The sequence below is a fragment of the Dendropsophus ebraccatus genome, chromosome 5 (assembly GCF_027789765.1).
Source record: "Dendropsophus ebraccatus isolate aDenEbr1 chromosome 5, aDenEbr1.pat, whole genome shotgun sequence".
In the NCBI taxonomy this organism is placed as follows: Eukaryota; Metazoa; Chordata; class Amphibia; order Anura; family Hylidae; genus Dendropsophus; species Dendropsophus ebraccatus.
In genome coordinates, this window is record NC_091458.1 from 75,534,320 (window position 1) to 75,606,408 (window position 72,089).

The 72,089-nt window shown below is 41.6% G+C and overlaps 1 protein-coding gene and 1 long non-coding RNA gene across 2 annotated transcripts; one reads left to right on the top strand and one right to left on the bottom strand.

Moving 5' to 3' along the window:
* Positions 1 to 29,344: 29,344 nt before the first annotated feature.
* Positions 29,345 to 35,391, top strand: LOC138793649 (uncharacterized). The gene is made up of 3 exons (XR_011363310.1): positions 29,345 to 29,525; positions 32,370 to 32,457; positions 35,259 to 35,391. It is a non-coding gene; the product is annotated as an uncharacterized lncRNA (long non-coding RNA).
* A 5,759-nt stretch (positions 35,392 to 41,150) lies between these two features.
* On the bottom strand, positions 41,151 to 45,603 carry PCDH20 (protocadherin 20). The gene is made up of 2 exons (XM_069972317.1): positions 45,485 to 45,603; positions 41,151 to 45,083 (listed from the first exon to the last, which is right to left on the bottom strand). Exons 1-2 carry the CDS (start codon positions 45,530 to 45,532, stop codon positions 42,447 to 42,449), a joined length of 2,685 nt encoding a protein of 894 aa, XP_069828418.1. The 5' UTR covers positions 45,533 to 45,603; the 3' UTR covers positions 41,151 to 42,446.
* Between the last annotated feature and the right edge of the window lie 26,486 nt (positions 45,604 to 72,089).

Consider the following 72,089-nt stretch of genomic DNA (forward strand, 5'->3'; position numbering starts at 1 on the left):
GTTTCCACCCCTCACCGGTCTTGTAACCCTTTCTATGCCCATAAAATGTAAAATGTCTGTAGAACCTGCATGAACATCATGAAAATGCCGTGTTAAGGTGGAAACATTCACAGCAGAGTTGTGCATATCACAGATGTGTCTCCTAATTTGTTCTTTTAACGGCGGAGTCGTGCATCCTATAAATTTGGATTTGACACTGTTCACATGTGGCCAAATAGACCACATGTGAAGTGTTACAATTAATGTACGATCCCACTTCATATTCCTTCTTGGTCATAAAAGACCAAAACTTTGTGCCCTTGTGAACTTGGATCCTAATGTGGGGTCTCTTTGTGATACCACACCTATTCCCTCGCCCACAATTTTGTCCAATATAGGGTCCTGACATATTACAGGTAGATATTTATTTATAATGGACTTAAATGTGGCGAATTGTCTACTGTAAGCAGTGACAAATGTTGGTTTCTTGTAGTTTCTATTTGACATACAGTATCTAGTCCTTCTGATTCATTGCTCTGGTTGGTGATGAGATCTTTTCTATTTAAGGCTAACGCTCTATGTTGGGCCTGTTCACACTGGGATGTTGTATAGCCTCTAGACATAAGACGCTCTCGTAGCTTTTCAGATTCAGCTGAAAAAACAGCGTCATCTGAACAGTTGTGGCGCAGTCGATGCCATTCTCCATAAGGAATATTATTAATGACATGTGGAGGATGGCAAGACGTCGGCATAAGGAGATAATTTTCTTTCCTAAAGGGGAGACATGGAATCCTCCGACTCCCACTTCAATCACAATGTGTAGAAAAAAAAAATTTCACCACCAAATACAGAGGTTACAAATACAGAGGTTACCATAAGGTTCCTTGAAAACCTGTTCAAATCTAATATAGTGAAAAAAAGATTAAAATTGCAAGTAGGTACAAAGTTCAAACCTTTGCTTAATAGTGACAATTGTGTTTCGCTGACAATATAACTGGAAAGATTCACTACTGTCTTTAGATTTCTGTCACATCAGTTACGGTCTTGCAGCTTCTGGTGTTTGCGCCTGGCACGTTGGATCCTTTTTCTAGTGCCGGGCGTTGCAGGTTTTTTGTGTTTTTTCCACTAGGGCGACCTCTTTGTTTTTTGTTTGTTTGTCCATTAGATTTGGTAGACTCTGAACTAGAAGCTGAATCATAGTCATTATTGGATGCATCAGTGTGAACCTCATCTTGAACATCTCTGTTGAATTTCTTTCCTTTTATTTCTACAATTTCTCTTTCTAAATGTCCATTTTGCTTTTTAAGAATTTCTGCTGTAAGCCCCACCTTATTGTTGAATGCAGGACAGTAGGCCAAAAGTCGAAATTTTGAATGAAACAAGGTATGTATGCAAAAATCTTTCGCCAATCTGTGCCAGGTGCAATTCTTAAAAAATACCTAAGGGATGTATTACATGGCCTGGTGACTTGATGAAAGCTAATCTGCAAGATCACTGCTTGCTTACTTAGTCCATACATGGCCCTATAATTGTTCAGGAAGGACGACATGGACATCGTTAGTGATGTCTGTGCAGCCCTTTTAGCTTCCTGCTAGCTTCGGTCCACTCCCCACAGTGTCTGAAATGACAGTGATTGGCTGAGTAGAGGGCAAAATGCAGCTAGGAGGACATCAAGGAGGGCAGAGAGGTATGTATAAGTTGTTTTTTTTTACACATTCATTAGCCGTCGGCCACCCATTGCTATTACACATAGCAATGCACAGTCAGTGGCCAATAATTTTAGGTCAGGACCAAAAGACACTGTCAGCCAATGATCTTGGCCCTTAGATACGCATTTAGGAGAAGACCTAGCTGTTGGAGACTAATCCATTGAGGAGCCCACTTAATGTTATTGATACTAAACAGCATTGACTAGCTTGCTCTTTACTGTAACAAAGAAATTACAAAGGACAAACAGTGCAAAACATTTTATAAAAAAACCTTTCCCTCAAATCTTTTTTAGCCTATATTTTTTCACCTATGATACATGCAGTTGAATAAAGAAAAATGTTTCAAGGGTGTCCATATCCTGATTGACAGAACAAAGCCTACAGATACAGTAACTAGTTATGTTTAATAATTACATTACATTGTTCCTTGATCACGGAAGGCATCAGTATGTATATCTGCTTTACACCGATATATTTTTTATTTGCTGCAGGCAAAATACATTTTCTCATTAATATACAGTTGTCATTTATGTTCACATTACTTTAGAACTATGATGTAAATGATGACATTTGAACTGTTCCTCAATGACAAGATATTATGTGGATGACTGCTGTTCAGATTCACTTTATTACTAAATTACCCTGTGCAAAAACCCTCAAGGCAAATTAATTCAGGCTCACTTTAATTTTATTTAAAATCTGTTACCATTTCATGGGATACATGTAAAGTAAATACATTTGAATTTTTATACCGCCAAAGAATTTTGACAATAAACGGTAGATAAAGAATCACATTTAGGCCATGTTCACACTCTATAATAAAAAGTTGCTATTTTAATTAAATTAATTTTTAATTAATTAATTTAAATTTTAGTCTTTAATGATTTCCATTGAAGTCTATGGAAACAACAAAATGTATAAAATAATGGCCACTGTTTGCGTCATTTATTTTTTTAATAAATTATTTTTTTAAACAAATATCTGAAATACATTAAAAAAAGAAAAAAACAGACAAACATGTTCCAGTGTACAGCAATAATAACATTATAACACCATCACATTAATTTGTGGCTATTACTTTACTTTGTTAAATTTGATACTCAAAATAACGCCAATGGTTTTGAGAATTTACAATACAAACAAAGGGTGGTATTAATATAAAACAATATAAAACAAGGTATTTTTATATTGTTTTTTTATATTATTTTATATTGTTACCATTGCAAGCTATATGCAGGTAGTAGCTCTACACTGATACGCAGCCCCAAACATAGAGTGGACAGCGCTATATAGTGCAGCATATTGTACTTTAAAGGGTGGTATTACATGAAATGATTATCGTTCAAAAAATCGTTAAATCGTTCGGATTTGAATGATAATCATTTAGTGTGATAGCAGACAACAATTAAACGACCAACGAGAAATTGGGCAAATGATTTCAGGTGTTCACCATAGTGGTCGTTTGAGTTTGTTTATTGTTAATCATCGAAAAATCGCTTTGTGTAATAGTACCTAAAGTCTTTGAACTCTTTGCTGCTCCATGCCACTCCTTTCTGCTCCACTCCAGATGCCTGAAAAAGCTGGATCTAGTTTTGGTATACTTGGAGAAGCTTCCCAGGACTGGATCCAGCTTTTCCAGGCACCCAGAGAAGGGCGGCACAGAGTTCAAAGGCAGCAGGCTGCCAAACTAACGAAGTGCAGGCTTCCAAGCTAACGAAGTGCATCGCTTTGTACTGTACATGCTCTGGCTTGCTTCTGGGGCAACCTGCCGTCCCACTAAGACAATCAGTGGCTGTGGCGGGACAACACACTGATTAACTGAGCCTGACGTCAGGATGCCAGAACATTGTGATGTGGTTTCTTTCACTAATTTCTCTTGTTTTAGACACATACATATACACACACAGAACAATTTTGTCTGTTCTAGAGCGCAAGTGTCAAACCTGCTGCCCTTTATTTCTTGCAAAACTACAAATCCCATCATGCCTGGGCAGCCAAAGCCAAAGCTGGAGAGCTGCATGTTTGGTGTTCAAGGAGAAAAGCCGTTGAAACCTATGAAAACAACCTTTGATGCTACAGAAAAAATGTGATGTGCAAAATGTTTACCATGAAAAAGGCCAAAATCTGCAGCGTACACCATGGGTGCATATTAATAAATGTGCCCCATGTGTATAGAAATGGAGGAAGACCTTAGCCAATTACTTGCGCCTTTCAGGAAATCTGGCCAGGTGAATGGGGTGGGGCATAATTTAACGTAAACGCCAGTGTTAATACTGGGAATGGGGAATGTTAGCCATTTATACTTTCTACTGTAGATACAAACAGAAAGCAGATAAGTAACATTTTTGCTTTATTAATTTTAGTATATGTACATGTCATGTAGGGCACCAAATGCCAGGAATGTGTGTGTGTGTGTGTGCGTGTGTGTGTGTGTGTGTGTGTGTGTGTGTGCGTGCGTGCGTGCGCGCCCTGACAGTGTTATTATTCTCATACTCTTCTTGACCTGTAAAATAAAGATATAAGTGTCTGGCCCAGCTTGTAAGGACAAATTATTAACCTGTAACCATGGATGTCTTTAAGTTTTAGTAAACATCTTAACCTTAATGTCTGGATGAGAAAGCAAGTGTCTGATTCTATTTGGACAGATTAGTAAGCAACCCTTAGACCATCCTGGTGAGTAAGTAAGTGAGCACTCGTCTGTGTACAGGCTTATGGATGACTAAACATGGTTTTTTGGAAGCTGATATTGCCATTGCATGGTATGGTTAAATGAATCAGATCCAACCAAGGTCACCATCTGCATAGAGTTGTTTTCCCAAGTGTCTGCTTGGTGTTCCTTTGAGCACAGTTTTTCCTTTGAACACTTTTAAAACACAAACGATTGGTTTTATCAGATAAAAAAAATGAGGGGCTGGTCAGAGAAGAAAGTGGGAGGCAAGATCATCAAAGGATGATGTATTGTTAGGGAAGAAAGTAAGGAGCAAGGGACAATACATAGTAACATAGTTAATAAGGTTGAAAGAAGACAACAGTCCATCAGGTTCAACCTAGAGAAACCCTACTGTCTTGATCCATATCTTGCAGTGATTTTATTTAAATACACATTTGATACGGGAGTGCCCTTTAACTATTTTCAATAGGAACTATTAGATCTGTGAATGCAACGCCTGACTATTAAACCAAAATCAGAATGCAGCAAACTTCTGAATTTGGAAACCTTGGGGGAGATTTATCAAACATAGTGTAAATGCCCCTAGATTTCACCTTTCATTTTCCAAACAGTCTGTGTGAAATAAAAGGTGGAATCTGATTGGTTGCTAGGGGCGACTGGGCTAGTTTCACTTTACACCATGTTTGATAAATCTCCCCCCTTATGTAGATTATAATGTACAAAGGTGAGCACAATGCTTTAAGAATTTTAATTAGTTATTAGAGATGAGCGAACCGGGTTTGGGTTCGAGTCCATTCAAACCCGAACATTTGATATTTAATTAGCTGGGGCTGCTGAACTTGGATAAAGCTCTAAGATTGTCTGGAAAACATGGATACAGCCAATGACTATATCCATGTTTTCCACATAGCCTTAGGGCTTTATCCAAGTTCAGCAGCCACCGCTAATCAAATGCCGAAACTTCGGGTTCAGATCGACTCGAGCATGCTCCAGGTTCACTCATCTCTATTAGTTATGTAGTGACAAGAGTATTGATGTCTTTTGCGCAATCTTTTGTACTGGCAGTAACACTTTTATTTCCCCCATTCCTTCATAAACGAAATTTATTGGTTTAACCCCTTAAGGACAGAGCCAATTTTGATTTTTGCGTTTTCGTTTTTTCCTCCTTGTGCATAAAAGGCCATAGCAGTTGCATTTTTCCACCTAGAAACCCACATGAGCACTTATTTTTTGCGTCACTAATTGTACTTTGCAATGACAGGCTGAATTTTTGCATAAAGTACACTGCGAAACCAGAAAAAAATTCAAAGTGTGGTGAAATTGAAAAAGAAAACGCATTTTGTTTATTTGGGGGAAATGTGTTTTTACGCCATTCGCCCTGGGGTAAAACTGACTTGTTATGCACGTTCCTCAAGTCTTTACGATTAAAACGATATGTAACATGTATAACTTATATTGTATCGGATGGCCTGTAAAAAATTCAAACCATTGTCAACAAATATACGTCACTTAAAACCGCTCCATTCCCAGGCTTATAGCGCTTTTATCCTTTGGTCTATGGGGCTGTGTCAGGTGTCATTCTTTGCGCCATGATGTGTTCTTTCTATCGGTACCTTGATTGCACATATACGACTTTTTGATCGCTTTTTATTACAATTTTTCTGGATTTGATGAGACCAAAAATGCGCAATTTTGCACTTTGGGATTTTTTTGCGCTTACGCCGTTTACCGTACGAGATCAGGAATGTGATTAATTAATAGTTCGGGCGATTACACGCGCGGCGATAGCAAACATGTTTATTTATTTATTTACTTTTATTTATAACCTGGGAAAAGGGGGGTGATTCAGACTTTTATTAGGGGAGGGGGCTTTTTATTCACAACAACACTTTTCTTATTTTTTTTACACATATACTAGAAGCCCCCCTGGGGGACTTCTAGTATATACACTTTGATCTCTCATTGAGATCTCTGCAGCATAGATATGCTGCAGAGATCCATGAGATCGGCACTCGTTTGCTTTCGGCTGCTGCAGCCGGAGAGAAACGAGTGCCGAGTCGGGGACGGCGCCATTTTGGAGCGGTCCCCGGCCGGCTTCAGAAACTGAGATCGCTTCTCCGGGATAACATCCCGGAGGAGCGATCTCCGCCACTAGACACCAGGGAGATGCTGGATCCGGTAATCGGATGCAGCTGTCATGTTTGACAGCTGCATCTGATTACTGTATTAGCGGGCACGGCGATCGGACCGTGCCCGCTAATACCTACCTACCGCCGCGGTTCAGAGCGGGGTCGCCGCGCGGCCCCGCTCTGAACGCCCTTACCGGCAATAGGGCGTACCTATACGCCCTTTGTCGTTAAGGGGTTTTAATTAACAATTTTATTGTTATACCCTTACATATAAATTTACAACAAAGAGTAACTGATGTTTGACATTTGGAGAAACTATTATGTTAGATAAAGATGTCAATGTGTCCCAGTTTAGAAAAGGAGAATTTAATTAAGAATGACAGTATAGATTTAGCCATATTCACATATGATGTTTGATAGACATGTTGATAGAAATAAAAAGGCAATATTGTACATATTGTCAAATAACATACATGAATTACACAAAGGTTAAATCAAGTAGCTACTGCTATAAGAACATTTCTTTTATTCAGCATATGGATACATAAGCTGATGTAAAAATTCTAAATGCTTATAGAGCAATTCCTTATATTCAGTAAATGAATAAAAATATACATTAGGTAACTCCAAGTGAATACAGTGGTACCTTGGTTTAAGAATAACTTGAATTAAGAGCGTTTTGCAAGAAGAGCTCCCAGTTTTTAAAAATTGTAACTTGGTTTAAGAGCATTGCTTTGGTGTAAGAGCTTCCTGTACTGGGTAGAAGGGACAGTGGGGGAGGGGTATGGTCTGCACGGGTGATCTACAGCACTGTACTCTGACCCAGGAAGTCTTACTCGCCTTCCAAATCATAGCAGATCCACTTTAGGCTGGGGCTTACAACAGGGGACAGGACTGTGGAGGTAATGCCCTGCCCTGCGCAACTGTCCTCATGCACAGCTTTGTGATTCTCACTTCCTGATCGATCCATGCTGAATACACCCCCCTTCCCCATTGCTGTCATGTGACCACACAGACCCCTGACAGCAGCCCTGCTTCTCTATTCCAGCCTGTTGTACCACACTACTGCATTATGGGGATCTGCATCTCCATTATGTATCTTCAAGCTGCTGCTGTTTTTTCAGGTTTATGCACTTACTATACATTATACTCCACATACTGCTTGCTATACTGTACAGTAGCTTAAAATATCACATATTAAGCTGTTTCTCATTGTTTGTTTCATCTGTTGTAAGTGTTATTCAGAATAATAAATCATTATTTTGGGGGTGTTGAACCAATTGTCTGCATTTCAGTGATTTCTTATGGGAAAATTTGCTTTGGTTTAAGAGTGGATTTGGATTACAAGCGCAGCCCCGGAACGAATTATGCTCGTAATCCAAGGCACCACTGTACTCATATAACAGTACACAACAATACTTCCTAGACTAATATCATACAAACAATCCAGCTCATTTATTATATTTAGTTAATGGATACAATTATACGTTCGGTAACTCTAAGGGTAAATTAACACGGACGTCTCGCACAAGAAATTCGCAGCTAATCCTCAATACACGTATTAATAATAATAATAATAAGAATAATATGTGTATTGCGGATTAGCTGCAGATTAGCTGCGGATTTCTTGTGCGAGACTCCCGGCGGATCCGCCCGTGTGAATTTACGTAAATATTTATTAAAGGGAACCATTCACCCCGTGGCCCCCGTTAGTAACAGACAAACAGTTACATAAAGGTCAATATACTTACCACATCGCTCCCGGTCCCGTCCCGAAGCCCGTTGTTGACACGGAGAAATCGACGATTCTTCTTCTCGCGCCCATTATGGTAATGAGCGCCGCCGGGTCCGAAGTCCAGCCTTCTCCCCGCCTCCGACACTTGATTGACGCCAGGTCCTCTTCCTCCTCGTCTTCTTTCTTCTCGCCGGATCCCGCGCAGGCGCCGTGACAGTCGTTTTCGGCGCATGCGCAGTTCACAATTGAAGCCGCTCCGCAGCTTCACTGTTTACTGCGCGTGCGCCGATTTGCTCGAACACCGTATCCTGTTTACCGCGCAGGCGCAGAAGAGGTGACGAGACCATCACAGCGGCGCCTGCGCGGGAATTCGGCAGAAGACTGAAGACTGAAGACGTCAATCAAGTTCCAGGAGGCGTGGATGGGCGGCGACGAGAAGAGGACCTCATGAATAAGTTGGACTCGTCCGTCGTTTCCTATGGACGTTGGACTCATCTCAGCTCATTACCATAATGGGCGGGAGAAGAAGAATCAGCGATTTCTCCGTGTCAACAACGGGATCCGGGACGGGACCGGGAGCGATGTGGTAAGTATATTGACCTTTATGTCACTGTATGTCAGTTTCTGCCGGGGGCCACGGGGTGAATGGTTCCCTTTAAGCAAAATATAATAGTACTTCATAGTCCTGTCAAACACAAATGACTAGGCTTATTCATCAATGGAAAACAAATGACAGTAAAAGGTTAATAGTGCCATGTATAATCAGCAAACAAGAAAGAAAATATATCAGCTGATTGCATCTTTTGAAGCTTTAAAATCACTGTGTAATAGGGGAAGTGTGGCAGACAATGATGAAAATAAAGGGGTTCATGAACGATCTAGCAATCATCACTGTATTAGACTTTTTAGAAAAAGCCTTTAAGGGGAACTCCGCACGATCGCCACCCCCCCCCCCCCCGCAGCCCCCGGCCGCACGATCGCCACCTCCCCCCCCACAGCACTGATCGCTCCCCTGCAGCCGGGGGCTGCGGGGGATCGTGCGGCCGGGGGCTGCGGGGGATCGTACGGCCGGGGCTGGGGGATTTCGTGCGACGGGGGCTGCGGGGGGGGCGATCAGTGCTGCTGAGGGGGTGATCGGGGCAGCAGGGGGGGCGGCCAGGCTATACATTACCGGGTCCCCACTCCTGCCCGGAAGCAAGCAGGAGCGGGGACCCGGTAATGTATAATCTCCAGCGGCCGGGGGTTAATGGGGCGGGCTGCAGACAAAATCGCAGCAGGGATGTACATCTCTGCTGCGATTTTGTCTGCCGTTGAAAGAATAGGGCTGGGATCCGCAGCGAGTCTCGCTGCAAATACGCAGCGAGGGGACTCGCTGCGGATCCGACAAGTGTGTTTGTCCCCTAAAGGTTAAAAAAAAAACTTCTGCAGAAGCATATAGCATTACTTACCGATCTATCCCTGGTTAGGAACTACCGAAAATCCATTTGTTGGGGGGTGGGGGGGGGGGGGGGTGTTGTTCTGTATTGTGTTTCTGCAGTTCCTGGCTGAGCAGTTCCCAGAATGCAGTACTGGTTCCAGAATGCAATGCTTTCCCTCAGCTGTTCATCACAGTTCACATTCCTTACTGCACCTGCTTCTGGCTGATCAGAAATGGTGAATCACTCAGGGGATTAGGGATCCAGCCAAGCCTCCTGTGACATCATCCCCTGCCCCCTGTCTGAATCATTAGCCTGCACTCAGAAAAAACAATGTGAGACAGAGGCATGGAAGATTTGTCTCCTAAGGTGGGAGAGCAGTGGGAGCAGGAGACAATGTGAATTGGCACAGAGGCCATTTCTTTTACTTCCTAGATTTCTATTAGCTGTGTGGCAGACCTGTTCAGATATGGTAATATATTGTATAGACACATCTATATAACTTTTTATGTATTTTAATAGAAATTTGTTTTCCTTATGTAGAGTTCCCCTTTAAAGGGGTATTCCGGGCTAGAGGTATTTTCTGTGTATGGCCGGGGAGGGGGTGGATATAGACATCGCCGGTCACTTACCTCCCATCTCACTGCCGTGCACTGATTGGCTGATGGGGAGCGAGGGGAGCAGGAAGCTTCACACAGCTGGGGCGCTGAGCAGGTAATGTTTTGCTTCAGGCCGGGGCTGCGGGCGGCGGGATGAGGGGCCGGGTCACATACAGGCAGCGGAATGAAAATTCCTCTGCATGTATGTGACCCATTCAGCTTCACAGTACCAGGATCCGCGGCAGATTTCACAGCAAACTCGCAGCGTGAAATCCGCTGCGAGTTTCGGTACGTGTGAAGCTACCCTAAAGAGACTAGTGGGGGGACCAGAAGCAGCAGCAGGGAGTCTGCTGGAGACTAGATGTGGTATGTATGACTTGTTTCTTATTTTGTTTACACATCTCCTTTTTTATTTTTTTTGCCTGTACATGCGTATACTGTATGTGAATATTACAAATGACAATCATAACTGGCCTAATCAAGAATTATAACATTCATTCCAGTTCTAGGCTATGGGTCATGAAATGACAGTAAAGGGATGAATTCTACGTACCACAGATAAGAAGGTAACATTTTCGCAGTAGCTGATCTTTTGGAAACATATACTAAATTCTGTACTTGTCCATGTGCTGTGTAATATCATTCACTTTGTTTTCTCTGTACGTTATAAATTGCTGCACGCTAACTGAGACTGGCAAGTTTTCACACACACAATCCAGACATAAAATTAGGCTCCCAGTTGTCAGAGCCAAAAACACTGCAATCTAAAGCAACTAATCTGTAGGATAGCTCTTTCCATGTCCAGTCAAGGGGTCATCCAGGTTTTTACAATCGATTACCCATCCGGTCTCAATTTGGTCTTTGAAGGGTCCTTTATGCTCAGGCAATAACCACTTCCTCCTCATGGTTTACTTCTTTTTTTGTATTTATATGTGCATTTTTTGTGTTTTTCTTTTCCAGATGTACCTTCCATATTCTTATTACAATGTACACTTTTTTTCATGTGTGTATGTGATTTTACAATTTTAGAATATGAGAAATAATGTATAAACACTATAACACTTTTTTTTTTCTTCTATGCATTTTGGTTTTTTAAACCTATAGAAGTTTATGAGAGGAAAAATGCTTAATTTAAGAAACAAAATTAAATTTTAAAATACTATTTAGAAGATGCTAATAAAAATAAAATAAATAAAGGCCTATAAGTATACATTTCACTATTTCCCCTAAGCTAACTTTAATGTGGCACTTCTTTTTTCTTTTTTACATATGCCACATATCATCCATGGAATCTTTTCTTCTGCCTTTTTTCCATGAAATGTCCACCATTTTAGTTTAGCAGCTTTGGCTAATGGAAGTCTTAGGCAGCTGCTCTGTTCCTCCATATGGCCTTGTGCTGCAGCTCTGTTTAGTCAGACTGAGTACTGTGCATATGTAGGTGCTCAGCACAGGCATAACCACAACTCTATGCATAGATTGGTGAATACCGTTACAAAAAATATGCTGTAATTCGATTATAAACTATGGCAACTGAGCTGTTAATAAAAAAGCGAATAACCAGATAACTGTCGCATTTTCAGTGAACAAAAACATGGGGATTCTGGAGTTAAAAATCATATAATTTATATAGATAGATGAGCAAATCATGATACGCTACTAGGGAAACATTTCTTTAGCAAGCACATATGTATTTTTTTTATCAATTACATGTAACTAGGTTAAGGGAAAGGTCACATTTCATGCTCATTGCATGTTGGATGGAAACTTCAAAAATCAATTTATATCTATACTTAATTAAAAGCAGCTAATAATATACAAAGCTTCCAAACAACAAAGTACAGATAAACCCTACGACTAAAGCTTCCAGGCCTTGTCCAGTTTTTATACAGTAGAAAAGACAAACCAGTAGCTCAGGCTCTTTAACCCCTTGTCGCAAAATGTGCTGATAGTTCATGAATGTACACATTAGCAACGCAAGATTGCGCAGTGATACTTACAGTTTCTGGGTGGACACCCTTATTTCACATCTACTGTTCATTTAGATTTTGAAAGTTATACCAACAATGACACTTTAAGAGTTTCCCCTACATAATCTATTAGGAACATTTGGAGAAGAATTTATCAATAACACAAACTTTTTACACACACACACACACACACACACACACACACACACACACACTGGAAAGTTACACTTACCCGAAGCGTGTTCTGGATTCCCAGGAGGGCCCTGCAGCAAAGCGTACTGAACAGCTGGCAGGGCCCAATAAAAGGTCCTCTTTTGGGTCATTCCGACGCTAATTGCAGACTTGTGTTTATTACATTACACAAAAAGCAAAAATGTAAGCAGCACAGGAAAGTCTTACCCAGGGGTGCATGTCCTCCAGGGCCCAGTCCTAGGCCCAAACTTTATTTGTAGAAAGAGTCCAAGACAACACTTCCACAGAGAATTCTCTTTTATTCGAACCTGCAGCTTTACAGTTTATATGTATTACAGGCATTTGGACAAGTCTGGATTTCTACCCTTATCCTATCTTTGCGCAATAAAGGGGATTGTAAAAGACATTTGATGAAAACTGGGTAAGAGTTAAATCTCCTGACTTGCCAATATGACTGTACTAACACCAGTATGTGACAGTCTGCAGCAGGTAATAGTACTGGAGAACATAGGAGGATGATGTCAGTAGTTCTTAGTGTCTGTTCTGCAGAGATTATATGTCCCAATGAACTCAGCTGAAGTATTTGTATACAAATCAGTATAAAAATTATTACATATCACCCATGTTGATTTAATCCTCTATTTTAAGGAAAGGGCACAAGCATGAGGGGGATGAGAAGTCTAGGCAGATATACTAAGGGAAAATAATATGATGATTTTTTGATGGTCACTATGGAGATTTCCAGGTTGTAGAAATCTGTATAAATTAGAGATGAGCCAATCTTGAGCACGCTTAGGTCCGTAAGAAGTTGAGCGTGTGGCATTTGATTAGCGGTGGCTAAAGACGTTGGATGCAGCCCTGAGGAGTCCTCGAAAACATAGATAAAGCCTATGGCTGTATCTACTAGAGCAGGCAGCTTTACGGCTTTATCCAGGGTCCGACGGACTCGAACGTGCTCGAGATTCGCTCATCTCTAGTATATATACATCTAGTATATATGCCAAAGCCTGAATGAAACACCATGTTTAAAAAGATGGCGAATAAGTAAGTAAAGAAACAATGCTTTATCTATACAAACATTGTATAATGTGCCCCTGTAGCCATTAATATGCCCCTCAATAGCCAATATTACACCCCATCTGAGTTATCACTAATTTGCATCATTGTCAGTAATATGCTCTTCTGTAGTCAGTGACTTAAATATCCCATTAAAATAGCACACTTTAGCCAATAATAACACCTCTTTTAGCAATTAATAATGCCCTTTTGTAGCCAATTATATGCCCCCTGCCTCCAATAACCTGTCTGTTACCATTAATATGCTCTGCTAAGCCAGCAGTATGTCCCCAGTAGCCAGTAATATGCCCCCATCCCTTTAGCCAGCTATGCCCCCATTTGCCAGATAAATGCAGGAGATAGGCTACACCAAGTATGTGCAGGGCTTCTTATATGTTGACTTGCATTTCACATAGAATATCTATATAAAAAATTAAGACTTTCAGCGGTCCCGCACACATCTAAAGTCCCTCACAGTAAGGAACATATATATACATTCCTGCTGCACAGGGTATCTGCAGAAGGATTGTGTATATATGTATTGCTGACGTGAAGGGGTTAATAACGGATGATGGGTAAACCTGTCATGCTGCCATCAAAAGTCAGCACTCTCTATAATGGGCCGCTCCAGGCTGCTATTGGAGGACAGTGAGTGATCCATCATACTTACTGGCCAGGGCTTCAGCGACACTCTGATGCTATCCTTGGCCCCCTTCAAGAGCCTTAAACAATCAAGCCCAGGTTACATAGATCAATGCAGTATCTATGATGCAATCATGGTATTGCTTTTCCCCTAGGGGGATTATAAATTACTGGGAAAAAACTTATATTGAAAGTTTAAATCACCCATTTTCCCCATTTTATACATAAAAAATAAATAAAATATTTGCTATCGGAATCGCCCAAACTATTAAATCGCTGTCCATGGCTCCACAATTGCATCAGGCTCCCTTCAAAAGCCCAAAGCAATCAAGCTCAGATTACATACATCAATGTGGTACATCATGGTATTGCTCATAGGAGTTCCCTAGTGGACTACAAATTCCTTCAAAATTTTCCGATTTTATAAATAAAAAATAAAAAAGTAAACCTATTTGCTAACACTGTTTGTGAAATCGCCCGATCGTTAGTGGAACAAAAGGCCAAAGTGCAAAATTGCAGATTTTTGTTCATATCACATGCAGAAGAACTTAAATAAAAAGTGATAAAAAATTAAGTAAGATACGAATAATAAGTACAGATTATAGCACAAAAATGATCTCTCAAATAGTCCCATAGTTCAAAATATAAATATTTTTAAATAAAAGAATAAAACTCAGGCAACAAGTGCTTTTATTAATATCCATTTAATGGTTCTACCAGCTAAGTAGGTGGTTACGGAGTTACAGATTTGCTTTCAGAATAAACTTTGCTTCTAGTATAATAGCAGACTGTTTTAAATAGAAAATCTTCTGGAACAATCAGTTACTAAGCATTTCGGTCATTCATTAGAAATATTGACTTTTCCTTTGTAGGAAGAAGACATAACAACACCCAGAGCAAGAATGAAGCCAAGAGAAGACGTTCTGCATGAACCTAATTATTATGTCTGGGATTGCTGTTTGACTATATAAGTACAGTTTGTCCAAGTTTAATACTTAATAAATCAGGTGCCACAAACTTCTTGCAAATGGAAATTGCATCTAGTTTGCTTTGTGAGATCATGGATGCGTTATTGAACCAAATAAATCTTACTTTGTTAGATTACAGGTCTAGGAAGTCTCTCTTTTAATTAATACTGGGAGACTAATAAAACAATTGTGTCTTCAATTTCAATAACACCAGCAAAATGCAAATATGTTATCCTTCTTAAAGCGCCACTAAAGACAAAACTGAAAAGTCCAAGCCTGAATCCTGAGAGTAATAGTAAAGTTAGCCAGCAATAGAATAGCTAAAAAAACAAAGCAATATTTTGCCCCACTTCTCTGTAATTGGGCTGGCATAAACAATAAAAAAAAAAGCTGTTGGTTGAAAAAAATTTGTTTTATTCATGCGCCTTAATCCTCCTCCTTCATTCACACATCTGCAATTTTGCAGACTTTACGCACAGGAAAAGTGTTACTACAGTGCCGCAGTGATTCAAAGAGTTTTCCCACTGCCAGTATGATATTGATACATCATGCCAGGGGAAGAACGAATCCATTACTAACCTTTCCCACCAAAATTGCGGATGTATGAATGTAGCCTTACATGAATGTAGCCTCACATGACCCCTAGGCTTTCCGCAGCATCTGCTGAGCCTACCAGAAGTACATTTTTATCTTCATGACAATAAATGTTACACAAGAATAAAAAGAAAAAACTGGGATACAAAACAAGTCAAGGTGAAACTATTGTTACAGTATGATAAGAGTTCATTCGAGGGCTGGATAGATGTAACGTGGCGATCTGTTACCTAACCTCAATGGCTTTGTCCAGGCAGGCCCGGACTGACAATCTGGCTGACCGGGTAGTCTGTGGATCGCCAAGGCTGCATAATTAAATTGGACATTATTAAAAACTAGCAGCACCGCTGTGGCCCCCGGCGACTGCGCTGCTTTGTTCAGAAGAAGAAGGGCTGCTTCTGGACTATGGACCGCTGCCAGTTTACCGCTTTAAGCAGCCTGCAGCCTCAATAATTTGTGTGCATGTGTGTCTTTAAAATGCACTCATGCAGATGAATGATTGAGGATGCAGGGCACAGGCAGGCAGTGTCTCTGTACCGAAACATGACAGAGAAGAACGCATGCTGTCTGAAAAGATCCTGGTAAGGATCGAGTTACAGTTGAGTTTCTATTTTGTTTTTGTTTCTTTTGGGGTACTGCTCAGAGGGGGCTTATAAAACTCTATGGGGCACAAAGGAGGCCATTATAATCTACAGAGGGGGCCTATGTAAACTGTATGGGGGCATAGAGGAGGCCTTTATACTACACAAAGGCACAGAGGGGGCTACATATTCGATATGCTGGCACAGAGAGGGCCTATTATATGGGGCAGAAAGTGGGTACTGCATGAGGCAAAAGGATGTTGAAGTGAGATGTTTTTTTCTGGCAGATTCTGTGGAGATGAATTGTGGTCGGGAGAAGTTTTCATGATGGCCAGGCCATATGGAGAAGGAAAAAGAAAGTGAACATTTTTGATCAGAGAAGACGTCACCTGTGAGTCCCTGAGTGTAACAGGGGTCTTCTACTGTCTGTGTCCATCACTGCTGTTGGCTAATATAGCATTTTTAAGAAGACAGTCCTCCTGTTCACACATTAGTTAGTAGTACTAATACTAATAGTATAGTATAGTAATAATATATTAAGTGCAAGAAAGGGACAAATTGCTGGGAACTGCTTTTTGTGTACGTTGATGATGCGGCACATTGTACACAGTGACACAGTACAGCACCTGTCAGTGTCACTTTGGTTGTGCACCCTCTGTGTTACCTGAAGGAGGAGGAGGAGGTGCACACTATAAAGAATGGTGGAGTAGGGAGTTGGTGCACTTGACAGAATGGTGGGTTGGGGATTTGAGCTGTGCAGTTATTGTGTAGTAAGAGGCAGTTTGGGCCTTTATTTCTTTTGGTGCTTGGGGTATAAGTTAACATGGCCTGGGGTCTGAATTTACATGTTTGGGTCTGAATTGATTTCGGGTCTGCTGTAAGATTTTATTTTGGGGGTCTGGGGTATGAACTTATCCAAGGGTCTGCATATTTAATTTAATTGGAGGTTTGGGAAATAAATATATTTAGTGGACTGCAGAATTTATTTATTCAGGCATCTGAGGTATGAATTTAGGGGTCTGGTATAGAAAAATGACTTCAAACAGACATCACATGTGAGTCCCTGGATGATGAGTCTGACATGCCTGTTATAGGAAATTAATGTTGTCTATGAGATAACAATGCTAGAGCCTTTTTAGATAGAACTTTGTGTTGTGCTCCTCCTCTGTTATTCCTTCTGGAAATGTAAGACCTGGTCTACATAAAGACTTTCAGTGACACAGAAAAAAAAGCACAATTAAACACACATATCCCAGACCTTAAAGGGGTTATCAACCTAAGTGCGAAAAATGGAAATGCTAGCTGGACTTACTCACCAAGTCCCCCTGACTGTTTTGAGCCATCTCCTCTCTTTCTAGCTGCTGCCATTCCTAAGTTACAAATTTTTCTAAAGGCCGATCTATATCCAAGATCCAAGGAAACTACATTTCCCATCATACATTTTCCTTAATGGTCCATTTGCGTACTCGCCCCCTTAACTTTCTTTCCGGCCCACTGCTCTCATTACTATTGGACAGTAAACACAGGACAATTTATTTCACTTATTTTGCATCAAATCACCCCAATATGTATTCCATACTGACGCGTGGTGTAGCAGAGCTGATTCGCGCATGGTGTAGCTATGTGCTGCATAACGGGCATCTGTTTACCAGGGAGTGGGGGTGTAGTGTAGGTTTAGATCTCTGCTTGCTGACTGTGAATGAAAACATTCTTGTTCCATCCAGACTCTAACAACATCTATAACACTTACAATATACAGAGCTGAGACACAAAGGACAGGTACAGTACATATGCCTGCATTCACTGACAACAAGCAGAGAAAGAACTATAACATTTCATATTACAGATACCTAGGTTCAGGGACACATGTAAGTCTATGAGAGTAGCACAGGAGCATGGAAATGATGCAGATAATGTCTCCTGGGGGTCAAGTTACCAAGTCAATAGACAGCTAACCCCACCCCCAGAGAGGAGATTACATGTCCTCAGACCAAAAAGGAAGGGGGAAGAGGGAGCTGAGCGTGGTCTGAGTGGACCATGAGAAGCGGATTTTAGACAACAAGAGTTGATAAGAATGCAAAAAAACAGGGAAAAAGTGCAAGATAGGTTATACATGTACAGTGCTGGCCATAAGTATTGCAATCACAAATGCTTTGATAATAATATCTTTATTTATTTTGCTTGCAATGAGAAAACAAAAAAGAGAATTAAAAAAAGTTAAATCATTGATCATTTTATACAAAACTCTAAAAATGTGCCAGACAAAAGTATTGGCACCCTCAGCCTAATACTTGGTAGCACAACCTTTAGAGGAAATAACTGCGAACAACCGCTTCTGGTAACCATCAATGAGTTTCTTACAATGTTCTGCTGGAATTGTAGACCATTCTTCTTTGGCAAATTGCTCCAGGTCCCTGAGATTTGAAGGGTGCCTTCTCCAAACTGCCATTTTGAGATCTCTCCACAGGTGTTCTATGGGATTCAGGTCTGGACTCATTGCTGGCCACTTTAGAAGTCTCCAGTGCTTTCTCTCAAACCAGCTTTCTCACACTGGGCCCTACATTATGCTGCAAAATCTGTTGGTAGTCTTCAGACTTCATCATGCCATGCACACGGTCAAGCAGTCCAGTGCCACAGGCAGCAAAGCAACCCCAAAACATCAGGAAACCTCTGCCATGTTTGACTGTAGGGACCATGTTTTTTTCTTTGAAGACATCTTTTTTCCCCCTTGTAAACTCTATTGATGCCTTTTTCCCAAAAGCTCTTCTTTTCTCTCATCTGACCAGAGGAGGGAAAGGGGGGACATGATTAAACCTTTAAATATGTTAAAGGACTAAATAGGGTTCAGGAGGGAAATGTTTGTAGTAAAAAAAAAATTGAGCTCAAGAACAAGAGGACACCGTTAAGGGCTAGTTGGGGGAAAGAAAAGAAACAATGTGAGAAAATATTACTTTACTGAAAGAGTAGTAGATACTTGGAACAAACTTCCAGCAGATGTGATTGGTAGATCTACAATAACAGAATTTAAACATTTCTGGTATAAACATATATCTATCCTAAGAAAATAAGAAGGGAAATACTAAAAGGGCAGACTAGATGGACCCAGTGGTCTTTTTCTGCCGACAATCTTCTATGTTTCTAAATGAAAGCAGTTGTGATTGCAATCATTTTCTGGAAGAAATTCAGTATTATCGGACAGAATTACAGGGGTGCCAATACTTTTGTCCAGCACTATATATTAGACATAGGGTGGTATTGGGATGGAGGATTGTTTAGAATATTGTTTTTGTTACCCAGATAACCCGTTTAATGACACAGCTATTATAGGGTTTGATAATTGTGCAGCAGGACATTGCTGTGATAACCTATTACCTATTAGATGGGGAGATGTGTGGCCAGCAGCAGATGATTTTAAAACATTTTTAAAGACAGCAATCAGCTGATAAGTTCCCTCTCAGCTGATCACTATTTCTATTACACAGGGTGATATCTGCCTTATTCGGCAGATAATCTATCCGTGTACTATGGCCCTAACTCTCAGTGATCAATGGCACTGAATTGTTTCAGAAGTGTAACTTTAGAGTGTCACTGTTGTTTCAAAAATTTCATAGAGACATGTCAAAAGTTTTGATTGGTCTGGGTCTGAGTGTACTGATGATGAGAATGAGCAGGAGAGGATTGCGCTGGAGGGCAGTCTGCTCCCCACTGTGTGTTAGTGAAAGGATCAGGCTCCATAGACTTATATTAGGAGCCCAAGTCATCATGTGACAAAGCCTGGAGATGACCTGGCTCGTTCTCACGATTGGTTCAGGTCTGAATACTCAGACCTGGACTTAACAAAACTTTTGACATGTCTCTATTCCCCCCCCCCCCCCTTTTTATGCCTCTAAGACATGTCAAAAGCTTTTTGAAATAACACTGAAACTTTAAGATGAAACTATCTTGGTGCTGCTTTTCAAAAAGAACAGACTTAATAGTTTAAAGGGCACAATACTTTTACCTTAATTATTATGAATTACATGACAGATGACAAAGGAGCAGGCAGATCATCTATAATTGTTCTTTATTCTACCTGTGACTGTGTCTGATCACTGCTGTATTCTCTTCTATAGTTTGCATGGTAATAATACTCTGCAGCATCTGTGTAGACAGTGTATGGTGGTATATTGATGATATTTGTAGTGCACACTTATTTGTCTTATGTGATTATTCTGTGCTTTACATATGTAAGAAAATGGGCTGACAAAGTAAAAAAAAATCCTTCTGTTCAGTTGATGCAATGAGTATGTGGGGATATACATGTGGGATGTTGGGGTTTGTGTTTCCGGGGGCGGCTTTTTAACCCAGTCCAGCCATGCATTCACAAACCATTCCTGTCCGCTCCTCTGCTGATCTTGATCGTGTTTTCCAACATCTACTTCCTCCTTCCCTTCTGGTCCCTGCTGCAATGACACCTCTGGCCCCTCGGGTGTGCATGTGGCCACATCCTCTGGATTTATAGAATCAGCTTGTCTCCACCTGCTGGTGTCTTCTGCCAATCTGAGACATCTGCACCTATTTAAACTAGCTCCACCTTCTCTTCATATACAGGGTGTGCACTACTGCCAAGTTTCTCATTGATTTCAGGGAAGCACGTTATAACATGACAAAATTACAGCCAGATTTTTCTTTATTTTACTGTGTGGGAATTTACCCTCAAAGTGAAACTTAAAGTGACACTGTCGCCCCCTTTTTGCATTATGACTTCTCTTCATAGATGTAAGGGGTAAATTTACATCATACGTCATGGTGCTTGTTTCAGTAAAAAGTGATCTTTTATCATCTGTGGATTGTGCTACCTGGGAGGGGCTGCACGGCTAAAGCATTACTTAGCCCCACACACAACGCCATCGATGAACTTGTCCCCGTGATATCATTGGCTCATAGGCCCTGCCCCTCAACGCCATTGGAACAGGCCAGATTAAAGGTCCAGGCCCCAACCCAGCGGCCTATGCGCTGATGAGGTAATGAGGGGCGGGGCCAATGGTAGCATTGTTCGCAAGGCTAAGAGGCGCTTCGGCCGTGAAGCCCCACCCATATAGCACAATCTGCAGATGATAAAAGGCCACTTTTTACTGAAACAAGCCCCATGATGTATGATAAGTTATGAAAACTGCTAAACTTACCCCTTACACCTGTGTAGGGAAGTCATATTGCAAAAAGGGATTGACAGTGTCACTTTAACCCCTTAAGGACACAGGACGACCCCACTCTGAACCGTTGCAATCCCAGGTGCTATCTGCAGCCCGGAACTACGGCAATTTAGAATGCTATTTTCCCCCATATCTGGTGGTCCAGTGGGGGGATCGCCCCCGCGATGCAATCGCGGAGGAGCGATCCCCGCATTTGTACCAGCTGGGTGTCTGCGCTGTAATGGCGCTGATCCCGGCTCAGCAATCTATTGCTCTCGCCTGCAGCAGCCGAGAGCAATAGAACACAGATCTCATTGATCTATGCAGTATATCTATACTGCATAGATCTCAATAAGAGATCAGAGTAGTAATACTAGAAGTCACCCAGAGGGACTTCTAGTTAGTGTGTTAAAAATAAAATATTTATTAATAAAAAATCCCCTCCCCTAATAAAAGTCTGAATCACCATCCTTTCCCCATGTTATAAATAAAAATAAATAAACATATTTGAATCGCCCAAACTATTAATTTATCACATTCCTGATCTCGCACGGTAAACATCGTAAGTGCAAAGAAATTTCAAAGTGCAAAATAGTACATTTTTGGTCATATCAAATCCAGAAAAATTGTAATAAAAAGTGATCCAAAAGTTGCATCTACGCAAACAAGGTACTGATAGAAAGTACAGATCATGGCACAAAAAATGACACCTCACACAGCCCCATAGACTAAAGGATAAAAGCGCTATAAGCCTGGGAATGGAGCGATTTTATTGAACATTTATTTAAAAAAAAACTAAAATAAAAGTCATGCAAGTTACATATCGTTGTAATCGCACTAACTTGAGAAACATGTGAAACAAGGCTAAGGCGAACAGCGTAAACACAATTTCAACACACATATAATTTTTCTCTGGTTTTGCAGCATATTTTATGCAAAAATTACACCTGTCATTGCAAAGTACAATTAGTGGCACAAAAAAAGGGCTCATGTAAGTCTCTAGTTGAAAAAATGGGGTTAAGGGTTTAAGACAGAAGCAGTCTCATTTAGATATGATGACAATTGCATTAAGTGGAGGAGAGAAGCGCTCAGCTGTGCCCTTCTCATAGCTCTTTCTATAAATCTGTGGGGGTCTGGACACCCAGGACCAATCAAGAAAAGCGTTTGGCATGTCTCTGTTTGGGGGCCAACACATAAAAACAGAGCACAATTGCAAGAGGCCTTAGATAAATATTTCTGATTTATACAGTGTAGTCATAACTCAGATTATACTGTTAGGGCCGCTTTCATTAATTTGCTGTCAATCTGACATGTTTTACGGTGTGCTCATGAATAAGGTTTTAGTACAGCTTGGTTCTGTACAGAGCAGTAATATGGCTGCCATTGCGTTGCACATGGCTTCTACTGCCAGCTGCAGGCCTCTGATTTTATATAGATTTTTATTTTTAGATTCTTACAAAGAAATTGTAACATGCATTCCTTTATTCATATAGCGTCAATTTATTCCACTGCATTTTACATAGCTGAAATTGGTCCCTGTACTCATTAGGGCTCCCAATCTAAATGCAAATATATGTATACGTGGGAGGAAACTGGAATACCCAAGGAAAAACATACAAAAACATATAGAGAACATACAAAGTCCTTACAGGTGATGCCTTCAGTGAGATGTGAACATCCGGACGGTATGACACAAGCTTCGGAGCTGAGCACTCATCATATTTGTCGGGAACTGGCTGCTCTGAGCATCCAGCACTCTGCACTAGTGACTGACATCAGAGATCACATTAATGTCAGACATTTAACCACTTAAATCATGAAATCATGATCACTGCATGTCTCACTGACCTGTCACATTGGCTTATTGACTAGTACAGCATAAAATTCCAAACACCAAAAATTTAGATTTTTGGTCACTTCATATATCAGGGGGGAAAAAGAAAGGTGGGCAGATACAGTACATTTTTCATAATGGAAGAAATAGCCCTTTTTTGTACTGCTGTGTAATATAAAAAATAAAACTAGAAATAGAGATTAAAATCAGGAAAAGTTTTAAAAAATGTACTAACAATAACAATATCAGTATAAGGTTGATGGTGCAGATTTGATGCTGTGTTCAGTTATTTACATCAAATCTGCTGTAAATCTGCTGCGTATCCGCTGCGTATCTGCAGCAGAAAATTCACTGCAATACGGTGTGTGTAAAGTTACCCTAAGGATATTTGTCTACAGTGGCTCAGTTACATTATTTTGTGTATATCCTACACTCATTGGTTGAGTTAGAAGTACATCTAAAGCCATCTAAATGCATCTAAAGTTGTGTTTACAGTAAGCTAAAGTCACTCTAAAGTCATATCTGCAGAAAGTCACAGTCTGCACATGGGTCTAATGACCTGAAATAACAACATGAAAGAGCCTTATGATTCTCTAGCCATTAAACCCCCAGGGCAGGGGTTTGTGGTCTTAATATAGGCGGAAAAATTGACCCATACTACGCTTCTGTGAATTTGGTCTAAATGATAGCAGTGTCACTTGAGTGCTAAAGGAAACCTTTACCTTTCGGCAGGCAGCAACATGAAGACAACTACATGAAAGCTGAATGTTTAGCAACGTGACTAATGGGAAATGATAAAACCCTTTTTTTCTGCTTAGGCATGTTGACTTGTTGACGGCAGTTTACTAATTTCCCTTGCGTGTAGGCTTCACAAATTCTCTGCAATTTCATTCTTGATTATAGCAGGTGTACTCTCGGTGTTCTGGGCAGATCTAATTATCTTTGGTAATGCTCTTTTGGCTCAATCTTTGCATGAATCATCGAGGAAGTGTGTAATTAGGAAGCATGTCCTAGGACTTGGAGAACATGCATGTGCATAAAAAAAAGATTAGTCAAGCTAGTATTAACCTGTTTATAGCTGTAATTTTACTAGGAAAGGTAACACAAAGTGACTGCTTAATAAAAATGTGCAATGCTAGGGAAAGGCATTGTTACCAGGTGGCATGAAGAGCAAGGATCAGAGATGTAGAGAAGCATACACTATTTCAGTATATGTCCAAACATATACACTGCGAAATGATATAGTGGAGGACTGAATCCTTTGTAATTAAAACATTGGCATAATGCTTCTAGATAATTTCGTATTTCAATATGTGCAATACTGCACGCTTTCCAAGACAGTTAACGAGTCACTGAAACTGTAATTTAAAGAGGTATTCTGCTCAGAATTAACTTTTGATATGTTGCTGCCCAGACACACAATATAACACCTCTGACTTAGACGGGCCAGTGATTGGCGATAGGGCTGTCACTGCCAGACAAGTCCATCTCATAAGTTGAGGCAGGATCATTCAGGAGGTGACCGAAAGTTTAAAGTTTATAGAGCTGCATTGCAGCTTATGAGCTCAGCCAACCAGTAATCAGAGGGGAATTCCTTTCTCAGATACAATTGTGTATTAATTTATAGCTATATAAACAGGGTTGTACAAACTAATTATTAAAGTTTATACAATACAGAACTTAAAAGGGTATTCCTCCCAAATTAATGTTTGCATTAACTAATAGCCCACCCATAGCTTTATATCTTTTTAAAATCAACTAATTATGGCTTCTGCACCATTTAGCAGCTTTCTAGGTGGACTCACCCCCTCTGGATGCATAAAATTATCTAAATGGAATCTTGTCTGACACGCTCCTTCCTCTTGGCCCCTACCTCTCTGCTGTTGGCCAGGCTGTAAGTGCTAATCCTGCCCATGGACCAATGCTGAGCAGTTACGTCAGTGGTGAGCCGGGTTACCGCTGCTAACCCAGCCAACTGCAGAGACAGAGTACAGTTGTTACATGTCTCTGGTAGGAAAGGGGACAGAGGAAGGAACGCCCAGACTGCCTGGCTATCTTCTCATACTCTGGCATGCTGGGCCCTCTATGTCTCTGCCCCAGCGCAGGAAGCATTCCTATTCTCATCTCACCCCCAAAGCCTTGAAATCACTTCGGGTGTCCTGTCACATTCTGCTCCCGGTGTCCTGTCACATTCTGCTCCCGGTGTCCTGTCACATTCTGCTCTCGGTGTCCTGTCACATTCTGCTCTAGGTGTCCTGTCACTTTCTGCCCCCGCTATCCTGTCACATTCTGCCCCTGCTTTGCTATCACATTCTGGCTCCGCTGTCACATTCTGTCCTTCCAATGTGTTAGCACACTCTCCCCCACTGTCCTGTCAAACACTCTCCCTCACTCTCCTGTGAAACACTCTCCCTCAATGTCCCTTCACACTCTCCCTCGCTTTTCTGTCAAATAAAATACATCGCTGTCCCTTCACACTCTCCCCGGCTGTCCACACACTCCAGATACGCAGGAGGCATTCCTGTTCTTTTTTCTCCCCCACAGCCTTGTAAATCACCCCCGCTGTCCTGTCACAATCTCCAATGCTGTCCTATCGAACCCCTCCCCATCCTTTCACACTCTGTCCACACACTCTGGCATGCAGGAGGCATTTCCATTCTTATGTCTCCCCCACAGCCTTGTAAATCCCCCCCCCCCCCCCGCTGTCCTGTCAAAATTTCTACTGCTGTCCTATCAAACCCCCCCCCCCCATCCTTTGACACTCTGCGCTGCTGTCCACACACTGTGGCACGCAGGAGGCATTTCCATTCTTATGTCTCCCCCACAACCTTGTAAATCACCCCAGCTGTCCTGTCACAATCTCCACTGCTGTCCTATCAACCCCCCCCCCCCCCCCCCCATCCTTTGACACTCTGCGCTGCTGTCCACACACTGTGGCACGCAGGAGGCATTTCCATTCTTATGTCTCCCCCACAACCTTGTAAATCACCCCAGCTGTCCTGTCACAATCTCCACTGCTGTCCTATCAACCCCCCCCCCATCCTTTGACACTCTGCGCTGCTGTCCACACACTCTGGCATGCAGGAGGCATTTCCATTCTTATGTCTCCCCCACAACCTTGTAAATCCCCCCCGCTGTCCTGTCACAATCTTTACTGCTGTACTTTCACACTCTCTCCCACTGTCCACACACTCGGGCAACCCTGGGCCCACTATGTCTGCATGTGGCCCGCGGCATGTCGGGAGATGAAGTTTCCCGGCTAGCACCATCTTTAAAATAGTCCCTCCTATACAAAAAGTTCATAACTCTGAAACCCCTCCTCTGTTCCATGATGGCTCATGTAAAAGGTTTCCTTGGCCAGCTGCCTCTGTAGACTGCCAGGGATACTGTGTACAGAAGCTGTCTCAGAATGAGTTGGGGTGGGGGTTCAGAGCAGGGACGGAGTGAACAGCTCACACAGTTTTCTCAGAGAAGGGTGTAGAAGGGTGTAGGAGACTGAAAAGATAATAAGTATGCAATGAACTTTTAGTCCTAGAGAGGGGGTGGATTCAACATGTATTTTACTTGACTACCCCTTTACACCTTCTCATATCAAGTTTATTACATTTGCACATTTTTTTCACATTTAATCTATTTTTTTCCCAATACATACAGTGTCTTTATTCGTGTCACAGAATTTTCTTTTAAAATTTGAGCAAATATTAGGATTTTTGAGACACGTGGTGTGCCCCCGGATGATGTTGTAGCAGTGGGACGGCCGGTCACTTGCTAGGTGGAAGTGTGATTCCACTCCTTATGGTGGATGGCCGAGATACAGGCGGACCTTAAGGGTTTTGTCACATGACGCCATTGCCTGGTGGCCACACAGGTGTGATAGCACGCCTGCTTTTTGAGTATAAGGCCGGTAGTACCCTTCTCCCCTGTGGTCGGTGTCCTGTCTGGTTGCTGCAGGGTCCCTTGGGATTATGTCACAGGTGTCCAGAGTGGTGTAGTAACCCTCCTGAATAGTGGTAGGACCCACCACCCACAGAAGGGGGAAATGTCCCAAGGTTGCGGTGTAGGTGCTGTGCAGGTGGTAGTGAATAATCACAGACTCGGGTGATAGCGTTGATTTGGTTTACTTCTTGTAAAGGTGAAGCAGGTAATACAATGATTCTTGAATACACTTACAGTTCCAATAAATGCACGTACATAGAACCACCAGATCTGTAAGATAAGTGTTGAGCAGGATGTAGTAGAGTTGATAGAGTTGTACTGAGGTAGTAGAGAAGAGGATGCCATAAGAGTCTCAACCCAACTAGTAATGTGCTCTGCCGGGAGGTTGGAGTGCATAGAATACTTGTAGAAGAAGAAACAACAACCTGTGCCTGTGTTTTGACCTTTCCTATAGTCTTCACACCACCTGATGCCCATTAGATTTGGCAGAACCGTACTGGTGGGTAACACAGGCCCCAGACCCTGTAACCTGGATTGAGCAGAATGGTGAGGATTTCCCGCATTGCAAGATGGAGTTCATCGACTTTACGTAACTTTGCTCCACCCGGATCAGTTTCTAGCTCTTTCGCTCTTTTGAGGATACTGTCCAACACTCTAGTGACTCCTAGTCCTCGGCGTGGGTTGAGGTTATCTGTAGGCTAGTCCTCTCTTGAAGGGCTTAACAGTGCATCACACAGCATGTGTGGTGCTTCAAGAAAGATGGTTTTCAGAGCTGATTGACTAAGAAATAGTTGTAGAGGGGACCTAGAAGAGGGCCAGGGCCCAGGTAGAACCACGGTGGAGAGCTGTGTCCTTTCTCCACTAAAGTTTGGCTAAGACTCCTTCTCTACCCAAGGGACTAACTTCCTAACCAGCGTGTAAAATGTGCTGTGGTTGGGTGGAAAGGGTGCAAAAGAGAAGGGGAAAAGAAAGAGAGAATAGGATAGAAGAAAATAGTGATCCTACTGGACAACAGAATCTAGTACATACACATACAAATAACCCTTAAAATACTTCAGCTGTGCAACTTCTGGACCTTGGTTATATTATACAGCAACATCTAGTGGTTATCTTTGGCAATACTACATTTACAACAGGACCACAAACACGTACAGACTTTTAGGAGGGGTGCAAAGAATAGCAACACCTGCAGTGGGACACCACACACACACTCGGATATTACTAAAGAATTATAATGTACATGTATGGAGTATAATGAAGAATAACAAACAGTACTTACAATTACGCTAATGTTTTGATGAAGTAACAACACAATAATGTGTTGTTTAGCACCTCTATTTTCAGAAAACCTTTGCCTTAGCCTGTTTTGGTTATTTTACCTATTTTAATAATTTATCTCTTTATATTCCTAATGACCTGGCTCCGAGATGTCTGAACATTGTTGATTTCCTTTACTTAGGCAATGCCAGGATCTCAGCAAAGTTGAACTAGTCCAACTAGTTTTTTTTAATGTCAGATAAAATATGACAAAATGATTCCATTGTAATATAAACTCATTGTCATGTTAGTGTTTACTTTATAATAAAATGCTTCATGCTGTGATACTGCTTTATGTACATAAACACATGAGTTTTGTGAGTGTTCCAAAATCAAGGCCCAACACTTAGAATGTAGAAATTAGTATTTAAACCAGGGCTTTTTCATTTTTGTATCAGAGCTGCATGGGGGTACATTTTTTTGTAATAACTAAAAGCTAAAGCTTGACCAAAACTGAATCATGCATGCCCCCAAACACACCAGCAAATCAACAACAGAATGGCTTAAAAGGAAAAGAATCAAGATGTTGCAATGACCCAGTCAAAGGCCAGACCTCAACCTTATTAAAATATTGTAGTAAAACCTCTGGAGAGAGCTGTGCATAAAAGTATGACCACAGACCTAAAGGGTTATTCCTACCTCCCTTTTTTACCTTGCTTGAAGATTGCTCCACTTCCTGGCTTTCTCTGTGGGCAGGATCCTTAACTGTGATTGATCCTCTTCACCAGCAGCAGCATTAGGGCTGGCATCATGGCTGCTGGCCTGTGCTCTGCTGTTGCTACAGCAACAGCTGGCCTGTGCTACAACAACTCTGACAGCTCTATGGTGCTGGGAGCTGTCAATGTGATGGATTACTGCATAAGTTGGTCGGCAGGGGAGTTTGTACACACACAGATGTGCGTTCTTGAGATCCGACCAGGGAGTCATTAGCCCGGCCACTGCTGATAACACTGAGTGGTGGTCGGGAGCCTAAACAACCAGCTGTAAACAGACACAACAGAGAGCCTAGCAGGGAGACACAGCTAAAATGGTAATAAAAACCAATTGAAAACTTTCTTAACTTTTAATTACCTAATATTTTAGATATATTCATGCAGGTGAGAATACCCCTTTAATGAACTAAAACAACATGGTAAAAATTCCTCCAGAACAATATGAGGGGCCTTCATAGTCATACAGAAAACCGTTAATTGTTATTGCTGCCAAATGTGTTTCTGCATGCTGTTGATTTATGTGGCATTTTAAACGTTTAGGGGGACATTTATTAAATATGAATACAACTGTCTTAATAAAGCCCCTCCTGAGGGTTGGTTTACACCTATTTCCTAACGTAAACTATGAAAAATTAGGAGCGGGAGGAGGCCTCCTCCTCCTTCCCATCTTGCCGTGGAAAATCTGCACCTTTTTGGTAGCGTATGTAAGATGATAAACATGCCCCTTAGTCTGCCCCTATATTATTTATTTTATTTTTGTCTTAGAATAGTACTCATCTAATACACTGTCAGTAAGAGTGAGAGACTGGCAAAAGTTTTGATCATTAAGGGTCTCAGCACCCTCCCTGATAAGAGAAAAAGAAATGTGAGCGCTTCACTTTTCCACTATCAATCATCCTGTCCAGTGGTCCCAGTGGACTTATTATGGAGCTACTTGGACAGAGATCGCTGTGAGCCAGGGAGTAAAATACTCTAATTTGTGCTTCTCCTGGCTCCTTCTCCTGATTGGAGGGGGTCTTGGCTGCAATTGTTGCAACTACCATTTAGGGACAAACTGTCCCTTTAAATTGCAGAGAGCCAGCACATGTGTTCCCTAGGAGGTGGGGACGTCCGTGCCGGGCAAAGCAGGAGGAGACAGGAGCGTGGCTGGGTACGGTGCCCCAGAGAAGGAGGCAGCGCCGGACGCCCCCACAGCCCTAACAGAGTTTATAGTCAAGAAGATAGTTAGAATTAGTAATCTCTTTAAATCTTTCTTAAATAAGTCCCGAAGGCCAAAATAGTTTATGTTCTTAAGGAGTAAATTTCACCAAGATAGTTGTTTACAGCAACAGACATTGTTATTCTATGTATGCACATTTCAGAACTGTTCAAAGCTGAATGAAGAACAATCACAAAGCACACAATAAATGAATCTGTAGTCATTTTACTGAAGAGTAAATCTTGTTTCAGGAAATGTATCTTTCCAGGGGGTTAACAAAATATGTTTCAAGCTGTAAAATGTACCATGTAATCCAGTTCTGCAGTTATAGCACATTATTGCCCCACGGTCAAAGCTGATTCAATGCCAGGCTGGGGACACAAGGATGTATTGAGCAGATGTTAAATCCATCTACAATAATTGAAAGGCAAAGTCCCATGTCAGCAAGTAACATAGAAAATTGTTGGCAGAAAAAGACCACTGGGTCCATCTAATCAGCCCTTTCAGTATTTTATTTCTTATAATCTTAGGATAGATATATGTTTACCCCAGACAGGTTTACATTCAGTTATTGTAGATTTACCAACCACATCTGCTGGAAGTTTGTTCCAAAATTTTTTCTCTTAAAGTGTTCTTTGTGTACCACACATGTTCCTCCTACAAGAGGGCCCCATGAGATTGGTTGATGACTAATTTCAATAATTTAAGATTTTAAGCAGACCTTCTGAAGTGCCCATTGTCTGTTTGGAGCAGCAGAATGCCCTCCAGAGCCCTTTGTGTTGGGAAGCTTAAAGGGAAACTGTCATCTAGGAAACCGCTATGCAACAGCTGACATGATTAGATAGTAGCATACATTAGAAATAGTAGCAATGACAGGAATGATACAGTACCTGTCTCTGGATTCAAGAATGTCAAAAATGCTTTTGTTTGCTGGTTTACAAGGTCAAAGGCCTAGAAGTGCCATGGGCTGCAACCCCCTTTCCCTATCCTTGTTGCTTAAGGGGCTACAATACAAAATAATTTTGATAAACCTTTATACAAAGTAAATGCAATAAATATAATAATTATAACACACACACACACACACACACACACACACACACACACACACACACACACACACACACACACACACACACACATCTATCTATGAGAGAGAGTAAATGCAAACCTTGGATGATTTAGATTTAGAGTGTAGAACAAGGATTTGTTAGGGATCCATGGGCTTATTATCTATGCTTTTATTAAACTATTTTCCTTTTATAATCAAAGAACATTGTAAATTGCACAGAATACATTATGTCCTCATATCAGCTGACAACATAGAGGTACGGCTCTTTTGCAGTGATGTGTGGGCTGTTGTTGCTGGTTGGAGAGGACTCGGCTAATGGTCTTAATGGATGCCCCTATACATGCTAGATTATTTATACACAAAATAAAATGTGAAGATGCAGAAGTTTGCTGAGTAGGTTACCATGCCCCTGGACTTTACCAGTAATGTTTGAAGTAGTTTCCAGCTAAGATATCACATTTCTTCTATCAGCTCACAAGTAAAAGTAATTTTTGCAAAAGAATTGAAATAGAATTGTTTTCATTGAGTTTGAAAGTACCCCAACCGTATTTGGTAATAGTGTGAGGATCATTCTGGAAGCATTACTGGTAATTAGAGTATTAAATAAAGTCAGATAAGCCGATAATCTGTATCAGTAATATCAAGTTTTATGCATTGAAGTGGTAATTATTTTAATAACATTATTAAAGAAAATGACAGGACTCAATTATGAAGAAATGTATGCAGTAAAATAAATGTATCCACAGTGACCTATTTTCATGTATTTCAGATAGGTCAGACTCATTAAGATAAATATTTTAATTTAACATCTGTATCAAGTAGATATTATCTAAAATGTAAGTCCTTAAAGGTGGGAATTTCCATGTAACAAAGTTATTTCATATCCACTAGATAAGGGATGACTAACTGATTGTGGTGGTCCTGCTGCTTCATAGAATTATCCAGTCTCCTGTCAACTGACTAATAGGATGGTTAAAAGGTAGGATAACATCTTTAAATGGGCATTGTCACAAACAATGTTGACATGTTACAGGGACATATGTTATTGGTCATGGGTCTCAGTGTTCAGATTCCGACCAATGAGACAGAGCCAAGAGAAGTGTGCGCCCATTGCAATCTTTCCTGGCTCTGTGATTGAGACAGCTGCATAATGTAAGTCTATGGGGACTTAGCAATCATATAAACACAAAGGTGTGTGGCAGCATGTATTGCTCCCAGCCTTTTTCTCCTGATTGGTCTGAACATTCGGACCCCAACCAATAACAACTTTTGACATTGCTCTATGACAAAACCAAAAACAAAAAGGGTCCATTATCGAAATAATGAACATTTTTACATTGGGCTCTTTATTAACCACCTGCTTTTGCAAAAATAAATGCCTTTTTTCCATCTGTTTACATATTGTTTTACGATCACTCAAAATTATGGCTGTATTTTGGTATTATTTTACTTTTTGTCTGCCTTAGACTCACCCAAGCAGATTTTATGACCATACCATATCCATGTTTGTGTGGTCCATGATATAGAAATAGTCTATGTTCATACATTGTATTTCTGTCAGTCTTTTGGTCAGTCTTTTTTAAACCAAAACCAGGAGTGTTTTTTTTTTTTCAAGATTATGCATTGGAGACACAGAAAAAAGGACAGCCTAAATACAGGTTAAAAAAAGGCCCTCATGCCCTCATTTTTTCTGATACATGAGGACAAGGTGCACTTTTTTTGTCCCTGGAGGAAGCCTCTAAATGGTTAGAATTAAAAGGCATGTAACAAGGTTTCAGTAATTTTGTTGTGAGGAAGATGGAATAGCTCCAGGCTTAGAGACCTGGGCATGGTAATAGCATGGGTCAAGGGGGGGTTACGGAGGGGGGAGGGATACTGCTGGGAAGAGAGATTTTTTCCCCCTTTTGTTTCCCCTCTTCCCTCTGTTGCGAGCCCTCAATGACATGTAAAATAATAGCCTGGAACGTAAGAGGCTTGAACGACATAGGAAAGAGATTTTGTGTCATAAACTATGTTAAGAATTGAGATGAGCGAACCGGGTTCGGGTTTGAGTCGATCCGAACCCGAACGTTCGGCATTTGATTAGCGGTGGCTGCTGAACTTGGATAAAGCTCTAAGGTTGTCTGGAAAACATGGATACAGCAAATGACTATATCCATGTTTTCCACATAGCCTTAGGGCTTTATCCAAGTTCAGCAGCCACCGCTAATCAAATGCCGAAAGTTCGGGTTCAGATCGACTCGAGCATGCTCGAGGTTCGCTCATCTCTAGTTAAGAACTACCGGCCATGTGTAGTCTGTTTAATTAAAACACATTTAGTATCACATAGCACACAGAAGTTAAATAAATTGTGGTGGTCTGAGCAATACCACCTGTGCTATTCCAATTACTCACATGGCATATCAGTTCTAATTTACATACATTTCAACTGGCAGGTTATTCATAAAAAGATAGACCAGGATGGGCTGTATTTATTTTTTTGTTGCAGGATAGAGGGTTTCACTTGTATTTTGTCATTCGTATATATATTCCACCACCTTTTAATACTGCAGTGTTGGAGTCCCCAAAAAACAGGAGTGGGTTGAAGATTCAGAAACTGTACTCCCAACTCAGTAAGATGACTTACCCTTGGAGGTCATTCAATCCTGCAATCCGAACTCAAATTACAGTGATTGGCTGAATAAAGGATTGAGGACTCTAAAGGACTTATAAAATAATAGGAGCTTGCATTCCTTTAGTCATATAGTTCAGTCACACAACATCTCCATCAGAGGTTTTTTTTTAAATATTTACAGCTCCGACATTTTGTATCCAAAACAGAATCCCCTAATGAGTAAGTATGAGATTTATTTTAAAAGTACTTCACAGGCACTTCATGGTATTTCTAAAGCATATAATGTTCTAACCCCCACGTTTACCACATTCTCCTTTAAAAACAAATGGGAATTAGATTTGCAGCTGTCGTTTTCAAATACGCAATGGTCTGCAACTTTTCTCTACAGCAACAAATTCTCTCATTGTGCAAACCATCTTAAAGCTTCACGAAAACTTTTATATAGGTGGAATCTCACACCGCATAGACTCAACGAGACATACCCCTCATGTTCTATTCTCTGTGGGAGATGTAACGCAGAAGTTGGCAACTTATTCCATATATGGTGGACATGCCAGAAAATCCACCCTTCCTGGAACCAAATTCACACATTATTATGTAAAGTGCTAGGATACTTCCCACATTCGGGACCTGAAGTAGCGATATTGCATCTCAACCTATTAGACATGCACTCACATGACCTCTAAATCACTATACATATACTAAAAGTAGCCAAAACCAAACTCACACAAAAATGGAAAAGTCCTGATCTCCCGGTAATGGTAGAGATTCTACATGTCATCCAACTCAATTGTACCATGGAATTAGCAATTAGGGATAAACTAGGTTTGAGATCCGCGTCCAGCAAGTTAGGAGAAATGGAAAAAAAATTATACCTTCTTTAACTCCCACCCTCCCTTGTAGTGAGGATCAAAAATGTGCATAGTTTTTCCATGTATGAGCAGCAGAGATAATAATAGGGTGTTCCAGACCACACTTAACTGAGTGGAATGCTGTGGGGCTTTACTTCCCTTACGTTCGCCTAGGAGATGACTTGCCATGACTGTTTATGCTTGTATTGTACAATATTTCTTGTTACTAGTGGTTATACTGGTTTAAATTACTTACTGTGCGGCTAGAACGTGTTTGACACTGCGAGCATTTACCTACATCTTTTATTATTATAGGCCTCCAAATCCCTTTGGAGGCAACATCTGTTACGCTTCACCGATTTTAACTCTAAGACCATTGGCAAGCGCGGGAGTCAGATGGAATTTCAAAAAAAGGACCACTCCACCGTCATCCCCCTGCTACCAATCGATTAAGGTAAAAAAAAATAGCAGTGATGTACCTGATGGTACATTCGCTTTAAGGTTATGTTCAAACTACGTAAAATTACAGCCATTGTTTTCATCGGCAACAACAGCCGTACTTTATGCAATGTGGAACATTGCCTACATTTCTATGGGATCCCGGCCGGAGCGTATACACATCGTATACACTCCGGCCGGGATCTTGTGCGGCGTCGGCCACTTGCTTCATTGTGTGCTGTGGAAGGTTCTGATGAGGGCACATGATGATGCGGCCGCATCAGAACACTGTGGCCGGAAAGATCACCAGGCCGGTACTTAAGTACCTGCCAGGATGATCCGGGCAGGGAACGGCTGGTCTCTTACCCCATGTGAACATAGCCTTAGTATGGATATTCCACATACTCTGGACAGTAAACAGTGGCATGAATGTGAACATAATATAAGGTCAATCCCTTACATAAGGTCATCCCAGTGCTGCTTTTTCCATTTGTATTTAAATAAAAATGCCTTCTGACAAAAAATATAGGTTAAAAAAAAAAACAACTAAAAAAAAATCCATTCCTTTCATATGAATTAGAGGTTTCAGTTCAATACATTAAATGAAAACTAACAGCAGGTTAAATGGCTCTAACTTGCTGTTATGTTCTCATGGGGCTTGCGATGCTAAGAATGAAGGTAATGAAGTATAAAGTATGTAAATTAGGTGGCTTGGTGGCCCTATTCCACAGTAACGATAATCGGCCCCATTTGGCCCGATTTGACTGATTATCGCTCGGTGAAATAGAGAGAATGATAAGCCGATGATCGTGTCATCGGCTGATCGTTCATTTAGGGCCAAACCTAAAATCATCGTTCCCCCACCGCGCATCGCTACGGTTAAATAGCGGTGCACGGCGGGCGACTGACGATTTGAGAAGCAGCAGCAGCATACATTACCTGTCAGGTCTTCCTCCCCGGGACCCGCGCACTCTAGCTTCAGAATGGCCTGTAAGCTGACGGAGCACACAGCCAATCACAGGCCGGGACCCCTGCGGCCTGTGATTGGCTGAGTGGCCTGTCAGCTGACAGGCCATTCTGAAGCTAGAGTGCGGTGAGGAAGACGGAGCAGAGCAGAAGACCTGACAGGTAATATATGCTGCAAGGGCTGCAAGGACATCGGTAATGATGTCCCTGCAGCCCTCGCTCAACGATCATCGGGCCGTGGAATAGGCCCAGTAAACGAGCGGCAATCTAGCAGATCGGCGCTCGTTTACATCGCTGATCGGGCCCTCCTCGGCCCATGAAATATTACCCTTAGTGAACCAATCTCATCCACCCTGTTGGCCTCCACCCTGTTGGCCTGCCCCATCTCATGAATATTCATCAGGAGCTCTGCAGTGATGAATGTCAGAGGGAAGTCACTGCTACAGTCCAGAGGGGCTGGCCGGATGGATCAGTGAATTAAAGGACAAGTGCCATGAAAAACTTTTTCCCAGTAATTGAAGCACATTACAAAGTTATATAACTCTGTAATGTGCTTCAATCACCTATCTGCCTCCCTTCCCTGCCTTTTTCCCCCTCCACCCCCCACCAGGAAATGTCCTAACTCACACAGACCTGATTACTGTCGTCACCGTCACCAAGCTCTTCTCTCAGCTCCTTCTCCTGTTACACTAGCCTCCCCCCTCCTCTGCCTTGTCAGGTGACTCAGCTTGATCAGCTCCGATTGGCTGAACAACTGCAAGCCATCACTTGTCACATAGCACTTGCTTATCTTCCCTCCGACTGACTCCGGCACATAGGCAGCTCCCCCTTCCCCTCATACCCTCTCTCCTGCTGCCATGGACTCAAAGAAGGAGTCATGTCACTAGAGAAGATAAGCTGAGCAAGCAGAGTCACCTGACAAGGAGGGGGAGGCTGGTGTAACAGGACCTAGAGCAGCCCTCCTGCTGATGACTCATCCTCACAAGAAGAAGCTGCCTGGTGACTGTGACGACAGTAATTAGGTCTGTGTGAGTTAGGACACTTCCTGGTGGGGGGAAAAGACAGGGAAGGGGGGCAGATAGGTGATTGAAGCACATTACAGAGTTATATAACTTTGTAATGTGCTTCAATTACTGGGAAAAACTTTTTCATGGCACTTGTCCTTTAAGGGTGGTAGTTCCATCCCATCTGCACTAACCCACCTAATTTGCATATTGAATAAAGTAAAGATTTACTGAAAGTGGTACTAAGGAAAAAGATAGGAAAATAACCCTAATCCTTAGCCTCTCCGGCCCTATGGGTATATAATAGCAGGTTAGAGGGTTTTACTCTGCTGTTGGCTTCCCTTTCCAGTTATTCCTTTTTCATTTTAGTTTCCCGTGTAAAGGATGTCCTGGTAACTTTAGAGGGATGATGTAATAAATAAGGATATTGGCAGCTGGCTGTGGATCCAGGCATATAACCATACATTTGCTTTAACTTAACACAAGCATGAATGTGTGAAGAAAAGAAACTAATAAACGTGAAAAAGAAGTTAAGGCTTAGTAAAGTATTAAAGAACAAACACTAAATAGGAAAAACACACTATACAAGAAGACTGCAGTGCCACATAGTATGAAAGCTGAAAACTTTCTTATCTTTAATTTTAAATTTCCCCAACAACTTTAAGGCTGTGTTCACACATAGTAACATAAAAGCCAAATATGACAGTAAAAAAAGGTATAAACCTTATGGCCATATTTTAAATGTAATAATGTGCTACCTTAAAGTATGTGGAAACACAGCCGTCTGTGTACAGATGGTTTTCTTTTACAATGTGTGCACCAATTGACATTTTCCTTAGACGTTAATGCAGCTCATTATTACATTATGAATATGGTCCTGTTTTACAATTATTTTTCTGTCATGTTTGGCTTTTACTTTATTGTGTGTAAAATAATTATGTTCAAGTGTTTCTTGCTGGTATTTAAAAAGCAATTGTGAAAAACAACCCCTTCAGGACCATGTCCCAGATTCGTCGGCGTTTGTAGAATAGACACTGGTGTAAACTTCTCACAGCAGCCAATGAGAGCTCAGCTGAAAACAGTGCTGGGATTGGTTGCTGTGGGCAATTTACACCAGTTTTGATTTTTACACATTGGGCCCCAGTGTCTTTGAATATATGATATCGTAAACCTGGAACTCATATTAAGCCTTTTGTAGGCTATGTTTCCACAAAGTCTTTTTTTGGGTGAAAGAACGGTCATTGTTTGAGAATGATAGCTGTTAATAATAATCATAATCATTTTTTATTTCCGCCATTATAAAATAACAACCATTAGTTCAAAAACAATGGCCATTATTTTACCTACAAAGATATTGTGGGAACATAGCTGTAGTCAAACTTTTTTACAGGAGCGCATTGAGTTACATGCAACTCAAAGTATTCCTCATGTTGTTCAGTTCTAAAACTAAAAAGTCTTTGTGGAACCCTAGCCTAAAAACCATATAATCCATTATTTGGTTTTATACGAGCAGATATTTACCAAGCCCGGCACCTTGTTTTCTTGCACTTGCAAATCTACCACTTTCAAAATGAAATACTGGAGTTAAGATAGAAACATACAAAGAAACCTAGATACCTTACAGCAGCGATAAGAGAAGACTCCTATTAGGGTAAAGTTACATGTGGGAGATTCCTGGCAGAATACAGTATGTTTGCCTCTTCCTTCCATCTTAATGGGACATTCAGAGACCCATGTGCTTGCTGCAGAAAAATTCCATTTACGCATCTAGAAACTGTTATGGACATTTCAGTTTGTATGATTATATACTTCCAGTGTTAACCAGTCCCACCCAGGGCAGAAACCAGGGGCATTAATAGGTTCATAGTTAAGTTAAGTTCATAGTTCATAGGAAAGTAAATGATGGGTCCCCACTAGAGATGAGCGAACCATGAGCATGCTCGAGTCGATCCGAACCCGAACTTTCAGCATTTGATTAGCGGTGGCTGAAATTGGATAAAGCCCTAAGGCTATGTGGAAAACATGGATATAGTCATTGGCTGTATCCATGTTTTCCAGACAACCTTAGAGCTTTATCCAAGCTCAGCAGCCCCAGCTAATCAAATACCGAACAATCGGGTTCGGGTCGACTCAAACCCGAACCCGGTTCGCTCATCTCTAGTCCCCACCACCTAGCTGACAGTAAACCAAATTGCAGCATACAGGAAAAGTATTTTTACTTGGGTTACAATTAAGTTGATAATAACAGTGGCATATCTTCTTGACATAGGAGAACCCACATTATATTGCAGATAACTGCTAACTTAATTTTCCCCAGAATTATAAACAACTTTCTGGGCCCTATATCAACTTCTATGCCTGCGACCAATAATGGTACAAACATAGACTGGTGTTTGTTTTTTTCTATATGTTTTATGCTTTACCTGTTGGCACATTTCCTATCTCCATGGTTTCTAAAAATGTAGTTCTTATGGAGAGTGGAATTTACCCAGTAACAAAGAGAATGAGGTCATTTAGTGATTAGCCACATCCACGAAGTGCAGCATGGACATGGACTGATCTTGATATGTCCATCCTTGTGGTGAGTTATGACAAGTTAACTAGGGATGGTCCGAACCTGCCGAGGTTCGGGTTCGTATGAACCCGAACGCTGGGCAGCAGATTCCCGCTGTCTGCCCGCTCCGTGGAGCGGGCGGATACAGCTGGAGGCTGTATCCCAGTTTTCCAGGCGGTCCTCCCGCTGGATCCGCCCGCTCCACGGAGCGGGCTGACAGCGGGAATCATTACCGAGGGTTCGGGTTCGTACGAACCCGAACCGAACTCGGTTCGGACCATCCCTAAAGTTAACCTCTGTCATAGGACAGGGCAGCCTATTACATATAACATATAAAAAGTTACTGCCGATGCACTAGTCAACATATTAATAAAACATTCCCTTTACTATGTATTATGGCTGACGAAGAGGATGCATTAAAACATGCATGATACAAATGAGATTGGACTTTAAAGGGTTACTCCAAAGGGGAAGAAAACTATTTAACTGGCATCAGAAAGTTATACAGACTTGTAAATTACTTCTATTAAAAAAAAAAACAAAAAAAAACCCCTCAAGCCTTCCAGTACTTTTTAACTGCTGTATGCCCTACAGGAAATGGAGAATTCTTTTCCATCTGACTTGGTGCTCTCTACTGCCACCTATGTCTTAAACAAGAACTGTCGAGAACGTGAGAAAATCCCCATATAAAACCTCTGCTTCTTTGGACAGTTCCTGTCAGGAACAAAGCGGGCAATAGAAAGTGCTGTGTTAAAAAGAAAAAAAAAAACACTACTTCCTGTAGGGCAAACAACACATAAAAAGTATATATTAAAATAATAATAATAATAATAATAATAATAATAATAATAATAATAATTCTAAAATCTCTTAAACTTTCTGAAAGTTTATTTGAAAACTTTTTTTCTTTAGAGTACCCCTTTAAATTATATTTTTTTAATATTGCGTTTTTGACTACTTTATATAAGAACATAGTCGCTTATATCTGACCCTTTTTTACCACTATAGTGGCTAACATAAGATTATTACAGTTCATTGTCAAACAAGTTGGATCGAGCTGTTACCATCACTGCTTGGCCCAATGATTTAATCACCCATCAAATGACCAAATGAAATACTGTCTACAAATTACAGGTTTAGAGAAGTTACCATCACCATAAACATCCAATCAAGTCAAGCTACATATGATTAGAAAAGAGCAAACAACAGGTTATGAAAATATAGCTTTAATTTAAAGACATATAAACAGTTTTGGTACAGAACAGACATGATGCTGTAAAATCCATTGATATTTTGTGTTTACTCCTTAAATTGTTTTCTATGAATTAAAAAATTGCATTTTGCTTGCTATTTACAATGAAATATCACATGGACATTCAGTGCTTACATTTGACGTCTTGAGAAACAGACCAAGGCTGGCTATGTGTCAACTACACAGCTCAATATTCAGAAATGAAATTAATTTGGAGTAATATCACAGTCTGAAGATCCTAGCAGAGTCTAGAGATCCTAATGTTTAACAATCCTTAGCAAATAAATATTATACCAGCCCATAAAAGGTATTGCTAAATCTGCTGCTGTGGAAAATCTGTCACTACACGTAAAAGTTATGTTTGCATTACATCCAAGCAGAGCCAAAAAACAAATGACACAGCTAAAGAGAATGAATAAATAAAGAATTTATCACTGTGCTATATATCCAAATTAAAATGTATAGCATGCCGGACTCAAGCTAAACACTGGGAAATCAATCCGGCTCATTTAGACGTTTAGAAGGACATATAAACAGAGCCAATCCTTTGTTAATATAAAAGTGAAAATTCACAGAGACAAGCATTGTGTGGTATGATTGTCAAGTAAGTGCATATACCGCAATAGAAAAAAAAATCCAAATACTGTGGATGTTATATCACACACACGCTAAACACAGTGAATCATAAGAAACCTCTCACAAATGCAACCAGCACTGTCATAGTTACATAACTCCTTGCATCATGTCCAATGAAGCTTTGCTTGAAAATGAATTGCACTTCTTGTTAATCCCTTTTTAAATCTATCCTTTACAACTTGAGGTACAATAACATACATTCAGTGCATCAAATGTGTATCTTTTTTTTCATTTCCATAGAAATATAGAAGGGTCACATTTACTTTATGCAAATGGTATATGACAATAAAACATTAAAAATATATACACACACCTGTATTTCATAATTGTTCTTTTGGACCCCCTGCTGACTATAGGTTGATCAAACAACCAACCAACAGTACTCTGATGCATTCAGTTATGGAAGGTTTATGACATTAGTTGTACATGTGTACCAAACAGATAATGACTTCAGTAAGTAGTAGTGCTATATGCATTACGTATAAAAAATCTTTACAAGTTTTGTTGCTTTAAGTAAAAAAGCTGTAAAGAGATATTTACATATATATTACTATATGGTATAAATTAGTGGTCCTTCATTGATAACCATTACCAACACATTGTGTTATTTAGATTTTTCCGTCCTCCAAAATATATCGATTAGGAAAAATGTTTTAAATGTTAGAAATCTCAATTGGCTTTTTATCAAGTAAATGGAAGTCCATTTTGCCATTTAGTGGGATTTGAACTTCCAGATTTTCATTTATCCTGTGATCTTTCTTTCCTCTTCTCAAGCAGATATACATTGCCATGAGAGTGACAAGTATAACAGAACCCAAACAGAATATAGATAGAGTAACCAATGTGGGAACACAAGAATCTGCTTCAATCTTTTTATGAGTAGGTTCAATTGCTATTTGTGGTTCCTTCTCTTCTATATTAATATCAGGATCTTTCCTTAGCAAGTTTTCAATGTAGCTCTCATTGCTTACTGTATCATTGACAAACAAATTGACCATAACTGTTGAGAAGAGAGGTTCTGGATAACCATGGTCAGTTACTTTCACTAGTAACCTATATAAGCCATAGTCATCCCTCATCAAGGCCTCTTCTAAGGTTATGTTTCCTGTTTTGGAATCTATTCTAAAGGATTCAGGTTTAGGACCCCTCCTTCCTATTATACTATATGCTATGACTGCATTCATCCCTGTGTCCTTATCAACAGCATAAACTTCAGTAACAGGTGAACCAGGAAGAGTTGAAGGAAGGACAAGGAGGTATGACATATTGGACTGCGGGAATAACACCAATGGAGGGTTGTCATTAACATCCAGGAGCAATATGGTTATTTTTGCTGTAGAAGATAGAGTAGGGTCACCAGCATCAGTAGCTTCGACCCAAAGAGTATAAGAGCTCTGTTGTTCCCTATCTAGTGATACCTTTGCTCTCAAGAGTCCTTTGCCAGTGTCAATGACAAAAATGTCACTTCCATTCACTATAGAAAGGGCAACCCAACCATTTTGTCCAGAGTCAGCATCTGTGACGCTAATTACTCCAATTTCACCAAAGCCTGGAAAGTTCTCAGGAACAAAGAAACTGAAATCCTTGCTAATGAAACGAGGGCTGTTGTCGTTTTTGTCAAGAACTGTAATATGAACAGTGGCTACTGACTCTTTTGGAGGTTGGCCAAAATCTCTTGCTTTAACAGTAAACCTGTATTTCTCTTTTTCCTCTCGATCAAGCATAGTTGTAACTGTAAGAATTCCTGTTTGCTTATCAAGAGAAAAATAAGCAGGTGCATCAGGACCCAAATGGTAGGAAACTTGACCTCTTTCTCCACTGTCAGCATCAGTAGCATGCAGTTTGGCCAAAAAAGCATTAACTTGGTTGTTTTCTTCAATTGTCACTTCTATGGTGGGTTGTGTAAAGACAGGAGCATTGTCATTGTCATCCAAAATGTACACTTGTATCGGTTTCCTAATTTTCGACCCATCCAAACTCAGTGCAACCACTGATATATTATATACTTGTTTCTTTTCGTAATCTAAAGTATTTGTAGTCTCAAGCAAATATTCATTTGTATATGTTTTGTATGCATTAAGCCGGAATGGTCCTTCTCCTTCTAAATAACAATTCACCTTGTATTTGCCATCAGGATCTTTAATAGTAAAAAATGCAATGGGAGAATGAATAGGTTCTAACTCTTTCAAAAAGACAATACCATTTTCTTCATTTGCGATATAGCGAGGTACAATCTCGGGCGGCCGGAGAGCCACTTTAATAATGGAGATAAACACACTCATAACAGCTGGGATGCAGCCTGGGCCATTGGCAAGTATGGTTAATTTATGATGTTGAATGGTGCTGCCATCTACCTTTTTGAAAAGTTTTATCACTCCTGTATTTTCATCCAGGTAAAAAAGTTCTCTTGAGGACTGTGGAACACGTTCACTGAAAGCATATGTGATTATTGCATTGTTACCTAGATCAATGTCCACAGCTTGCACCGTGGTTACCGTCATACCAACGCTTGAGTTTCCAGGAATAGTCACATTAATGGTAGATTCACTGAACTGTGGGCAATTATCATTGACATCGCTAATGAGAATAGAAAGAGTGGCAGATCCTACAAGGGGTGGGTTGCCGCCATCTTCAGCGATAATTATAGTCTTGTACTCAGATTTGACCTCTCTGTCCAAGGTCCCCATTATTATAAGGTAAGGTGTCCTTTCCCCACTCTCATTTTCTTCCACATCTAATGTAAAAACACCATAGTAGTCCACTAACCTGTAGGTCTGGACCCCATTTAGTCCTCCATCAGGGTCATAAGCAGGATGTTCTATTACCAGCCTGGTGTTAACAGGAGCATTTTCTGGGACTGTAATGTATATCTGTGCCACCGGAAATACAGGAGCATTATCATTTACATCAATGATGGCAATCTTTACTTTGATGAGCCTGAAATATTCCTGTGGTAAAATAATAATGTCAAGAAGGAGGACACAGTCCTGAGCACCAGGGTTCTGTGGGCAGAGAGCTTCTCTGTCCAACTTGTCTGCTGATGTGTACAGCTCCCCCGTGCTGTTATCAAGTGTCACATACTTCCCACTTAGCCCTTTAGATGCCAGGCTGAATGAAAGAGGGGGGTCAGTAAAGAGACCCAGCTGCAGATCACGCACAATGTTTCCAATGAGAATCCCCTTGGGTAAACCTTCATGCAGCATGTATAGCAATTCAGAAGCTGTGCTGTAACTTGCTGAACTAATCGCAGGTCCAGTCAAGGGAACAATTAGACACAGGAACAAAAAATTCTAAAAAAAACAAAAAAAAAAAACAACAACATATGTTTACAAATATAGACAAGACAATAATTACAATAAAATGTGTGTCCCTATTGTTACTAAACCGGCTTGCTTTATGATGCTAGTTTCCAACCCTAGCTATGATACAAATCAACATAGCTATATAAGCAATAAAACTGCAACAAAATTGAGTGTTTACTTCTTTAATATAGTATGAATGTCATCTTTTCACTAGTCGTCTATCATTATATCCTGTGCTTCATTTATGCCACATCATTTCTTATATAAAACTATAATCTGCAAACTTCTTATGACTATACACTTCACAGATCATGATTAGAAATTACACAGAGCTATTCAAACATTGCTAAAACTACTAGTTGCACAGTGTGCTTCTGTCAGTCACCTACCTGTACATGGCATAGACTGGTCCTGGCTGGACTGGCTTGTTGCCCCATATCCAGGTTAAAAGGCTTTAGAAGCCAGCTCAGTACTCCTGTGTGCTGTATGATCCTTTCATTCCCTTGGTAGTTTAATCCCAATGAAACTGCAGTCATTTAGTTCCTGGTGTTAAAGACACAGACACTCCCTCTCTGCTCATGCAAATCTCTGGGCAGCCTCAGCCAATAGCCACAGATGCATCAATTAACAAAGCATTCAGAAGGGATGGACTAGTCCTGAGCAGACCATGCAAAGCAATAGCTGGCTTTAAGAAGAAACTCTACAGACTTATAGAAAACTTTAGGCACAATTAAAGAAAATGTGAAATGGAAGGAGAAATAAATTCTTACAAATCAATGTTTTAGGACATTATATGGACATATAGGATGTGTATCCCATTAGCAAAACGTAATAAACACACGCGCGCGCGCGCACGCACACACACACACACACACACACACACACACACACACACACACACACACACACACTTGTGTGATGTTCTATCTCTAGTATTCCTTACTAAATACCTATTTCATTGTGTTGATTTAATGAGTTTCTTTTATGCACCAGTAAAAGATTTTGCAGATAGACTGAAATCTATGAAATCTCTAATAACTAACTATATGTGGATAACTAAGTCTCACCTGCGGATATCTGCTGTGCATCAGAAACTGATTCTAGAGCTGGAGTTGCTGGCAGCCCAGACCTCCCTCCTACACACAGTACGCTGGCTTGTGTGGTCATTCCATGTTCTAATTCCTTTCTTGCTCAGAAATTGCTTTGACTTGGAAGAAAGGATTTCCATTCCCCCGGATGCTGTTACTTGAAATGTTCAGTTCAGACGTGAGACCAGATTTATAACATTCTCTGCTATGCGTGCTGGCTGCAAGTGGAGTCTGTGCATCAGGCAGCTGTGGCAGACGAATTAACTGTTTAAATGCTAATGCATGGTGGATATGCTTCCATATGGAATAGAAAATATTAATTAAAATGTAAAACTAAAGATAAATTATTATTAAAAGATAAAAAATTTACATCTATATCACAGCTTACTGTACAATAGTTTAAAAAAATTAAGCCTCTAGATATTTGAAAAAGCCGCATTCACTTAAATATAACATGTGAGCAATGTGTAGTCACCTACACAGAATGTGCCCTCACTTTATGACTCCTGCGACCTAAGAATAACCAGACTGCAGCTCCTAGGTCTTTGCTCCCTGTAAAGCCCTCCAGCCCCTTAGCTGTGTGGGAAAATGTAGCATGTTCCATTTAAAGCGACTCTTTATCCACAATCTGACACTCCCAAACCGCTTGTACTGTCAGATAACTGCTTTCAATCCAAGATCTGTCCTGGGGTCCGTTCGGCAGGTGATGCAGTTATTGTCATAAAAACTACTTTTAAACTTGCAGTGGTGTGGCCTAGAGTGTCTATTCCCTAGGATTGCAACACCTCTCCATCCCTCCTCCCCGCTTTCCTCATCACTAGGAACGCCCATGGGCAGGATTTTTCCTATTCATCACCTGAACACTGCACAGGTGCCTTAACAATCCAGCTTATGTGCAGTGTTCACACAGGTGATTAATAGCAGAAATTGTTCTAGGGGCATTCCAAATGATGAATAGGATGAGGAGGAGGGACAGAGAGATGGTGCAAGCCTAGGGCATAGACACTCTAGGCAACGCCAGTTTGACACAGGGCTGCAAGTTTAAAAGTTGTTTTTTATTATAATAATTGCATCGCCTGCCAAAAGGACTCCAGGAAAGATCTTAGATTAACCCTTTGAGGACCAGGCCCGAAATGACCCAGTGGACCACGCAAATTTTGATCTTAGTGTTTTCGTTTTTTCCTCCTCCCCTTCTAAGAGCTCTAGCACTTTCAGTTTTCCATCTAGAGGGCCATGTAAGGGCTTGTTTTTTACAGGAATAGTTGTGCATTGTAATGGCGTCTTTCATTTTACCATAACATGTATGACGGAATTCCAAAAATATTATTTATGAAGATATAAATTGGTGAAATCGTAAAAAAGGATGCATTATGGTAACTTTTGGGGGGTTCCTGTGTCTACATAATGCACTATACGGTTAAAGCGACAAGATACCATTATTCTATACATCATCACAAAGACAACCATATGCAGATTTACACAGATTCTCTAATGTTATATATATATATTTTTTAATAAAATCCTTTTTTTGGCAATTAATTATTAATAAAATGGGCCTATTGTGGCGCTTATAACGGTTTTAATTTTTCACCTACACAGCTGTATGGGGTGTCATTTTTTCCACCATGATCTCTAGTTTTTATTAATACCATATTTGTGAAGATCGGAAATTTTGATCACTTTTTATAAATTTTTTTTTATATATAATGTAACATCAAAACGGTAATCCGCACACTTTTTCCCCTCTTTTCGTCTACGCTGTTCACCACTCGCAATGACGCTTGTTATATTTTAATAGATCGGACAATTACGCACGCTACAGTATATAATATGTTTATTTATTTATTTTTATATGTTTTATTTATAAAATGGGAAAGGGGGTGATTTTAACTTATTGGGGGAGGGGCTCTGGGGTAGTGATTTTTACTCTTTTTTACACATTTGAAGTCCTTTTGGGGGACTTTTACATACATTTGTTTGATTGTACGCACTGATCATTGCTATTCCATAGGCATAGCATTGATCAATGTGATAGGCGATCCGCTCAGTGAGCCTGTCTGTGCAGGCTTAGTGAACAGATCACTGATCGGACCGCACAGAGGCAGGTGAGAGACCTCCAGCGGTCCGTTACAGCGATCAGGACCCCTGCAGTCAAACTAGGGGGGTCCCAAACATTAAGTGACAGGAGACTCCCCCTGTCACACTTAAACACCGTGGTCGCGTTTAAGGGGTTAATGGCACGCTGCAGCATGATCGCTGCAGCCTGTCATTAACGGTGAGGTGGCGGCTGCTCATTGAGCCGCTCCGGAGCGCGCTTCATAGGTCAGGGCATACAGGTACGCCCACAGTCGTCTGGGCACAGACTTCCAGGGCGTAGCTGTCGTCTAATGGTTAAAAGCAGCTATCTGAAGGTACAAGTGGTTTGGGAGGGTGAGATTATGGGTACAGAGTCGCTTTTAGTGAATAGGGTTTTCAGCAATTCTGTGCAAACAATCATGATACAAGTTGGATATAGCCATTTCACAAAATAGTACAAAGAGGAGACACTGGTCAAGACTTGCTGCTTTTTAATGCATTAATATTTTGCTTGTTGTCAAGGCACAATGGGTTGGGGCACTTTGAGGCATTTTGCACTGAACTTGGACAGTGTCACTACTTAATCTGTTCATCTCAGGTGGGTTATTAGCCTTGATTTGGGTAAGCTGTTTCCTCACCATATACAGTACATACACACAGCAATCTCCATTCCCAACTGAGCAATATCCCAAACTTTGTAGTTGACACTCTATAAGTGACCACACACACAATAGTACAATATTTAAGAGGGCACCTTGTTTTGGCAGTGTTATATTTAGGGGTGCAGTTTGTTGCTGTATTATATTTACAGGGTGCAATGTGTGGCAGAACTATATTAATAAGGGACATTGTATGGCAGGATTAAATTTAGAGGGTACAGTATGTGTCAGTATTATATTCAGAAAGCATAGTGCCTGCCAGTGTTATATTCAGAGAGCACAGTGTCTGTCAGTATTATATGCACACGGTGCAGTATGTTGCAGGATTAAAATCAGGGGATAGAAACATAGAATATTGTTGGCAGAAAAAGATGACTTTGGTCCATCTAGTCTGCCCTTTTTGTAATTACTTTTCTATTATCTTTGGGTCCTATTACACGGAGCGATTTTTAACAATTAACAACTAATGATGACCAATGGCAAACAAGATTGTTTATCGTTAACCTGAAATCGTTCACCATATTTCACAGAACGTATGGTCGTTACTATGATCGTTCATTCCTTCTGATCCCAGCAGAACAATGAACAATGTGCATTTACAGTGAACAATTAGTGAAAAAATGCCGAACTTGAGCGAACGAATGTGGAATTACAGCGAACGATTAGCAAACGATTGATGATAATTTTAGGTTTATATCTAAATCAACGAACATACGAACAATTTTTCGATCGTTGCCTGCAATTACACAGAACGATTATAGTTCAAATTCGAACGATATAACAATTTTTCGCACGCTAATTCGCCACGTCTAATAGGGATTTTAGGATAGATATATGTTTGTCACAGGCAGTTTTAAATTCTGTTATTCCACATTGTGTGACAGTATTATATCAAGAAGGCATAGTGTTTGGCAGTATTAAATTCAGAGGATACAATGTGCGGTTGTATTATATTCAGAGGGTGCAATGTGTGGAAGTATCATAGTCACAGGGGGCAGTGAGTGGTAGTGTTATATTCAGAGGGTACACTGTCTGGCACTGTTATATTCAGAGGTATGTGGCAGTAGTGTATTCAGAGGGTGCAGATTGTGACACTATGGACCTTTTTTTTTTTTTTTAAGTTCAAAGGTGAGAATCTGCTGCAAAAGTGATGAACCAAAGATGTTTGGGCATGAAACTCTAGAGAAAGATGAGACATAGATTGAAGAAGGCATGGCAGTTTAGGTCAGATAGAGAAGACATGACCTGTACATCACTAATATCATTGTTTAAAAGTAAATGTTGAACCAGGCTAACATCACATCTCTGCCTCTGCCCTAGTCTGTTCAAAGAGGCTACAAACTAGTGTCTCTAAACTTATTAACACCCCTTTCTCAATGTTTGTTACTGAAATTATAAAGTTTAGAAAACAAAACAGGATTGTGGAGTTGTACTTTTCTGCTAGATATGACATTGGGTGCAGATAGATGTAACCTTATACTGCACAATACATTTGTTGAGGCCAGTGACTAGAAATGAGCAAACCACATGGAAAATTGTTTAGTGAATATTTGCACGAATTCGCGAATATTCGCAAATCGCATACAAGCGGATTTCATTAAAAATAGTGGCGAGCAAACATGTCGCTTAATGTTCGCGTTCGCCAATACGAACAATTTGTTCAATGATTGGAATTATTATAAAGATCATTTTTGAATAAGGGAACGTTTATCTAGTGATGTACGCAACTGCGTAATGTAATATTCGCAACTACATAATACTCACAACTGCATAATGTTCGCAACTACATAAGTGTAAACTAACATGTACAATCACTATTGCGTTCGCCATGTTTAGCAAATTTGCGAAGCGAATTAAATGCCCGATTTGCGGCAAATCAAAATTCGCCAGATTTGCTTCGCTCATCTCTACCAGTGACTATTGTGCATAAGTGTCATTGATAGGAGAAGTCTGGGAGTCACAAGTGCCAGGCAGGGGGAGGGTAAAAGAAATAACATGCTCTCACCTCCTCAGCATCAGTGCTGGTGGCTGCATACTGCTGATCCGGTCGCTGGGTCCTTGGCCACTTCCTGGTCTGAGTGGGGACGCGGCACGGAATGTGCCAGGTCCGCTTAGCCAGTCAGCTTAACAGGGTTTTTTGTCAATCATACGCTTTGGGTCATAAGATTGTATTTTTGTACCGGACTGCGTTGATAAAGAATTAGATTTTCTACAGATGCTGTTGGACCTTTCTATTTTACAGCCATCTTCTGGTCACAGTAAAGAGTCACTGTCGTTATAACTTTCAAAGTCAACAGTAGATGTGATATCAAACAGGTTTGCAATAAACATTCATTATTTTTATTTTATTTAATTATTTTTTTTGTTATCATGCTATAAAACAAAGCTATACTTACCAGAAATCTAGGTCCCATCTCCTGAAGGCAGCTTTTTAGTCTTGTGCTGGTTGAAAAAAACAGACTAAACACATTGGGAGGGATTGATGAAGAATGGCGTTCTCGTACGCTGGTCTTAACTTAGGCCCCGTCCCCTTTCCCCCGTCCGAATTCACTAAGCTTCCAGCAGGTGTAGATTTGGATCATGATTTATGCCAGCGAGCAGGCATAAATCATGGTAAATGAGGCCCGGCGAGTCCCCCGTGCCCACTCATCAGGCAAGCAGGGGGATACAGCAGGCATACGCCAAGGAGAAGGGGCGAATCTGCACCTTCTCCCTGGCGTACGCCTGGAGCGGGACCTTCATTAGTGTCCCCCATAAAGTCTGGCCAGTCCAGAGTCATGGCTCAATGTGTCCATCAAACAAATGACTGCTTTCTTTGTATAAGCGCTCAGATGACCTGGGAAACACTGTGTTCAGTTTCTTTTGTAGTTACATCACAGAGACAAAATGCCAAACGTTTTAATTGGTTAAGTGTGGGTGCTAAAACAAATGGAGAAGTGTATTAGTTTTTCAATGGGGCCCTATGGCAATCTATTCTATTTTAGAATATTAAAATACATTCAGTCAGTGCAGAATATAGTGTACTCTAATACAATTTAAACTATCAGGTTCTTGATTATAGAATAATGTGGCCATGTTCACACAACGTAAGTAAAGTATTAATCACAGCCATTGTTTTGCGATTTGCAACACTGCCGTGATTAATACCTTTTTTTACATTGTGCTGCAGCTACAGGGAATCCCGGCCAGAGTGAATACACTCCGGCCAGGATCGCTAATGGCCACACAAATGACTGACATGTAAGTTTTCTGTGGCCGCTTTTCATTGAATAGCGGCCACAGAGAACCGGTCAATTCACACAATTGAACATGCAACCGGTGTGCAACAGTGAATTCGGATTTGGGCGCACACGGGTGCGCCCGCATCTGAATTCAGCAGAAGTGAAGATCATCCGGCCGGTACTGCAGTACAAGCCATGACGATCTTCAGTAACAGCGGTCGGGTCACAGAACGGCCACAATTATACACAGTGTGCAGATGGCCTTACTGTTTTTTTTTTTTTTTTTTTTAAGTTCTTATCAGTTAAAGTTATTGTCCGAATACAAACTCTTGACATTTGATTACCGGTGGCCTAAGAAGTTGGCTACAGCCCAAAGGCTGCCTGGAAAACTTCTTCGGTAGTCAAATTCAGAGAGTTTGGATTTGGTCAAACCCGAACGTGCTTACGTTTGGTCATCTCTAGTCTTCGCTACAGATAAGCAAACCTCAAGCACTTTATGGCTGTATCCATGTGGACTGTAAAAACCTGTGGCCCATAAAAAAAAGGCTTTATTTGTAGCTTGAATTAACACCCTCTCACTCTATGATGACACTGGCAGCCACAATAGGTGCCCATTTTTTAGGAGTTCTGTAGAATGCCAGTCTTTAGTAAATCTTCCACATAAGCTAAATACCTGATTGTGAAAAAAATGTGTAATTACAAAATGTAATATGTGATATTTTAAACTGTGTAAGTAAGATGCAAAACATCAGCACATAATTTAATATTATCATACTGTAAAAGAAACTTTTTGCACACAAATATAGAAGAAAATTGCATGCATATGGCCTAGTATGTTAGCAATCCAACAACATTGTAGTAAATCATTTGTGGTAAAGTAGCCTACATACATTCATTCACACTAAAATTAAAGCAGATTGTGAATCGACAATTACAGGTCGATAAAAAGTGTTGATTTTAAACACATCTGTTTATTACTGGTAAGGAAAGTGTTGGTTTTGAGGGCATAACAGCAGGTATTACATCTGTTGCCTCCCCAACAGTAAAAACCTTTCTTTGATAGTCATGTAATGCTTTACACATGACTGGTTGTATACAGCCTTTGTTATGGCTGAGTATAAAACGAACCCAAAAAAATGTTCCAGATTGCTCTTGCTGCTTGTAATACTATTGGGCAACATTTAGCAGCGATTCTATTGTTAGGCTGGGTTCACACTACGTATATTTCAGTCAGTATTGTGGTCCTCATATTGCAACCAAAACCAGGAGTGGATTAAAAACACAGAAAGGCTCTGTCCACACAATGTTGAAATTGAGTAGATGACCGCCATATAAAAGTAAATAACTGCCATTATTTCAATATAACAGCCGTTGTTTTAAAATAACAGCAAATATTTGTTATTAAATGGCAGCCATCCACTCAATTTCAACATTGTGTGAACAGATCCTTTCTGTGTTTTCAATCAACTCCTGGTTTTGGTCCTGTGACATTGGGGTTGCAGGGCCATTCCGTGGCCTCCCTTCCCTGCATGTGCACGCTTTGCAGGGTTGGTGGTCACTGACCGACACAGTGTCGAGTTAGCGTAGGGACCCATGTGAACCAGGGGACCTGCACGTGGTACATAGGGCTATTATGGTTTGATCAAATTATATACAGACACCCTGGTGTTGAATTTTAAAATAGGCCTAGCGGCATTAGTATCAGCCATAGATGGGATGTGCAGCCGTTCCTTTCTCTCCATGTCGTGTTTTATAGTTCTGCCTTTTCTGAACCGCTCGCACTCCTTTATAACACCCACATGACCAAAATTAGCAGGATATGCCTGTGCTCACATGTCAGTGCCTTATGCACAAGCCAAAAAGACAGAAAAGGCTGCACATCGCACCCATGGCTGACAAGAAAGCTTATTCAGCTATATTTAAAACCAACATCAGAAGTTAGTATATAATTTGGCCAAACCATATTGCCTCATGTACCACGTGCAGGTCTTCTGTTACACATGAGTCCCTAACCAAAAAACATCACTGTGCCGGTCAGCAACCACAATCACCGCAAAACGTGTGCAAGCAGAGAAGGGGGGCCACGGAATGGACCTGCAATCCCATTGTGACAGGACCAGACCCTAAAGGGCCCCCCCTGACCCTGCAGGCGCCACCAGCGGAAAAAGTGGACGCCAAGCAACACAAGTGTGAACAAGCTCTTACCTCTCTCTCCATTCCTCTGCAGGTAGAATTGGAGAATACTAGGAGATCTTCCCCTTATATACACAGGTGCTTCCTGCCAATTTGGATCACATGGGTCTTACAAAGCACGAGTGCTAGCCACAATGAAAAAAGGGACAGAATACATAAAATGTGCACAAGCCAAAAAGACAGAAATGGCTGCACACCGCACCCATGGCTGACACGAAAGCTTATTTAGCTATATTTAAAACCAACATAAGAAGTTAGTATATAATTTGGCCAAACCATATTGCCTCATGTACCACGTGCAGGTCTTCTGTTACACATGAGTCCCTAACCAAAAAACATCAGTGTGCCGGTCAGCACAGTGTGTTGGTTTTAAATGTAACTGAATAAGCTTTCGTGTCAGCCATGGGTGCGATGTGCAGCCATTTCTGTCTTTTTGGCTTGTGCATATTTTATGTATTCTGTCCCTTTTTCTTATTGTGGCTAGCACTCGTGCTTTGTAAGACCCATGTGATCCAAATTAGCAGGAAGCACCTGTGTACATAAGGGGAGGATCTCCTAGTATTCTATCATTCTACCTGCAGAGGAATGGAGAGAGGTAAGAGCTTGTTCACACTTGTGTTGCTTGGCGTCCACTTTTTCCGCCAGTGGCACCTGCAGGGTCTGGAGGGGCCCTTTAGGGTCTGGTCCTGTCACAATGGGGTTGCAGGGCCATTCCGTAGCCCCCCTTCTCTGCTTGTGCACGCTTTGCTGGGATTGTGGTCGCTGACCGACACAGTGATGTTTTTTGGTTAGGGACTCATGTGTATCAGAAGACCTGCACGTGGTACATGAGGCAATATGGTTTGGCCAAATTATATACTAACTTCTGATGTTGGTTTTAAATGTAGCTGAATAAGCTTTCGTGTCAGCCATGGGTGCGATGTGCAGCCATTTCTGTCTTTTTGGCTTGTGCATGTCAGTGCCTTATGTCTTCCCTATTCTGTGTGGGCAGCAGTGGTGAGTGTAATACCTTATTCATACTTATGTTGTTTGGGGGCAGCCTTCCCTGCCGGTGATGCTGGCTGGGTTTTGGTGGGGCATTTGGGGTTTGGTCTTGTGACATTGGGGTTGCAGGGCCATTCCGTGGCCTCCCTTCCCTGCATGTGCACGCTTTGCAGGGTTGGTGGTCACTGACCGACACGGTGTCGAGTTAGCGTAGGGACCCGTGTGAACCAGGGGACCTGCATATGGTACACGGGGCTAATATGGTTTGATTAAATTATATACAGACACCCTGGTGTTGAATTTTAAAATAGGCCTGGCGGCATTAGTATCAGCCATAGATGGGATGTGCAGCCATTCCTTTCTCTCCATGTCGTGTTAAACTGAATGTAAACTAACAAATGTTTCCATTTCACTAAATTTATTAAATGCCCACATAAAATGTGTGAGAATGTGAGAATGTTTTGTGATAATGTTTTACATCTTAAAAACAGCTGAAGACTATGTTCACACTGCGTAAAACTACGGCCGTAGTTCTTGCCGCAGAACTACGGCCGTAGTTTTGCAGTGTGTAACAAAGCCTTATGTGCAATGGGATCCCGGCCGGAGCGTACACACATCGTATACGCTCCGGCCGGGATCCCATGCGGCGCCGGAAAAAACTGACAGGTCAGTTTTCTGAGGCCGGAATTCAGTAAATTCTGGCCGCAGAAAGACCTGTCAGTTCACACAGTGAAGCGAGTGGCTCCGGCCGCTCGCTTCACTGTGTGCTATGGGAAGCTCTGATGCGGGCGCACGCTGATGATCCGGGCACAGACCTGTGACCCGGCTGGGGGGAAGAAGACGGCAGCATCAGCCCTGGAACGTGGATGGGTAATGTATATAGTTATGCAAGGGCTGCAAGGACATTGGTAACGATGTCCTTGCAGCCCTTGTTTAACAATTATCGGGCTGTGTAATAAGTGCAGTAAACGAGCGGCGATCTAGCAGATCGCTGCTCATTTACAGGTATTATCAGGCCCTGCTCGGCCCGTGTAATACCACCCTAAGAGTGTATTCAAAAGGAATGGGAAGTATAAAGGAAGAACGTAGGCAACATGCACACATCTGTAATTCCACTCAAAGCTGCGGACCCTTACTTACCGACTAGACTACGCATGTGCACCTACAGCTGTATGCAACCTGTCTGCAAGGCCATTAACCTCTTCATTCAAGATAAGGGATCCTGTGTCCCACACAGTTCCATAACATGTACAGATGACTTTGACAAAATTTTCCAAACAAAAAAACCTTTGCATCCCTATAGAAGCCCTGGCTGTGAAATAACCATATGCATGAAGCCTCCTGAGAGAATTGCATTTGGTTAAAAAAAACTGCCTCACATGTGTGAATCCAGCCTGCAATGACTAATAGGCTGTTATAAGATGTCTATCATTGTTGGCCCACACACCTTACAAAAGTCATATAAGCAATGTATCTGTTTATGTATCCATAGAAGACTTGTATGTACACGGTACATAAATTGCCATAAGAAATGTTAAGTAATTTAACCTTCACTGCCACCTACAGGGAAACAGGAAAATATGTTTGCCTTATGATTTTTCAAGATTTAAAAACTACTATATATTAAACACCTTGCTTTTATTTTCCAAATTTTTTAATGTGAATAAAAATGGTAACAACATTTAATCCATTGCATAAACAACCAAATGTATAGCAACATTACTTGAATTATAACATTACCTGAATTATATGTGATTACTGTGTTCCATAAACCCTATCAAATGGTTCAACAGTTATAGCACTGTGTGAACATCTATCAGTTGGACTAATAAAAAGTGCCATAAAAATGGAGGATGTGGAATAGACATCAGGCAATTAGCAATACAAAAAAAAAGAATAAAAAGATATTGTGCTCACACATATTGTGTGCATAATCTTGACAATTTTGGGACAGCTGATAAAAGTTAAGGAGTGTAAGTTATATAGTATTTTATAAGAATAATAATAGAGGTTGTTAAAAAAAATGCTCAGATAGTTATAAAAAAAGCTGTGGTGCTAAACTAAGAATTTCAGTGTTGTACATATATTTTTAATTAAAAAAACTGATTCAGAGTGCTGTGGGCCTCAGATTGGGCCAAATATTTACAAGACAGTTTCCCTAAGCACACATGGTAACCCAGAGGTGACCCAGATTTAGCAGGTAGACTACATTTAGATAAGTTCAGGGTGCAAAGTCTCTTTAGATGGTGTCTTAGGTGGTTCGAAGAAGCACTCATTAGCACGAAACAGACAGTTACCTTCACCTTATGGGCATTTGCCTGAATCAATCCACACCTTGATATGTGTATCTACAGATGTAGCCAGGGTTAACATGATCCTTGGCGCAACAATTGTGTCAGGGAGCTATGTTAAGTCAATTAGAGTGTATATGTGTGATATTAAAAAGTCTGTGAAGACAGCTACTGTCTTTTATTGTTCTGATTGTTAAACTTCCCTAAATATGAAGTGAGCACCACCCTGCCACCTCTACGATTTCTCTAGATACTTGCTTGTCTTCAGCAAGTTCCTGCAATCCTGAAACACATCAAGAAAGTTATTGTGACTTTTATATATGTTTTCAGCATGATTATGGTGTTAGTGGTTTTTAACCCCTAGGGATTACTGTTATATATATATAATGCCCACTTCTTGCTTTCTCTGTTTTATGATAAGTTAGTTTTGACTCTGGTGCAAGGCAGACTACCTGAAGGGGACCTGTCCAATTAGTTCAATACACTGCTGTAGGTGGTTTTAACCAGCTGGAGTCGGTGGTGTACACTTTAATAAATATAACCTGTATTCACGGCTATGAAGTTCTATCTTATGTTGAGCAAAGACACTGAGTGGCAAGTACAGGCCGCAATACTGCCAGTCCTACAGCATAAGCCGTAGGACCTGGCAGGTTGCAGTGCGGTTTGTTGACGAATAAGCTTTTCTCCAGTCTGCTGTCTGGCTACTGTGAAATGAAGGGCTTGGAGAACTTGGGTAATCGACTCAGCATGGACAGATCTTAATCCCTTGTTGGCGGTACTTACCCTCAAGTTGTTTTAGCCAGTCATAGCTGGGTTGACAGGAAAGCAGGAAAACTGGAAAAGCATACACTATTTTTCTCCACACTACACTGAACAAATCTGTTCTTGGCACATGGCCCTCTCCACTCCTACTAATAAATGTTGGGGTTGTTTTCTATTGGCGGAGAGAAACCTGGGGAGACAGCAGGCATAAGCCTTGATAGGCTAGACAGAGGAAAGTATCTTTTGGTGGTTGACATTTGCAGGGATTGGTTAGCCTGACAAACTACCTCTCAGCACGTAGCAGACAGGAAACATGTACCTAGTCACATACATCATTAACGCTTTTACACTTGAGCATATGATTTCTAGGGGAGAAAACATAGAATGACATCTAAAGACCAAAATGCAGACTAGCAACCTTCATCTACAGATTACCCTGTGATACCCTGTGACACTACGTAAGTGTGAACAGTGTAAGGCTATATTCAAACAATGTCAGTTCACATAACTGACGTTTTTCGAAGCCTGGCATCCCCTTAGAGCAAGGACGGTTGTTTGCACATTATTTTAGTTTGGGGTTACTAATTGCCCTTCGATTGTGGCTTAATTGAAAAATCCATTGAATTTAATGGTAAAAACGGAGAAAGAACGGTGACAATAGAAGAACTGTGTGTGAACAACTAATAAAAACCATCTGCTATTTGCAAAAAACGTCTGAAAATAATGTTCATGTTCATTATTTTGACGTCCGCGGCAAAAACATCCGTTTTTCAATGCATTGTGTGCATAGGACGTCCGTTTTCCGATTGACTTCATTGCAATTGCATTGAAGTCAGTTAAATTGCTGCAAAAAAGTTTCTTAAATAGTGAAACTGTTTTTTTCTCCATTTAGATGTTGTGTGAACATAGCCTACTGTATGTCGCTATTCAATGACAGAGTGCCTGACAGCGGGTAATTTGGAATAGGGCGCGCACTGATGCGCCCGCAACTGAATTCAGGCATCCCTGCTGAACTTAGCCAGGAGCCTGGCTCTGCCGGATTCCCTGTCCGGGACAGACCAGCTGTGGTGTTAGAACACACATATGAAGAACGCAGAGATTTTCTTTCTTAAAACAATGCTTATGGTCAAGATGCAGTGTTAAACACTTAAGGGAGGATGAGTCAGAGAAGACCTCAACCCATGCCATGACCATTTCTATACAGTGCAGGACAGTATCCTAAGCAGAGGAACTGATCTGGATAAAGCAAAGCAGCCATAGTCAAGGCCTTCGTACTCTATCTCGCAGCGCAGGTGGCATCGGGACATTCTGCTCAACTCAGGTAACCAGGACTGGGGCTTGTGTCACCCATATAGGACAGGTACCCCGACACTGCAGGGCATCAGGTGGTCTATAGCGACAAATGTCGAAACATGGTCACAAGTATTCTTCTTTCAACTATTCCTTCTTCAAGTTTTTCTCTTCACAAGTTCCGGCAGAGCACACTACTAAATTGGGTTGGGGCTGTCCCGACAAACTCCTCTCCACTCTTCTGAACTCTCTACTTAACCCCTTAGCGACCCATGACGTATCTGATACGTCATGGTGCCGCTCGGGGTGTTCACCGCCGGGACCCCGCTCTGAACGTGCAGCCGGGCAGTGCCTCTATTAGCCGGCGCGGGTCCCGTTGCCGCGCCGGCTAATTAAGCCTCTAAGTGCAGCTGTCAAACCTGACAGCTGCACTTAGAGGCTTCAGACCTCACGTCCCTGGTGTCTAGTGGGACGGATCTCCCCCCCGCGATGCGATCGCGGGGGGGAGATCCGTTCTTCTGCCCGTGCCGGGCCTCAGCATCGGAATGACGCTGATCCTGGCTCGGCAATAGATTGCTATGGCCTGCAGCAGGCCATAGTAATCTATGACCGATCTAATCGATCTTTGCTGTGTATATACACAGCATTGATCTCTATAAGAGATCAGTGCTGTCTATATACAAGTCCCCCAGGGGGGCTTCTAGTTACAGTAAAAAAAAAAAGTAAAAAAGTGTTTTTATTAATAAAAAAATCCCCTATAGCGCTATAAGCCTGGGAATGGAGCGATTTTAAGGAACGTATATTTGTTAACAATGGTTTGAATTTTTTACAGGCCATCCGATACAATATAAGTTATACATGTTATATATCATAGTAATCGTAACGACTTGAGGAACATGCATAACAAGTCAGTTTTACCATAGGACGGACGGCGTAAATGCAAAACTCCCCGAAATCAAAACAAATTTGTTTTTTTTTCAATTTGACAGCGCAAAAAAATGATTTTTTTCCGGTTTCGCAGCATATGTTATGGAAAAATAATGCCTGTCATTGCAAAGTATAATTGGTTTTGCAAAAAATAAGCGCTCATATACGTCTCTAGGTGAAAAAATGCAAGCGCTATGGACTTTTAAACTTAAAATGGAATAAGTAAAAGCGCAAAAACGAAAATAGGCTTTGACCTTAAGGGGTTAAAGCAACCAAACCAACATTGCTGTTCTACCTAACCTATTCCGCATCTCTTAGCACAGATTCAGTGAAAGCAAGTCTGTACCAGTTATCTCTTATCCTATCATCCTGTATTACGAGAAAATTAGCAGTAAAGATCAGTTTACTCAATTGGCACTCAGTGACAATTGCACCAGCACCCATATACTGTACACAGGCTACACCGTCCTTGGGTCATTTTCCCCTTCCTGTGGGGGTACCGACAATCTGGGTGGATCATCTCTCCACTCCAGACCACCGTGATAAGAGCCCAAGGGACCCATCACAACCCGGCAGGTCAACGACCATTAAGCCTAAAAAGCCTAAAAACATACCTGTTTGCTGAGTAAGCACTATCGTCACCATTGGCTGAGCTGTATTCCAACCACCAACATAACATCATCCCGGCGGTTGGGCACCACAAAACCCGGTGCACATACCACAAAATGACCTTTTTTTTTTTTTTTTTAGAAAAAGAGAATTTTGAAGGGGAAAAAAATGTACTTTTTTTTTTTTTTTTTTTTACAAAAAACTACCTAGTGTATTAACAAATGGCTACCACAAACATAAAGAGAAAAATGTCATGAAAAATAATCTCAGAATAACCACGATAATTAAAAGCATTGCAGAGTTATTACTACATAAAGAGAGACAGGTAAGATTTTAAAAAATAGGCCCCGGGCATTAAAGCTAAAACAGAAGTGAAGTGGAGGCAAGGGCCTAATATTTCAGTGGCCAAAGTAGAAACAGCAACATTTCAGAACCATTAATATATAATAATATTTATCATAATGGTGATAAATTGAATATTAGTTTATTTAGAAAAAAAAAGTATAGCTTAGGCGGCAATCTGATCACAATGTACAAATACATGAATGGACAGAAAAGAGATCTTTCTAGTGATCTTTTTACACCTAGACCAGTAACCATGACAAGGGGGCATCCTCTACACCTAGGAGAAATAAGGTTTCATCTTCAGAGCAGTGATTCTTTACTGTAAGAGCAATAAATGAGACTATTGCACTCTGTGTCCCATGATGCTGTGATGGCTGCCTGATTAAAAAAAAATTCAGGGGCGTGTGTATGTATGTATGTATGTATGATTTTCTTGCAAAATATATTACAAGGTATGGGCACGAGACTTATGATCCAGGGGTTTATTCTTATTGCAATATCTGGAGACGAAAAGGAATTTTTGGCATCTGCCTCATGGGGGTTTTGTAACACCAGACGTTGACACCTTCCATGTGTCCCTGATCCTCATCGGATATTCCAAGTTTTTATTTTCCTCAACATGTTTCTGCAGGAACTGAGGAGCTGAGTCTGAATTTAAGGGTCAAGTGCTTCCTTGATTGTATGAGGTTTTTCCTGGTAGACTGGAAAACTATGGACCTAAAAAAGGAGATCATGAAGAATCAGAGGACAGTTTGCAACAGGCTAGGTGCTACTTGAAAGCTTCCAGCTCTACTACATTATCCACTATTGACAATTGACACCTACTGGATCTGCGTCTTGCTTTCACTACTCTGAACTAGGGATGGTCCAAATAGAGTTCGGTTTGGGTTCGTATGAACCCGAACGCTTGGCAATTATTCCCGCTGTCTGCCCTCTCCGTGGAGAGGGTGGATACAGCGTGAGGACCGCCTGGAATACTGGGATACAAACATAGCCATAGGCTGTATCCCAGTTTTCCAGGCAGTCCTCCCGCTGTATCCACCCGCTGCACAGAGCGGGCAGACAGTGGGAAACTGATGCCGAGCATTCGGGTTCGTACGAACCCAAACCGAACTCCGTTTGGACCATCCCTACTCTGAACTCTTCTTTGTCTTCTGCTAGTACTACCAAGCTACTGGCGTACTGCACCTGCCTAACCTCTGCCTGTGTGCCCTTTGTTCAGTATCCTAACCTTGGCCAAACCCACCTCTCAAAGTGGGTTCAACTGTCATTATAAAGTGTATGGGGGCCTCCCAAGACTTCACCAAGAGATGATGTTGGTGGAGATAGGGGTTAAGCAGTTATTGAAGGTGTATGGCTGCTTACAGCCGGCAGCTGAATGAAGATTTGGTGCACAGTTTTGAAGGTATATGGCCACCTTAAAACCCATACTATATATCTTAGTGTTATCTTATTTCTCAGTAAATAGCTTTGATTATCTGTAATTGTTTATATAGCACAGGGTTGTATAGAACCTGTGTATTTGCCATTTCATTTTCACCTTGCATTAATATTCCTGTGTGCACATAAAATGCAATCTTTAATTTAATAATGACTTTCATATTGTATTAACTAGGCTGTGATACACAAAAAATACGATACTTTGAAAACTGACAATATGTACATTTTCATTATTTGTCTCTTATCACATTAGTGCAGAAGCACAGTTTGTCTTCCTAAAAAACACAATTTTTTCATTGCCTGAAAGATATTAAAATTATAAACGCTAAAAAGCAGAGCTCCTGTGAGCAGTAATTAGAATGCATGGTTAAAGCTAACTCTGCGATGTCAAGTCATTATTTGTGTCCCATATAACGTCTAGCTGTTAGGTTAACGTGGAAAGACAGAAGCCTGAAACTAGTAATATTGCAGTTTACAATGTGTTGTTCGCTCACCAGATTTTTTTTTAGGAATAATGCAACCCTAAATACTGTTTTCAAAAAGTAAATAAATAAAAAGGTATGCTGACTAATTGTCACATTCACAGTAATCCAGGGGGCTGAGTTATAGATACCATGACATTGATACTATGAAGAATGTTTTTTTTCCATCGCTTACAGTATATATGGTTTTACTACCTAAATAAGGGTATTCCACAGGATCATAGGTTCATTGTCTCTCAAGTGATAGGAGAGGCAGTATGCATGTTTTTCATCTATTCCTTTCACTCTCTATTGCACTACTGAACATAGTCAAGTACAATTGTCAGGACTGGCAAGCACAGACAGGACAGAGACAGTGGGCCCTGGTTCTGAACCCACCCACTGACCCTACCTACTTGCCTCGGTCGACCCTAAACGGTCGCAGACAACCATGAAGGCGTTCCCTATGCTGCGTAAGTGAAACACAGAACAAGACGGACAGACAAACACAATATAGAATAGTAGAACAATCCGGGTCAATTCACACGGGCAACGCAGTACAAAATCAGCAACACAAGGGATAGTCAAAAGCCAGGTGGAGGTCAGAACACGAGTAAGTCAGGCAGAAAGGAATTAGGACGGGGTTCACAGGAATAGGACAAGGGGAGCTGGGATCAGAATGAACCTAATAGCCAGCGATAACCAACTGGCTCTAACTTTACTTTAGGGTGCCTTTACTCCTACCTTATCTGCAGCGGGTCTCACTTCTGCGGATTAGTAGCGAGAACCGCTGAGGATCCGGTAGCATTCACCCCTTTGATAGCACATACTCGCAGCGGGATTGACATCCCGCTGTGAATATGTGCTTTAACCCCCCGCTGTCCGCAGCCCCGCCGCCGCATCCCCCATCCCCGGCCGCATCCCCCCATCCCCGGCCCCATCCTGCAGCCCGCCGCATCCCCGGCCGCATCCCACATCCCCGCATCCCCCCATCTCCGGCCGCATCCTGCAGCCCGCCGCCGAGAGGATACAGTACCTGCTCTGAGACGCGGCTGCAGTGAGGCTCCCATCCCACTCAGCTGATCTGAGCGGCACTGGAGCTGGCAGCCTCACTGTAGCCGTGGCGCCAAGCAGGTACTGTATGCTCTCGGCGGCGGGCTGCAGGATGCGGACGGGGATGGGAGGATGGGGGGATGTGGCCGGGGATGGGGGGATGTGGGCTGCTGGATGCGGCCGGGGATGGGAGGATGGGGGGATGAGGCCAGGGATGGGGGGATGCGGCAGGGGATGGGGGATGCAGGCTGCTGGATGCGGCCGGGAGGGGCTGATGCAGCCGGGGATGGGGTGGGGCTGCGGACAGCGGGGGGTTAAAGCACATATTCACAGCGGGATGTCAATCCCGCTGCGAGTATGTGCTATCATAGGGGTGAATTTATACTGGATCTGCAGCCAGAGCCGGACTGGGGCTGAAAAGCAGCCCGGGCACAAAACCCCCACCAGCCCCCATATATATAGTTGCCCCCCCCCACACACACCCATTTTGCCAACTATTTCAAACAGAAGAATTTTTAGCTCTACTTAGTCACATTACTTTCTTACATGTGTGAAGCCCAGAATTATCACAGAAGAAAAATAAGTGTACACTACCAATATAATTAATAATACCGCCATACACGGACCATATAGTCACCAGATACAAGGTATACACAGATGCAGCAGACTATTACACCCTCAAGACTACAGAATAGAATACAGCAGTGATATTACATACCAGGTGTACACAGATGCAGCAGAGTATTACACCCTCAAGACTACAGAATAGAATATAGCAGTGATATCAGCTACCAGGTGTACACAGATGTTGCAGAGTATTACACCCTGCAGACTATAGAAGAGTATACAGCAGTTATCAAACGCAGTCACAGGTAGAATACAGAACAGTTACAGAGGCTCTGTCCGCTCTTCTGTCATTGTGCTGTTCCCCTATCAGACTCCCAAATATATTATCCCTCGCACAGTAAACACTTGCTGTTATTATTACTATGTCACACACTATTAGTACTATTATATAGTGTGTGATCAGCAGGACTATCCTCAGAAGATGCAATATTAGCTGTCAGCAGGGGTGGACACAGACAGCAGAGGATCCCTGTGCAAGGATGTGCCTGAGCCCCCCATAACCTAAGTATCCCCCCACTCTTGCCCCTACATAAGTGATTACACTGGACTCACAGGTGGCGTCTTCTGTGATCAGAGTCGCTCACTTTCTTTTTTCTTTCCTATCAGGCCGGGCCATCATGACTATTCTCCCGAGCACAATTCATCTCCACAGAATCTGCCAGACAAAGAATTTAGGCTCCTGGCATTAGCACCATCCTCACTTCTATACACAGTCCCCATGAATTGCCACACACTGTAATAGTGCCCACTCTGTGCCCATATAATAGCCCTCTCTGCACCCCCATATAGTATACATAGCCCCCTTTGTGACCTCATATAGGGTATATATATCCCCACTGTGCCCCCATATAGTATATATATATATATCTCCCCACTGTGCCCCCATATAGTGTATATATATCCCCACTGTGCCCCCATATAGTGTATATATATATCCCCACTGTGCCCCCATATAGTGTATATATATATCCCCACTGTGCCCCCATATAGTGTATATATCCCCACTGTGCCCCCATATAGTGTATATATCCCCACTGTGCCCCCATATAGTGTGTGTATATATATATATATATATATATATATATATATCTCCCCACTGTGCCCTCATATAGTGTATATATATCCCCACTGTGCCCCCATATAGTGTATATATATATCCCCACTGTGCCCCCATATAGTGTATATATATATATATATATATATCCCCACTGTGCCCCCATATAGTGTATATATCCCCACTGTGCCCCCATATAGTGTATATATCCCCACTGTGCCCCCATATAGTGTGTGTATATATATATATATATATATATATATATATATATATATATATATATATATATCCCCACTGTGCCCCCATATAGTGTATATATATATCCCCACTGTGCCCCCATATAGTGTGTATATATATATACCCACTGTGCCCCCATATAGTGTGTATATACATATATATATATTATATATATATATCCCCACTGTGCCCATATATAGTGTGTGTAAATATATATATATCCCCACTGTGCCCCCATATAGTATATATATATCCCCACTGTGCCCCCATATAGTATATATATCCCCACTGTGCCCCCATATAGTATATATATATCCCCACTGTGCCCCCATATAGTATATATATATCCCCACTGTGCCCCCATATAGTGTATATATATCCCCACTGTGCCCCCATATAGTATATATATATCCTCACTGTGCCCCCATATAGTATATATATATATCCCCACTGTGCCCCCATATAGTATATATATATACCCCCACTGTGCCCCCATATAGTGTATATATATCCCCACTGTGCCCCCATATAGTGTGTATATATACCCACTGTGCCCCCATATAGTGTGTATATATACCCACTGTGCCCCCATATAGTATATATATATCCCCACTGTGCTCCCATATAGTGTATATATATCCCCACTGTGCCCCCATATAGTGTATATATATCCCCACTGTGCTCCCATATAGTATATATATATCCCCACTGTGCTCCCATATAGTGTATATATATCCCCACTGTGCCCCCATGTTCGTATGCCCCCTCTATGCCCCATATAGTTTTTAAATGCCCCCTTTGTGCCCCATAGTGTTCTATGCCCCCTCTTGCCCCCTACAATGTATAAAGTACTTCTGTGTGCCCCCTTAGTTTTATATGCCCCATATGGTTTTTAAATATCCCCTCTGTGCCCATATATAGCTTTTTCCATGCCCCCTCTTTGCCCCAAATACTTTTCTATGTCCTCTGTGTGCCCTTGTTATGCTATGCCTCCTCTGTGCCCCGTATTTTGCCACCACCCACAGTGCCCCACCAGCAGTGACCCATCCATAGTGCCCTACCCCCGAAAAAAAACCAAACATCATCTTACCTGTCACCCGTTCCTGCCGCTCCTCCCCCGGCAGCGCGCGTCTTCTCGCTCATCTTCCGGCGCAGGCAGCATAGTACAGGAGACTCTGCCTGGGCCGGACGTCGCAGCCCCCATCAGACGTCATCGTGTGCGTGTGTCTTTAAGACGCACACGCTGACGTCACACGCTGACGTCTGATAGAGGCTGCGACGTCCGGCCCAGGCAGAGTCTCCTGTACTATGCTGCCTGCGCCGGAAGATGAGCGAGAAGACGCGCGCTGCCGGGGGAGGAGCGGCAGGAACGGGTGACAGGTGAGATGTTGTTGTTTGTTTTTTTTCCCCCTCCCGGCCCACCACGCAGTCTTCAGCCCGGCAGCGGCCCTCTGCTACTGATTAAGCAGCACAGCGGCAGAGGGCCGCGGCGGGGCTGTTTATTTATAATGTCTTTTTTTTTTTTCTTTGCAGTCTGGGCGGCCCCCGGACTGGTAATCCGGCCAGCCCAGCGGGCATTTGCCCGGTTTGCCAGATTACCAGTCCGGGCCTGTCTGCAGCTGATCTCGCTGCGAATCCGCAGAAGTGAGACCGGTAGGTGTGAAGGCACCCTTATACTGGATCAGGAGCCCGGACCAGACACTGATTGGCCCGGTCTCCTGATTCCAGCAACAATACAGCTGCGGCGATCAAGCCGCATCAGCTGTGCTGGCCGGCCGGCTGACTGTCACGTGAGACTGCGGCGCCCCCGGTTACTAGGGACGCAGTCGGGACTCCGTGACGTCACTGGGCTCCGGTGGGCGGAGCGACGGCGCACTCTCGAGCCAGCCGTCGGAGCCGAGCCAAAAGAAGACGCCGCTGAAATCAGGACAGGTAAGTTCCTGACAACAATGTTCTATAATGGAAAAAACATTTTAAGGATATCTCCGACCAAAATGAAAAATCAGCTGCAGGCAGGAGGTAGGGGGAACATAATAAAGAGGCTTTGCTTACCTGCCCCTATAACCCCCCAGAGTTGTGTCACAGAACCCTGCCGGGCTACAGCTTCTCAAATTTTTCAGTGGGGGGGGAAGGATCTGCTCAGCAAGACTTTGACTTCAGCCAATCACTGGCTTAGAAGGCCTTCATAAGCTCAGGTCATGATGTTGTAGGAGATCCAGGTGGCAGGCCAGGACCTGTGAGCAGCTAGGAAGTGCTGCTGGAGTATGGGGCAGGTAGCTAGAGCTTCTTTATTATGTTTTCGAACCCCCCTGCCTGCAGCCAATTTGTCATCTTGCCAGACTCCTCCTTTAATCTCACTAGCTAAGAATACTATTTTGTAGCAGTAAAAGTAAGCCAACTATGACTATAAAAAGAGAAAAACTAACTAACGGATAAATGCGTACCTCTTATTTGCTTTGGATCTACTCCTGCTGATTCAGAATACTGTACTGCTGAAGGTGGCCTATGTATCTGCTATAGATTTCCTTCTGAACTATAATTGTAAGAAAAGAGAAGAAAAAAGACATTAATTGGAGGAGTAATGCAATGCAACATGGCAGCACTTGGACTGCAAGTACCTGCAGTAAAGGATGACGTTGACATTTATCACCAACATTACATTCTTCACTTGCCAAGCCAAGAAATAGGATTCATTCATTTTTCTCAGCCATTTATAAACTCAGTCATTGATTATGAGTCTTAGATTTATTGCAAATAATATATGCAGTCCATGTTGTGCAGAAACAAATGCAACTTGACAACCCTGTACGATAATCTTTTTTAGCTGTCACTTTATTTTATCGAAGCTACAAATATGAGAATAATTCATTAAGTCTTTAAGTGAATCTATCATTAAAAACATGCAGCCCCAGTTAAGAGTGCCAGTTCTCCATGTTTCTTTGCCAAATGATACAAGATAAATGTGATAATCTTTTCTGATCATTGAAAAAGAATACAGTTCACTCATGCTCTCTGCTACTGGTTTGGACACATAAGACCAATGCGGCTCCTCAACAGGAAACATTCCTTGGGGTTATCTGAGTATTCTGAGTGTTCTAAACAACCCCCCTTCCCAATACCACCATATCTCTAATATACATGTATAACGTATCTTGCACCCTTTTCCTGTTTTCTTTCTCTTACATACCAGCTCTGGATGTCTAAAATCATCCCTGTGTCCTCTCTGACAACACTCTGTTCCCTTTCCTTCCCTCCCTTTGTAGACACAGGGCATGTTATCTCCTCTCTGGGGGTCAGGTTAGCTGTCTATTAACTTGAGGACATCATCTGCATCATCTCCATGCACCTGTTTACTGCTAGTGAAAGTGTTGCTTCCATAGACTTACATGTGTCCCTGAGCCTAGGTTTCCGTAATATGAAAAGTTATAGTACTATCTCTGCTTGCCGTCAGTGAATGCAGGCATATGTACCTGTCTTTGTGTCACAGCTCTATATAGTGTAAGTGTTATTGATGTTCTTAGAGGCTGGATGGAACTAGAATGTTTTCATTCACAGTCAGTAAGCAGAGATCTAAACCTATACTACACTCCCAACCTCCCGGTAAACAGATGCCTGTTATGCAGCACATAGCTACACCATGCGCGCGTCAGCTCTGCTAAATCATTAGCTAGTATGGAATACATACTGGGGTGATATGAGGTAAAAGCAGTGAAAAAAAAACAGTCCTGTGTTTGCTGTGCAATAGTAATAAGAGCAGCGCGAGTACAGAAATGGACCAATAAGGGAGATGCATGATGGGAAATGTAGTTTCCTGGCCGGCGCCATCTTGGATATAGATCGGCTTTTAGAAAAACTTGTAACTCAGGAATTGCAGCAGCAAGAAAGAGAGGAGATGGCTGAAAATAGTCAGGGGGGACTTAGTGAGTAAGACCAGCTAGGTTTGGGAACATTCCATTTTTTAGCTCTTAGGAGGGTAACCTCTTTAAGTTCCTTTTACACAGGCCGATTATCGGCAAGGAGAGTTATTACAAGCACTCCTTCGGCTGTTAATTGGCCCATGTAAAAGTGTCAGCAATCACCTGCAAAGTGGGAAAATGCCTGATCCTTGGCTTATTACATCTTTTGTGTGGGCAGTAAAATTGATCACAAACAGGGATGTGCAACTGATAGTAATACATTTAAATTGCTGCATGAACAACACAGTAACCATTCGTGCGGCCTGGCCACGCGATTAATTGCTCATTTGCGTCCTTGCACCCCCCCCTATTGGGCCATGTGAAAGGACCCTTACTTTTCCAATATGTGCTTGAAGGGTTGTCCAGATTTTTAGAATATCTGCCTGATATCTTAGTGAAGACATTTTTACTTACCATGAATTCCATAAAGTCCAAGTAGAACTATTGTGGAGTACTTTGCAGCACCATCCTTGCTTAAACAAAAAAAACACTAACACGACCTGGGAACCAAATAGAAACCTAATAGATTTCAATATATATCAAGATTTGTCACAATCCTCTTGATAATCATGTGTCATAGCTGTCATGTTTCATAACTGCTATAAGCTGAATCCATGGTGCTAGTTTGAAGAAATCCTTTACCATTCCTATGCTGCATTTTCAGCCATTTAATAATGATTTAATGCTCTGTGTATAACGTGTGTATAAAAAAAAATATTTGACAATAAAAAGTTCTGCATCAATGTACAACATGATCAGGATGTTGATTAAAAGACTTTAATTTGATATTTCACTACTTACATAGTGCCTCTCTTCTCAAGGCCTTATTAGACAAAGTAATAATCTGCTGAATCAGGCTGATTTGGCAGATTATCGCCCCATGCAATAAAGACAATGATTACGGAGGAGCTTGCATTTCAATATGTTGAAAAATCGCTACATGTAATAGCAATGCATGGCCAATAAGTCATGACACTGTAAGGAAAATAATAAAGTTTATAAGCACGTGTTCTGCAGCTTTTTCCCTGCGTTTCCTGTCCCTCTTAGCCACCTCTGACACTTCTAGCCCTGTATCTGTACTGTCAGGTTGTTAAGCCAATTACTGGCGGTGAGGCTGTCCCGTCTCGGTCAGTGATTGGCTAAGCGTAGGGACTCGTGTATCAGAAGACTCGCACGTGGTACATAAGGCAATATGGGTTGATCAAATTATATACTTACTTCTGATACTAGTTTTCATGTAGCAGAACAAGCTTTCGTATCAACCATGGGTGCGATGTGCAACCATGTTTGTTCTCCAGGCTTGTGCATTTTATGTATTCTGTCTCCTTTCTTTGTGGCTAGCACTCCTTCTTTGTAAGACCCATGTGATCTAAATTAGCAGGAAGAACCTGTGTACATGTGGTAAGTACCTCCTCTTTCACCCATTCTACCTGCTGGTGCGTTGGGGAGTTTTTGCACCTCGTTCACACTTGTGTTGCTTAGCGACACCTGGCGGCGGGTGTGTGTGGGGGGCCCTTGGGGTTTGGACCTGTGACAGTGGGATATAATTATATAATGTCGCTTTTACCATATAGTGCATTACGTAGACACAGGAACCCCCAAACGTTACCATATTGCATTCTTTTTTACGATTTCACCAATTTATATCTTCATAAATAATATATTTGGAATTCCATCATACATGTTATGGTAAAAACCACTCTATTCCGAGGCTTATATCG

Coding starts and splice junctions, on each gene's coding strand:
- PCDH20 (XM_069972317.1), bottom strand. CDS start 45,532: ATGGGGCAACAAGCCAGTCCAGCCAGGACCAGTCTATGCCATGTACAG. Junction 45,084..45,484: donor CCAGTCTATGCCATGTACAG/GTAGGTGACTGA, acceptor TGTTTTTTTTAG/AATTTTTTGTTCCTGTGTCT.